This window comes from Macrobrachium rosenbergii, chromosome 48, assembly GCF_040412425.1.
Source record: "Macrobrachium rosenbergii isolate ZJJX-2024 chromosome 48, ASM4041242v1, whole genome shotgun sequence".
NCBI classification, from domain to species: domain Eukaryota; kingdom Metazoa; phylum Arthropoda; class Malacostraca; order Decapoda; family Palaemonidae; genus Macrobrachium; species Macrobrachium rosenbergii.
In genome coordinates, this window is record NC_089788.1 from 58,632,621 (window position 1) to 58,704,709 (window position 72,089).

Sequence of the window (72,089 nt, forward strand, 5' to 3'; positions counted from 1 at the left end):
ATTAAAAGAAAAAATCAATAAATTAATAGATAAAATATTAAAATAAAAGGAGAATACTGTAGTATTAGGGTAATAATGCACTGCATCTTCACTTGAACTTCTGAAGTTCCAATTGCACAACCTCCTCTGGGAGGCTGTTCCACAGTCCAATGATGTGAGGAATAAAGGACCTCTGGAACTGAGAAGTTCGACAGATAGGCACATTTGCTGCATATTGGTGATGCTGTTCAGTGAATCTGGTTGCTCTCAGCAGATAAATGGGACCTGGGATCAATTGTGAATGTGAAAGATCTCTGTTGAAATACCACCTATGAAAACATGACAAACAAGAGACCACCCGTCGATGGTCTAAGTCATAACTGCTACTATTAGGAAATAGAAACCTACCACCACGAACAACTCTATCTAAAAGCGATAAATCTCTGGCAGATACAAACAACCACACCTGAGAAAGGTAGCCTATTCTAGTATAAAGTACAAATGACCTAAAAAAGATTGCACTGATTTTATCAGTTATAAATACAGTATATGAGGCCTTAAGAACAATGGCTAAGGAAACCTATTATAAAAGGAACTATACTAACCTAACTTAGTAGGCCACATTAGCTGGGGGACTCCGTCCCCAAGACTCCTACCCCCTCGGTGATGGAAACTCCAATTTTTACCAAAAGTTCCCCCATAACTGCACATGCATGATAGCATTCCAGGACAGCCAGCATACAATAACATATCAGTTCTGAGGTTAATTACAGTCAACTACCAAAAAATAACAGTAAATTCTTGATAAGGAACCAAAATACTATAGAGAAAGTCAATTTCCAAGCTAATACCCCATGCAGTGCTGTTCTATAGTTCTACAGCAGATTTTATCATTGGTGTTTTCAAATCTATTTAAAGATAAAGCACCAATGATAAAATCTGCATTAGAACTGTTATTTTTTGGTAGCTGACTGTAATTAACCTCAGAACTGATATGTTATTGTATGCTGGCTGTCCTGGAATGCTATCATGCAAGTGCAGTTATGGGGGAACTTTTGGTAAAAAGTGGAGTTTCCATCACAGGGGAGGGGGAGGGGGTCTGGGAATGGACTCCCCCGGCTAACACGGCCTACTAAGTTAGGTTAAGTTAGGTTAGTATAGTTCCTTTTATAATAGGTTTCCTTAGCCAATCCCTTCTTGAACATATAACTCCTGATGACTACGCATGCCCGAAACCATTCCATAAGAACAACAGGCCTGTCCAGTCTTTCTCCCAATGTTCCCAAACCCTGTTCCCAAAGGGTCCCCAACCACGTTGGGTAGTTATGAAGTTAATAATAATTGACCGACAATAAACACCACCACCACCTTCATCAGCAACACTAAAAGTAGAGGAAACATCAAGGTAAAACTACACAGTAACTCTGCACAGACTATTACCTTGGAAACTGATTTTCCCTTTACTTTGAGTGTTGCTGATGAAGGAGGTGGGAACACTGGGAGAAAGACCGGACATCCACGCTGTTGTTATTGAATGGTTCCGGACATGCACAAGTCATCAGGAGTTATACGTTCAAGAAGGGATTGGCTAAGTAAACCTATTATAAAAGGAACTATACTAACCTAACATACCATAACCTAACTTAGTAGGCCATGTTACTTAGCCTGGGGGGCTCTGTCCCACGGACCCCTCGGTGAGGGAAGATACACTTTTACCAAAAGCTCCCCTATAACACTGCGTATGTGCGACAGCATTCCAGGATGGCCAGCATACATAAACATACAGTTCTGATATTAATTACAGGTTAATTACAGTCGACCGACAAAAAATAACGGTAAAATGTTAATAAGCAGCCAAAATCCTGTAGGAAAAATCAATGCCCAAAGTAGCCTAACACCCCACGCGAAGCAACCCCAAGTTCTACCAAAAGCGGAACCGAGAGCGCTGACTAGACTACATAGGGTAGTGTGTTTTCCTTCCTCCAATGCCAAGGGAGATTCAGCCTATGTTGGTCTGGGGTCAACCTCTCAGATGAGTCTCAAGCTCCTAGCCTATAGCCTAGGCCTACGTACACAAGCCTGGACGTACCTGTATGCTATGGACATGGCATTGAAGAGTTTGGTGAGGGAGCTGTCAATACTGAAGGTCTCAATGCCTCCCAGGTTGGAGGCGCTGCCCCTCTTGGCGTAAGTGATGACGGAGGGCTCGCCGTGGGAGGTGACCTCGCCTCCCTGGCCGGGGCTGGAGCCCAGGTTGTCATCTCCCGGGATCTCCAGGAGGACGTTCTCCTCGTCGTCTTGAGCCTCGGCCTCGAAGTCGGAGACCATAAAGTGGCCCGAATGGATCACCTCCTTCTCCTCTTTCCTCCCCATGCCCATACCCACACTAGGGCCACCAGCCGGTGAGTCTGCAGTCATCATGATAGGGCCGTTAATACGCATTCTAAACCACTGCTAACGCTACTCGTAAGCATAATTTTCACTCAGCAATAACAACAGTATGGGGGGGGGCGACGCCAAGATGATTATCTAGCAATTGATAAATCCCCAAACCTCGGAGCCCCGACGACCCCAATGGGGTAGGCCTAGGAGCCTAAAGCAGACTAAATCGCACATCTCTCGTCATCACTCAACTCTCGTGGAAAGTTTCGTTTTTGACACTTCAACAACTCGAAACTACTTCCGAACAACGTCGCCACTTCACGATAACATCCCGATGGTTCTCATCGTTTCCAGGAGGTAACACCCGACGGACTGTCACGCACAGTAGGCACTGTCGACGAAGACTAAAACACTGACACTGAGGAGTCAGCAGGAGGACCACCAGCCACTGGTCTGTTGCCCAGAGGGCCACCCGACGAACACTTAACAGTGTTGCCACCACCAAAACATCATTCAGCGCCAAAAAAGCGGCATTTTTTTCTCTTTGGGGCTCTTTAAGTATGAATTGCTAGATTTTCAATACTTCGCTTGACGTCAGGTTTCCCTTTATTTTCATTTTTCTTGGCACGCCTTAGAATGCCAACGGTCTCTGTTTATAGCTATGAGAGAAGCAATTAGCCATATTTGGTTCAAATTTACTTGGTATTTCCTCAAGAATTGATGTCACCATAGACCATAACTAGGAAAATACATTTGTTCTATAGTCACTGTATAGATTTCCTTGTCATTAATAATAGATTGTGTAATGGAAAACCATTTGTTTCAACTGAAATTTTTCTTGTATTGTTGTAGCCATTCAAATGGTGTCTGGGTATTTTAAAAGTTACAGAATTTTGAGGTGTGTGCATGTGATACATGTGACGCTACTACGCATTAAGCTTCCAAAGAAAAAGAAAAAAAGAGGCTCATTGCAGGGCTGCTTTTATTTTTATTTTTCTAAATCTTGAATGCCCACACAGACAGCCACCACCAAAATGATCCCTTTACAAAGGGATGAGAATTAGAACCAATAATTTAATTATTTTTGCCGTTTAGTTCTCTGTGATACGTACTGCAAAAACCATGAAGAGAAATACGCACAAAAATGGGAAATGGCCAAGACATGCAAGTAACTGCATAATCGTGTCTTTAAAATGGGCGTACAAGCAATAATATTATAGTCATGCTTACTAGCTTATAAAGCTATCACATTACCCTCTCTACGTAATTTTTGGGTGTCAAAAGGCGAAATTCTCATTGCTCATAAACAAAATGTATCTATACAGCTGGTGCTGGCGACATCCTATTGTACATAAGCATCGAAATCGACTAAAACACCTAAGCGTGTATAACATTTCATTAACACTGAAAATGGCAAATTACAGAGATACTAAATCATAACTGGTGCTTAGGCGAGGGAACGAGCGGGTAAAGAGAATCATGTTCGCTTTGTACTCAAGAAATTCGAACCAACATCAAGTACAGTATAAATTTCAGCGACCGTTCCTACCTTTTCTTCCTTCCCCTCTGATTTCTAAAACCAAACTTATAGCTGTTGCGCGAGTGCTACAGGGCAGAGTACTAGACTTCTTGTCTGGTCCCACCGCACCCAAGGCGCTCTGTTAGACCTACAAATTCATTTATACTCCATATTAACCCTCAAAGCCACACTATCATAACACTCAGAGAGTGATTGTTTAATATTTTCTTGAAAGACTAGAGATTTCCAGTCCTAATATCAAGTGGGAGCTATTCGTACAATTTTGGGGCTCCTATCTGAAAGCTCCACAACCAACATCAGAATTGCATGTTAACTCAGATATCGTAATTCCATCTGGAGCGAGCCATTTGTTTGCTGTATTATGCACAGCAAATCGCTTAAATACGTTGAGCATCCAGTTTTGATGAGTCATAACACATTTTAGACATTGGCATGATAAGCAGTCTGTTAGTGGAACTCAAACAGGGCAGAAGTAATCCTATCCCGAGGTGCGACACCCTTCATTTATCTTGCTACTCTCTTTAGTATATTTTACAACTTCTTGTGTTGTATTTTTCAGCTTCTGAAGTTGTATCTTAAGTAGATTGAGTTGTCGTAGTCCACTATTAATGAAAATTATTCGAGTATTTCCTAATAAAACGTTCATCTGGGTAATTCTTTATAACAAAGGGGATATGTCAAAAAATAATCCTGTAACCCTTACAACTGTTTCACAATATAATTGAAAAAGTGTGCTAGAAATTTATCAAATATCTATTAGAAATATTTGGATTGATGAAAAAAAATATGAAATTTAACTATATAGCGAAAACATCGCGACAAAGGTTACGACATTGTTGTATAGTATGGGTAGATCCTGGAAACATTAGCCACTCTACAATCCATTCTGGAACCCCCTTCCTTATGTCACACATTTAAAGCTACATCTCTTACGGGTCCACAAAGAACTGATCAAAGAAATTATGGTTCCTTTGTATAAACATAGATAGAGTAAGTAACGGGGGTTACCTGGCATTGTCACTAAGCAATTTCTACGCTGTGAAGAGGACGTGGAGGAGACTAAAACTACTTGCATCGAGGAATGAGTATGGCAGGACTTTGATAGAGAAAGTAAGACAGTGGGTTTAGACGAGGAGGTTATTTTATTGCCTGATTTTTTAAAATTGGGCTATAAAGCCAAGCACTGGGGGAAATTTCAACCATTCAGGGTTTTATAGTGAAGAGACCGGATAGGGGTAGCAGGACAGCAAGACTCAAGTAAGGATGCGGGAATGAAGGTAAAGCAAAACTGAGTGCATCCAAGATCCGAAGGGACGCTGCAAACAACCTTTAGTAATGCCTTCAGTGCACCACGTGAGGTGCAATGAAGGCATTAGCCCCCTACTTGGCAAGGCAGAGGTTGTTAAGAAACTGTTATATGAAAAGTTTATTAGCATAGGGAAAATATGTGTGACATACCTGGGCCTTGGAAAAAGCCTATGAGAGAATCAATGGAGGCAATGCGAAGGATATTAAGGATGTCTTGTAGAGAGGATAAGTTGCTAACGACAATTAGAAGCTTTATGATGAAAGCAAAGCGTGTTAGAATATGAAGACGGGAGAGCGACTGGTCTGATGAAAAAGCAAGTCTGAGACGAGGGCGTGTGATGTTTCCATGGCTATCTAAAATTTTTATGGGTAGAACTATGTAAAAAGTCGTAGGAAATAAAAACGTGTCGTGAATGGAGTGTGAAATGGCCATTGTTCGCAGATGATACAGTGCTGATTAGGAATTGTGAAGAGAAACGCATAATCAGTTTTCAAAAGATGACAATGAATTTCAGCAAGAGTAAGATTTTTAGATTATATAGAAACTGAGAAGCTGGATAAATCAGGGCTTGGATGATTTTGGGAATAAATATATTGGGTGACGGCAGGGTGAGAGAAGAAGTCAGCTACAGAACAGGTGAACCAAGACAGAAAACAGGGTGTTAGAAGTCAAAGGTTCTAATGTATGAAGGGACTGTTGACCCAACTATATTTTATGATAGTTGAGCTTAAATAAAAGAAAAAAGGGTTGGGGCTGTCGATTTGTTTGTAAAGTACACGTGGCACAGAATAATTGAAATTGTGAGACATGCGGAAATACGTACGATTGGTAAATAGATGAGCAAGCAAAAGGAAGAATCAGTCTCTTGACACTGTTTAGTCATAACATTTTTGGCTATTTACGCTTTACTATTTGAGAGCATGTGACAATATACGCAAATTCACGGCATTTCAATTATAAAGGTACCCGTTTTATAAATCTAACGTTCACTATAGCATCCAGTGATTCACTCACTCAGTTGATTCTAACATATTTTTTGTTTTAGTTGACAAAGGCTCTAAGTATATGTTATATGCTGTTTGCTTCCTTTATCATCCACTGTTTTCTTCCTGCCCTGGCGGATATCAGAAACCATGAACCATAATGAAACAGGGGCTAGTTTTGGTTTTTCACCGTTCTGCCGCTTTGTTAACCCGCAAATGGTTGGTTGGTCTCGAACTAGGACCGCTACAACGTCCATCATTTTACGAATGAAGAGCAGGAATCTAGTGAGAAAGGGGATACTTACTTGTTGGGGGCGGGGGGGGAGGGGATTGATTCAGTGCCAGTGGGAATAGTGTGAAGGAATTAGGGCAATTGTCAATGGCCATAAGATGTTTAGGAATAATCTGGCCTGTTGAAGATTACAAAATAATAATAAATGATGAACGCCATAAACAGACGATATACCTTAAAAACCATACGCGCAATGTAGCCTAGTCTTGACAGCTTGATCACCGATAAGGATAATTCAACAATTTTTTTTAGATCACAATCTTTTTCACAATAATCAAAATCTTAAAAAAATACTGATAAGCCCGCTATCTTCCTCCAGCTCCAATTGATTTGGTAAAAGATGCTGTATATTAAGTAACTAAATTTTTATCAAGTTCAAACACTACAGTAAAAAACGATAACGCTTGAATGGCTCTCCGTCAAAACACAGACCATCACAAGTATCAGTGAAAAACGACAGAACCACAACGATGTCAAGTCCTCACCTCCCCCAGACTGAGACCATTCCCTAAAGCTTTGGATATTTCTAGCATCTTTGGAGATCCTCGCTGGATTTGAAAATAGGAGCAGAACCCCGAGGAAAGTTGCATAACTGCTCCTTTGACGACTGGTATTGTTAGGGGCCAGGAAAACCCGACATACGGAGGAAATGTCAAGGCTGGGCCCAAAAATGAGTTTACAGTTGTCGAGTTTTTTTGGAAGTCTGTCTCTTTCCTGACGTCATCTAACCGCCCATGCACTGGCCATTCGCTTTTTTTTATTTATTTTATATTCCGTTTTATTCCCTTTACATTTGGGTAGTCTGTTCTACGTTAGATTACTTTGCTGGTATAATCGTCACTGAGGCTTGTTCCATATGTAATTAATCATTTCAGTTACTTATTAATGATAATCTCACTGTTTAAAACGTCCTGCACAGCAATCTAGTGCTTTTTCTTGGACTTAACATGAATACTTTAACTGTTCTTTTCACCATCATCAAATCAAATCTCAAACAAGATAATGCAATGCAAAATATCGTACTTGATATAAGTACGATGCAATAACAAAAGTTCTTATTTTATTGGGACAGTAACAGCAGCGGCAACAACAACAATAACAATAATAATAATAATAACAACAACATAACGCTGAGGAACTCCAGGATCATAGACTTGTTCCATGACATCTGTTGCTAATAACTGCAGTTCGAAGGAATTTTTAGTTAGTCTATGAATCTAGGTAACCAGAGGTCCATACCCTACACAGTATTTCATTTGTTACGGGATGCCCCTGGGGCATGGGGTGACAATCTGAACCTATCAACCACCACCAATTTGCTACTAAAATAATCTCCATCGCCAAAAGAAAGTTGACTTTATTTTTCTTTCTTTTTTGCTATACTACATTTCCATCTTTGAGTATCCATTTCTTTCATACGACTGACAAGTGATGGATTAAAGTCATTCTGTATAAACGTATAATTTCAGTACACGTGTTTTGCGATTGTGGTTAGTGCACACACACACACACACACACACACATATATATATATATATATATATATATATATATATATATATATATATATATATATATATATATATATATATATATATATATATAATAAGATAAAAAGATAAAGCAGAGAACGTACAGAAAAGAAAGAAAAACACGACCTAGCCTCTTTTATTTCACCCGGGAATCTTCAGCTCTTGCGCTGATTGGTTCGGAAGCGGGCGTGGTAGGAAATGGCGCTGCTCACTGGCTGAGAGCGATGGGTGTGTACCTGGCCTTGAGCAGAGCCGAGGAGGCAGAAAGAGTTCCCTAATGAAAGCAGCCGATTTCAACTCGTTAAATGATAGCTATTTCGGTGAGCCAGAAGTATCGCCAAACAGACGAATAAGGACAAGCACTCACTTTGTCATTTCTTACAAGAAAGCTAAGCCGTTGTAAAACTTGAAGCTCCGTAATAGATAAATCGATAATCGTTGTACGCCATCCTATCAGCCGACCACCAAATTGAATTACTATCGTACAATGCCTTACGAATACATTAAAACCTGAAGTATTTGAACATTGCAAATAGGGAAATCAATATGTGTGTTTTTGTCTGAAAAGAATGGTCAACATAAACATGACTTTATAAATAAGGTTTAAAAATGATGTAAGCATATAGATAAGATTTACATATTTAGCAAACATGCTAAATGGCATTACTGTGGCACGCCCGAAAGCCGTAAGGATGTGGCTACATTACCACTCACCTGGGAGATGCAATTATCCAAAGTGATTGTTGTGTCTTAAGTTCGCTATGTCCGGGGGTCACTCCCGGCCAACCTCCCACCCCGCTGTGAATGGGTATCTGTGTCTGCTCGGGCTTAGAAATTAGTCATTGGTCTAGCAAACCCATCCCCAAAGACTAGCCGAGAAACCTGTAGGCTGTGCCCTTCTGGTGCCACTCCTACCAAAGGGAAAAGGTACAAACACACACAGAGGCAACTGACGTTAGTGACCATTCACATATTTTGGATCACCTGATAGGCGATAGGCCCAAATCCACCCACCATCCTTGCAAATGTACCTATGCTTAGTGTGTCTGTATTAAATGTCCAAATCGTCAGTGCAAATTACCGCTAACGTTTTGTCGCTAGAATATATGAAAATTAGAGCAGTACATCCTGTTTCATTCAGTGGAAGGGTCCTCCAAGTGAATTGGGTTTGTACCGAAGTAATTTCACAGCGAGATTCCGTTTGCTACCCATGCCTAAACTATGAGACAATCGATTGCAATGTTATTGAATTTACAGAGCACTGACTGTAAAAAAATAAATAAATAAATAATGCCACAATGAACAACGCAAATGCGAGATACTGTACTTAAGTTCTTGGCTAGCTGGATAACATATCGAATTTGGTAACACTGTTCAGTTGTTGCTAACCGAAAGCCTTGACATCTGCGAACACATAATGAAACTTTTCCTTACAATGTTTATTCGCTATTCTAAACATTTTTATTTACTTTACATTCCGTTCACACTATCAGCTGGTATTATTTATCATTCCTTGCAAAACTACATTTTGAAATTTCTGTCAGTACTAACTAGCAGAGACCATTATCAGACAATACACTTTTATCTCAAGTTTCATTTATCCACGAACTCGTTCCAAGTTTCAGCCACATCGACTGAAGACTGCGCAATTTTCCATCAAATCCCAGTTTTTTTTAGTTCTTTGTTATTGTGTTAAGCAGAAACGTTTCACGACAATCATGAGCAGCTACTAAAAACACCCTTTTCCAATACGTGAGCTTTATTCATAAGATCTCGGGTTCATTGAACTTTCCTTTATGCCAGTCGTAAGTGACTTCATACACCTACGCCGAGATTCATCACTCATCGGTAAAACATCGAACCCCAATCCACGTACACACACAAACACAGTCATTCACTCTGGTCTTGCATGCACTCTCATGCTTCCCACATATTCACGCTCTTTTCCAATAACCCTTTAATGCCTTCTGTTCAACTCTTTCTGGGTTACATTTTGCTTGATACACTTGATTTATTCACTTTTCACAAGCTTATCTTCAATTATTCTTTCCACATGCTACCAGTTCTCTATATCTCCACTTTTTCACCCGATCAGTTCTTGTTAAAACCACATACAGTATGCAAAACTTTCACCTCAATTTTTTTTTTATTTCATGCTCAGTATCCACTCTTGACTCATTTAGAGGAGGTTGGCTCAGGTATCCCACTTTGACGTCCATAAGCAATTCAAGCTTCTTTCTATTCTTCGGCAGACACCCCATTAACTAATGAAGTGATTGCTTCGCCTGTTCCGTGACTCGCCTCTTCTCTTACATTACCATCATCTGTTAAAATTACTTTCAATTACTTATAAGAATAAAGCACTCTCATTCTTCCAGAAAACTCATTTACATTCATTACCGTATTCTTGCTCGCATTCTCTCTCAACTTTCTCATCTAGCAAACACTTTCACTAGTGTCCTTGATTTTCTTCACCATCCAAAGTCAACACATCAGCTGCAACATGAACCATTCACGAGTCATTTTATCCGCAGATTAGAACCTGCATTTGTCCTTCTGACTTCCAGCACCACTGTCAACGGAGATATTAAACAGCCATGGATATACAACAGTCCTTTGTCTCAGACATTCTTAAACCCAACCAGTCACACTACTTACTCTGTAGTCTGACACATGCTTAACTTCCACTAAAATTCTTTGAATTGCTCCTAATAACTTATCTTTTGCACCACACTTTCTCAACTAATTCTAAGATGAACTTTTTCTAGGTCCATGTCACACAGCTTTTCCCCTTTATTTTCAAACTCCTCACATTATTACATAAGCACTCGATATATGCCGTAGTTGTTGAAAGCCACACTGGGTTTTCCCTTGTGAGCCCTGTCATCTGTCTTACTTTCTCAATAACATCCCTACTACAGCATAAGCCTTCCAAGGTGTACCAAGTAATGCTAATGGCCTATAATTCATACATTTGCCTCTACCACCTTTATCTGGAGTAATTACTTCTCACTCAATCCTTTGGCGATTTTCCCTCGTTCACACATACACACCCTGGTCAGTCCCTGTCACACATCACCACCATTAACTCCATAATTTAAACATTCTTCAACCTCTCTGTAGTCTCCCTGACACCTTCAGTAACTTCCCCAAGAATTCTTAACCCTTTGCTACCTCTTTCCCAACATGCACTATTCAGCTCTGCCATCTTCCCCCTTTAAAAAAAATCTTTATATAATCACTTCACCAACTCAAAACTCATATACTTGACAGCATCTCTTCATTTGCATTTTTTATGATACATTTATTCATTAATATTCCTCTCTGCATTCACATCTCATTTCTCCCTTAAGTTCTTGTTTGCTACCCTGTCCATCCCCCCATATACCTGCTGATGATCTCTTATCATTTCTTCTTCCCACTACTTACAGATTTCATTCCTGGTGTACACAAGAATTGTCATGAAACAGCACTTTTTTTGTAAATACTTTAACATAAGTTTTTTTCATATAACTTAGCTCAACATATTGTTCACTGAAAACTCAATCATTGACAAAGAGAAGAGAAAGTAGAATAATATCTGCCAGTATATAACATGGTTTCACTCAAATTACTCTATAAGCCTCTGGGCCTACTTTCAGCAGCTGAACTTTCTCCTTCCTTCAAAATTGTCAAGTACTCTTAAGCGACCACTAACCCCGAAGTCATCAGAACACCCCTGTCATTTTTCTGACTTGGACTCTGACATCTATCCATTCCTTAGCAAGAAAAAAGTGGACAAGTCACACATATTCAGGCTGATATGACTAAGGTAATTGTTCCAATAGACCTGGAAAATAAGCCATGGCTAGACACATTACCTCCACTGTTGACACCAGGGCAGCAAGGTCACACCTCTGTGGCTTCTATCAAATCAGCAGTACAGCTGGTCTTTGATACAACGAAATCAGTTATAGTTGAACAAAGTGTCCGACAAAATATTAAAAGGTCTCACACTACTGAGAAAAGCACTGCAAATATATTCGCAACCTACAGATGGGGTGTATAGTATCTCCTTCCAGCTAACCATCTGCCAACCATGGTATAACAATTCCATGTCCATTTCATGTTCAAATCAGTGTAAAAGGAGTGTATAACTTAGGATTCACCACCAGACTGAGGCCTTTTACAGGTGTGTATAACGTCCAGTCCATATTGGTTTAAAGACCACCAAGTACCATCTGATTTCTTCACCTTCTCTAATGGTTGCTCACTTCTGGAAATTAAGAATGTGTCATTCTAAGGTTACACTCCACAGATAAAAGTTTACTATCCTTTGCTCTAGGGGTGGAAATGACTGATATTGTTGCATGACCTTCAAATGGTACCCTCACTAGCATTTGCCCTATTTAAAGTCACACCTAATCACTGGCAATAACTTAAAAGAGATTTGTTAAATGATGGAATACCCCAAAATGTCTTGTAAGTTTAACATTGCAAAAATTCTTTAAATCTACTTCTTAGCTGCTCAGTCCTATTCCAAACTACTAGCTTTACTACTGTTTGTGTTAATGTGCTTTATCATTTAAAGAAACAATATAAATGCTCTGAAGAGGAAAAAGAATTTGCCAGAAGTTAGTATCTGATGCTGCTGCATGATTATTCTCCTGAGGGATTCAGCGATATATGTCCACTAGTGCAGATTCATGAGGTGCCAGCTACTCACCACCTGTCCTCTCACACATACAGCAAGAATTCTGGAGAGACCAAGACATCGCACAGCAACCTACCCATTCCTACTACCTCTATGGAGGATACATTTTCAGTTCCACATAGCGCCCATGGTATAACACAGGTTTTGGGATCTCAAGTTTATTCCAGCTCATGCTGTGCTTCTTGCTCTGTTACCCCTACCGCCACAAGTCAATCTGGCAGGCAACACCAGATGCCCGTCCTTATTATGTCTCAAACCAAACAGCTTTCCCCAAAGGCTAGGGACAGCTCCATACCCCTAACTTTGTGGGTTCTCACATGAGTAGGTTGAGGGATGTCCTCCTCAGAGGAGTCATATACAAGTTCGATCACCTCAGGAACCCTGAAAGAAAGGATGTTCCTAGACACCTTATTGTTTTTGCCTGCACAAGTGAAATGGTGCAGACACTCTGGATGCATAAAGCAGGTCCTTTTTAAGTAATATATTATGGCTTGAACCAGGCATAAGAGCATGTTGTCAGGGTCACCATCAATGAAGCTTTGGAGGGAAGAAATCAAGAAACTTTCGAATCTATCATCAGCTGCTGGTGGGTTTTGAGTTTTGCAAAAATCTCTACAACAAAGGAGGAGAGTGATCCCATCCTTCTGAGTGCCAGACTAGATGAGACAGGCCCTGCACCTCTATCCTCTGCTGAAGTCAAAGCTAGATGGAATAATCTTGAGAGTGAGATCTCTAACCAAAGCCTGTGCCAGGGGTTCAAACAGTGCCCTGCTTAGGCTGAAGAGGACGAAAGATTCATCCCACTCAGGAGGACAGAATTCCCAAGGAGGGCATTATTGTTTGAAGCTCCTCATGAGCATGGATAACTCCACCGATGTAGGGAGACCCAGATCCTGTAGCCTGAAGGTATGAGTCAAGGCTGTGCAATAGCATTTCACCATAAAGACCGAGGAGTTTGCCTCAATGAAGGTGGAAAAGGAAGTTTGCAATCTGTTGAACAGATTGCAGAGACACCCATTCTGCTTTACTAACCACAGATGACCCACTTTCCTTGGTAGATGTTTATGGAGGAACAACGAAGGTAGCCAGTCATCTCCCTTGCAGCCTGTAAGAAAAGCTTCTCTCTCCTAGGGCCCACTGGTCATACTCCATGTTCGAAACTGAAGGGAGTGCACTGCCTGGCAGTACCTTCCAACATATGGTTGGTTCTTAGGGGTGGGCCAAAGGGGAATCTGTTGGTGCCTTGACCAAGAGTCAGCAGATCTGAGTACCATTTGGCTTAAGGCCAACAAGGATCCACCAGGGTCATCCTAAGAACAGGGACGAATACTGTTGATTACCTGCAAATTAGACTGAAAGGCAGGAAGCTACAGATGTCCAAGTTGTTTCAGGGATGTTGGAAAGCATCTTCCATCACTGCCCAAAAATCTGGCACTGGAGAACAGTGGGGATGCAGAAATCATTGTCCCAACAACTGACCCTAACAACTAAGCTGGTCTGCTAAGATATTACTCTGCCTGGAATATACCTGGTTCACAGCTTGCTGGTTTGACAAACTGCCCACTTGTGGATCCACACTGTCAACTGGCAAAAGGGACGAGACTGTTCCTCCTAGCTTGTTGACACGTGCCACTTAGCATGTGTTGTTGCTCATCAGCATTGCTGAGTGACCTACCAACTGATTTCTGGAAGTGGAGAGTTCAACAGAACTCCCGCAAAGAAGTTTCTTTGTCTATCCACCCTTTTAAATTCTCTCTGATCTCTTACTTCAGAGGCATGAGCTGAGAAGCAAGGTCAGAAAGAGCTGACTAGTTTTGATTCAGCTGCCACTGAAGTGAGTGTAAGTGGATTCAAGGACCACCTGCCAAAGCCAAGCGGGTTATTCCTGCTGGGCCAGGAACTGTGCTGTTACCTGTGAACTGGACTTACTGTTGCTGTGTCAATGAGCATGCACAGATACTTTGCTGCTTGGAAAGGAGATCCAACATTTTTCAAGTTACCACGATCCCCAACTGTGACCTGACATTCATCATCAGTGCCATTCATATCTGGAATCTGTCAGCCTAGCACCCTCCCTATACTGTACTAAGTATTGTCAATCTAACAGAAGGTGAGGGGGATCGAGCATGTGGCAAACCACACACTCAAGAGGAGAAAGAGCTCTAAGGACACCTATCCCTGAAGCAAGAGTGCTCAGTATGTACACGTTCCAGAGTGAAAGTCCCGTGTGAAGGTAGTGCTGGTACACCTTGTTGTGAAGCCTACTCTGTTGCCTGTGTGCTCATGGTTCAAAGACCTTGTACAAGCTGCACAAGTGGGTTGTGCATACTCCTCCCTATCAGAGGCACATGGATAGGAGCTCTCCTGAGAAACCATGTGCACTCAGTCCCAAGACCAAGCACACAGTGAGTGGGACACTGACACATCTACAGGTGATTGCCAACGAAGACTCATGGAAGAATTGGGAACACTCCTCTTTTCTAGGTGGGTTGGTGCAGGGTGGCCTGTACCTGCCCTGCCAGAGGCTGAATAATCATGAATAAGTGACAAACTAAGTCCATCAGGACTCCCTGTGAGACCTCCAACCTCCCCTTCTTCTTCCTCCTGTGAAAGAAAAGTTGAGGATGAGAAGGAAGTGGACAAGTGCACAACAAAGAGGAAGAGTTTTGAGAACACTTCTTCCCTTTCCTACCTCAGGGATTACTGGTCTTGAGATGTCGAATGGCTGGTTGAGGCTGGAACTGGAGATATCAACATTGAAGCAGCAACTAGGGGGTCTGCCACTGGGGAGGGTACCACAACAGGAGGAGTCCCTTCCCTCAAGAAAGCAGCAGAGTAGCAGGTGTAGGAGAGAACTTCTCAGTAGCTCAGTAGGGATGTCAGGCATAGGCCATGTCTTTTGCAGGTGCTCCAATGAAGACATCTTACTAACACCATGAACGTCAGACTCAATTAAGGAGGGTGATATGGATGCTGGGGACAAAGCCTGACTAAGGGGGCCATCAGCCCCAATACTAGAGCCCTCTTCCAAAGAGCAAATGGCAGGACTCCTTCACCTCTCAAGCTCCAGCACACCTAAAGGGCGAACTACTCGCCATAGGCAGTGGGATAGGAATGGAGGGAGAAAGGATGATGCTAGAAGGATTTGCTGGAGTCAATGAAGACATACCTGGAAAGGCTGGCAAACTTCTCTTGTTCCTACTAAACTTCTCTTGTTGAGAAGCCCAGCCAGCACACTCCTGGTAGGGGAGGAAATGGGTGTATACTTTTCCCCGGCAAAAAGAACGGTGCCTATATGGATCAACTGCTACAAGAGAAAAGAGCCCACAAAGACTCCTGCTCTCACCCCTCACAAAAGCTTGGCTTATTTTTTCCTCCCCACATACTCAGTGAGAAAATAAAAATTCAAAAAACAGTTATACTGAGTGACCCAAATGCAAACCCTAACAGGTGCAGGTCAGAACTCCTCCTTTAGGGACATATCTGGAGATTTTGCAACTATGGATCTTGTCTATTGTAAAGTAATAGATTTGTAGACCAAGAAAGTTAACTGCAACTAGTAAGTGATTTGGAATTCAGGAACTGCCTCACACACTATACTCAGAAAAATATTAATCTCGTACAGAAAAAAATAATTCAATTCTTCATTGCTTCCCACTTGTAGGTTGTTCTAACTTTGGACCTAAGAACCTAAGGTGCAACAACGGTACACACATCACAGAGTTTGCAATACATTATCTTTTTACATATTACATCACTGATGCTTAAAAGTTGATGAACATGAAAGTTCCAACTAATCAAAGGAAAAAAGATCCATTAGGTAAAATTAAAGGCCCACTAGGTGACTTTGCATTAATTTTCTTATATATATATATATTTATATATATATATATATATATATATATATATATATATATATATATATATATATATATATATATATATATATATTATATACAAAACACACACACACATATATATATATACATACAGGCAATCCCCAGTTATCGGCAATCCGGTTTTTCAGTGCTTGTCTAGTGACAAAAATTAGCAACAATATGTGCTTATTTCCACTTATTGTCACTGATACATACCTAACAGAGGTGCTAACCGAAAATCATCAGTGATTTTCACTTATCGTCACACTGTTGGAACAGAACCCCGCCGATAGTCCGGAGACTGCCTGTATATATATATATATATATATATATATATATATATATATATATATATATATATATATATATATATATATATATATATATATACATACATACAATTTTACAGATGAACACTACAAATTACTGTTCCACACTTAGCTTACAATAACTCCTCCTATCATCTTTTGTCAACATTTTAATATTACAAGGGCACCCTAAGGATGATAGCAGGAGCTATCTTAAGCTAAGCAGTGATTTGTAAATTGTTCATCTGTAAAAATGAGTATGTAAAAAGAGGAAAATATAGACACCTTCCCTTACTGATCTTTTGTTATTAAGCTATCAACAATATTTTTGTTAGGATTTCCCATAAACGAATTAGGACATTCAAGTTTCCTCCTCCCTTCTACCATGTAGTAGGCTTCCATCTTGAAATCCCATCATGTCCAAGTCCTTATGATGCTGTTTCAGTATAATCCTTTCCAGTCACCATCAACATCACCTATACCACTTCTTTAACAGACTTCCCCTCACTCCCCCATAATGTGCACAAAACACTTTGTCTACAAACCAGCAATATTTTAACCTGTGAGCTCTTCCCAGTGCCCTCAAGTATTTATCAAAATTTCTTTAGAAGTGTCATGTCTCTGCTGCCCCCAGAAGCCCATGTTTTTACATGCATTATGACTTTCTGCAATCTTCACCAGAAAAATGAGTCAAATTTCTAAGGGCTCATAGGGTTGAACCTAGATTCCCTCTTAAACTAGAATACTCAGCAGAGCACTACTCTATAAGGGCAACTTATCACATTAAATGAACTCAGGGCAACGAGAGCATCAATTTATAACACACATACAATAAACATACTATACTAAGCTATGGTGCAAGGGAGAATGATTTTATTCCTTGAGGAGAGTTTCCATGGTGAAAAATGTATAATTTCTTTGAGACATCAAAAACTGGAAGGAAAATCCAAATGATTGCTTTCACCCAGTTACAATTATAAATTATGTGATTTTTCCCATTTTACTTGTTTACGATAATGTTGTATAGTTCCCTCTTGTACTGGTTTTAATGTTTCTAAGCTAACACATAAATGATCTTCAAGAAGTTTAGAAATTACCTGCTGTAACTTGTAAAATTTTAGTCAAGGTCTGGTATTTCATACGCATATAACTGTATACACTATTTAGTTATGTTTAAAAGTAAGTCAATTACGATTTTCTTAGAAAATTATATTTATTCAAAAGACTTGTGGCAGCAAACCCTCCTGGACAGAGAGATCCAGGTGTCGATGGAATAAGGATGGCAACTGGTAGTTGAAAAGACCTGCAGGGATTCGGAGCTGCCACCAGAGGAGTGTTACCCCGCAAGAACCCAGCGAAATCTGACTCTTTTCTTGTTGTACCCCTCCCACTGAGGAGAGTGCTAAGAAGCACGATTTTTCACTGGGAAGGGATTGAATACAGTCCCTGCCATATCTCATGTGGGTCTACTGATATGGGAGACAAGCAGCCTCAGGTCACCAACAACCCACACACTGCTGTAGGTCAAGTTTCTTCTCATTTAGAGTAAAACAAAGGGAGCACAAAGGGGGTAAGAGGAAACATTAGTAACAAGCTAATCATCTAATTCAAAGATTCCAACAAGCTCTCAGGGAAGGGGGTTACAGGCATCCTCTCATGATGCCAAGCAAAGAAAGACTGAATTGGCAATGGCAACAGTTTGGTGCCTCCCTCCCCCCCGCAACAACCATCTCCACCAATTACCTTCCTTATTACCAAGATTCAACAGCTCTTCTAGCTTGCAGTGAAGAATACTCCTAATTTTTTTAAAAGGCTCTGGTTGTGTCCCTGTAGGAAAATTATATTTTTACATCTGAAAAGTTGTAATAAAACTTTAGAGCCATTGGACACTGCTATTTTAGAACTTCGTAATTCTCATTGTGTAACACCCAAATTAATCCACATGTGGTCTTGAGATTTTTTTGGGGGGGCCTATACTAAAACCTCTTCTCCAGATTTTACTTGAAGTAACACAGCAAAATTTAAGAAAAGAAAAAATATAAAAAATTAAGTCAACATTGCTAACACTCACTCTGGTTCCCAATGTTTGTTTATATACAGTATATTCCTAAACATATACATCTTTGTGTAATAATAATAATAAAAAAAAGGAAATTCGTAACGAAGAAAATCTAAGAGAGAAAGAAATAGAGCCAGAAGCCATGGCAAACTGATTACAGTGCACATGCAAGGTATACACACCATAACCACTAAATTATTTAACCAGGCCACCGAGCCAAAAATCTAAATTCTCCAAGGGAAAGAATTTTTTCTCAAGAGACACTAAAAGCAATAATTCACTTACGGAGATCATCTCACAGGTATAAAGTAGCAAGTTCTAAGTCCAAAATCTTATCACTGTATTTTAACAATCCATAAAAATTACGGCAGTTATATCCTTCAATAACACCTCTCATACAGTTAAACTGGAAATTAACCTATGCTCACTTTTATAATGTAAAATAATGACCTGAAACCCCTTGAAAGGATCAATAGACACATGAAAAGGGAATTCCCGCACTAAGAGATGAAACAAAATACATAAAAAGGATTTTTCCATTAAGACATGAAATAAAATATAAATGAACTTTATTCATTTAACAAAGTTGCCTCCCTATTTCTAAAAGCAACATTACCAGCACTGCAGTACAAATTACTTTAAGGAAAATTTCCCTTATAATATACTATTTTATATTTACAGTTGACCTTTGGTATTACCGAGTTCTTATACATGCATGCATGAAGGATATCTTTCCTCTAGGATTTTCCAAAAACAGTACTGAAGAAAAAATTTGTATTTGCATAAAAACCCTTAGAAATCTTTATAAAATACTGAAAACTTTTTTAAAGAATGACTTTTCAATCTTGTATAAAATCACTAATAAAACTTGAGAGTACTAGGAAAAAATAATTTTACAAAAACTGTGTACAATAAAACTAATAAAAACATACATGAAACTAAAATATCTCCCTTCGTAAAAAATAAAGTAACTTTACGAACTCAAGCAAATCCAGAGGACAAAAATTTTAGACAGCATTTTTGTACTCTACATCAATAAAATAAGTCTTATAAAATAAGCATCACCAAATTAATGCAGCATTTGTTAATCTAAATATGCAGTACTTCAGAAATAAAAATTGTTTCTCAACTTAACCTAAACTTTCAAAATTTGTTATGAAGGTGAATTTTATATAAGCCTATAAACATATATATTTCATAATGACACAATGATAAATAGCCTTTTTTGTAGAAAATTAAAATATCAGTATATTTAACTGAACTGAAACTCAGTCAATCATCATCATTGTTCAGTACTTTGTAAAATGTAATTACTTCTCTAAACTACTTACATTTTATTGAGAAATATTTATCATGAAGGAACACCCAAAGACTTTACATTGTCTACAAGCCAAACACAAAGATCATTTAACTGACAGCAGCTTTGACATAAAAACTTTACTTCAAAAATAGAAAGCCCTATACGATTTTTAATGAACTGTGACAGGCACTATAAAATTCACATTTCAACTGGAAAAAGTATGACAACTGCTTTACACCAATCACTGAATGTTTTTATCAGGTCAATAATGCAAGCAGTCCTAACAATCCCCTCGAATTCTTCGAGCAAGTCGAATATCTTTGGGATAAAGTGTTACCCTTTTTGCATGTATGGAGCAGAGATTTGCCACTTCCAATAAACTAACTAGGTAGGTTTCAGCTGCTTCCTGAAGTGCCATCAATGCCAGCTCTTGAATTCTGTAAAAAATGAAGTAAATCACAAAAATAATGAGTACAAATTTTTCTGCAGTGCTGGGAAAAAATAAAAATAAAAATAATCATATATAATTATTCAAAGGTAGCATGACTGTAATTATAGAACTGAAAGAAGTGGAGAGAATTACCTCATGTTTTTGCCAAACTCTTGGAAGATCTCCCTTACTACCCGGGAAAATGGTAATTTAGGTATCAACAGATTTCCAGTTTTCTGATAATGTCGTATTTCCATCAATGCAACAGTGCCAGGTCTGAAACGGTGCTTTTTCTTGGCAACTGGAGTGGTACCTCTTTTGACAGGTGTCTTCTGTTTATTCTGCAATGGTAAAATAATTGGAATGTAACTGGCAACATAATATACAGGGTTTCCAACAAATCTTTGCCTTCCTTAAAAATATTATAAGAAGCTTCAAGACTTCGAAAAAGATGATACTTGGCGCACTCACCTGTCAATCATGTGAACATCCACTGGTTACAGGACCCAACACATACTGGAGTAAGTACAGAAACACCTTGCCAAGTGTAGTTAATTCATTCCAAGCCTTATGACTTAAGTCAAATAAACCCTTTAAAAACAACCTGGACACCTTATAAACTTCTATAAGCAACCCCATCACACCACTATTACAATAATTTGCTAATAGCTCGGCATTTTTATTGTCTTCTATAGAAATTTATACATTTCAATTGATGTTAATGTCAAAAAGAACTAAAGACATTTTACATGTCTCTGATGGTGACGTTGATGTGCTGGCTTTGGAAGCTGGAACAAAAACATGAGACTACCTTAATGCTGATGGCAGAATCTCTTCACTAGATGATTCATATTCTCCTCATGATTTTCATTGTGCTGCAAGGACTGGTTAAGTGCGCCAAATTCTGCCGCCCTTCTTTTCATCTGGGATGATCCTATAAGGAACAAAACCATCTTAACATCCTCCCAAAAATTTGCTGTGTTGAACATTGGGATTCATCTGTGAATCCTTGCTCAGTGTGAGAAAAAGCCTGCTGTATTCTGCTAATGGTAAAGTGTCGCAGTTCTGGTTCCAGCTTCTCTTCTTTGAGCTACTGTTCATGAAGTTTCATCAACTCCTTGCTCATCAGGGGCTGCTTGTCTGTGGCAATAATGAGACAAAATCTTCCTCTTTTAAGTCTATTTGCCACCATGTGGCAGAATACTGTAATCATGCTGAAGAATGACTGTTTCAAGTGTTTGGGGAAAGGGTGAATTTCCTGGGTAAATCTGGTAGCAGTCAAAAGGTCTGCACACCACTCTTAATGAAGCCAATGAAGTATTTCAAGTCATGCAGAGGCCCCATGAAGAGTACACCTTAACAAGACACTCATTTTGTTCAACAGTTAAAAGGCCTAACATTTTTATGTGAATAAGGGTATTCACATTTCAGACTGCAGGACCAGGATATTAAAAGTACACAGTTAGTCTGTTGACCATGGTGACTGCAAAAATATCTGAAGGCTCCACACCACAGCTTTCTACAACTACTTGGGTGAGAGGATTATTCCAGACACAATGTTCATGAAACTTCGTGAACAACAGCTCAAAGAGGAGGAGCTGGAACCAGAACTGCGATACTTCACCATTAGCAGAATACAGCAGGCTTTTTCTCACACTGAGAAAGGATTCACAGTGTTGGAGGAGATGAATCCCAATGTTCAACACTGCAAATTTATAGGAGGATGTTAAGATGATTTTGTTCCTTATAGGATCATCCTAGTTGAAAAGAAGTGCAGCAAAATTTAGCGCACTCAACCAGATCTTGCAAGGTAAATCACTTCTAGTCAAGATACTGATGGCAACATATTTGCAGTAAATATTTTAGTCAAGGAAGGTAAAAATACACTGTGGACTATATTGGACGGCCATCACAACTTAACCATCAAAAGGCTTTCCTCTCTGAAGAGACCCATCATTCCACTTGTCACTGTCCTGCTCAAGATTTTGTTCTTACACAAGATCAAGGACCTGTTTCTTCACTACTCAGTCCCATCCCTGTTCCCAGGCAAGGTTCTTAACCTGGTTTTTACCCTAACATTAAAAGAAGTTTCAGTTTCCTCAGCAGATCCCTTAAGTCCCGTCTTTGTAGAGAGACTGATATGCACCGGGTTGCTTGCATAATCTTCATATATGGATGGATTACATCTTGAGACTAATCATCTTCAGACTGTAATGTGGCATATACAGACTACCATCTTTTGTCCTAAAAAGGACACTGTCCAGGCTGCTATTGACTGATGCTCAGACAATGGTCAATGATGACTGAATCTTTTGTAATAAAAAATAAAGAGAATGGTGCTACAGTACTACCCTTCATTCCCATATAGATGCCCTGTTGTCTGTCTTTAGTTACAGAATGATCAAGGAACTTGGTCACAAGTTAATTCCAGGTCCCAATCACAATCAGCATCTAGAAGTCCACTTTCCTCCTGGTCATTTAAAAACAACTGATTAGTCTTCTTAAATGACTACCTTTAGGTATGTCATCTCCAGATCTCCTCCAAAAATAAAACATTTGAAAATGTGAAGATTGCAGGTAAACTGATTAGCAGTGCACATCTCCCATTTCTTCCTGTTCTTCACCTGCTCAGCCTTCATCTTTGGATACTGCTTACTAAGTGCAACCTCCATACATATTTCCAAAGCAGAAGAATACTGAAATCCATTTACTGTATCTGAGTATGCATCCAGGTCCCTAAGCTGCCTCACATCTGGAACTGGTCATTATCGGTAGTGTTAACTAGCTGCAATAAGGAAGGATGGGGATGTGGGTAATTTTTGGAAAAGTAATGGCTTTGCATATGAAAAAAATACTTCTATTTAAAACTTATATTTGTTTCATAACAATTCCATTACAATAGACTGAATAGCTATTTAGATGAGTCAGCTTTGGTATCCAAATTTCCCTTAGCTAGAAAGTACTTTAGACATGCTGAACCAGTGATATGGTTGACTGAGAGAAGTGCATCCAACAGAAATATTGTGACTAACAACCGGTTATGATTGGACATGTGCCTCATTAATATAGTAAAGTTACCTATTTTTCAGTTGAGAGAGAGAGAGAGAGAGAGAGAGAGAGAGAGAGAGAGAGAGAGAGAGAGAGAGAGAGAGAGAGAGAGAGAGAGAGAGAGAGAGAGAGAGTGTGTGTGTGTGTGTACTAATACATATAGATTAGGGATGTCTTAAGAATACAAGGATGATGAGTCTGCCAACCCTTTCTTTTTTTTATTATGCTTTAACACAACTGGTTATTGGTTATTATTTAGCCAATAGTACAGATTCACTGATTTATGTGAATGACATCTCATAGTTTTATGTAAGTGGACGGGGACCTCCAGAAGCCGTATTCAAAATGGTATTAATACCCACTATCAAATTAACCCTTTAACGCCAACTGGACGTATTTTACGTTGACAAAAGTTGTCTGTCGGGTGCCAAGTGGACGTAAAATATGTCGACTACAAAAAGGTTTTTAAATATTCGCGGAAAAATACTTATAGGCCTCATTTGCGAAAAATTTTAAATCACGCGCCTTGAAGGATGCTGGGAGTTCACGGATCACGCTGTTGTTTTGTTTACAAGCGTGACCCAGCTGCGCATCTTGAATTTCTTTCTTATCTCAAAAGAAAGCATCAGCTAACTCTGCTGAAAATCTCAGAAATTCTTTAGTCACTTTGTCGTAATTTTTGCACTGTTTTGTATTAGCCGTTACATAAAGTTTTATATATGAAAATGTGCGCAATTTCATGTAAAATACAACAAAAAATAACTCATGGTTGTAGCTTTTATCAATTTTTACATATTTTCATATAAATCACGATAAGTGCCAAAATTTCAACCTTCGGTCAACTTTGACTCGACCGAAATAGTCGAAAAATGCAATTGTAAGCTAAAACTCTTACACTCTAGTAATATTCAATCATTTACCTTCATTTTGCAACAAACGAGAAGTCTCTAGCACAATATTTTGATTTATGGTGAATTTTTGAAAAACTTTTTCCTTACGTCCGTGCTAACTCTGCTGAAAATCGTGTAAGAGCCTGACGCCATCTCTTCCAAACACGTGTGTGTTCGTCGTCCATCGGAGTGGACAAGACAACAAGAACATCTCGTTTTCTTTCTCTAAAGGAGCGCGATTTCAAACATACAATATTTCCATCTGTTTCTCCCTAACCATTGTTGTCTTGATGTATGTACAATCACCACTACTTGCATTGCCATGCAAGCATTCTAATCATGTACTCATAATGTTCCAACGAATCTTCTGTATCAAACTGTGTGTATGTTTCTGTTTGTGAAGACGCCAAATGTCTCGCCACTCCGATGGACGATGAACACACGAGTGTTTGGGAGAGACGGCGTCAGGCTCTTACAATCTCAGAAATTCTTTAGTCACTTTGTCATAATTTTTGCACCGTTTATATTAGCCATTACATAAAGTTTTATATATGAAAATGTGTGCAATTTCATGTAGAATACAACAAAAAATAATTCATGGTTGTAGCTTTTATCAGTTTTGAAATATTTTCATATAAATCACAGTAAGTGCCAAAATTTAAACCTTCGGTCAACTTTGACTCGACCGAAATGGTAGAAAAATGCAATTGTAAGCTAAAACTCTTACATTCTAGTAATATTCAATAATTTCTCTTCATTTTGCAACAAACGAGAAGTCTCTAGCACAAAAAAAAAAAAAAAAAAAAAAAAAAAAAAAAAAAAAAAAAAAAAATCCTTACCCCCGCACGCTAACTCTGCTGAAAATCTCAGAATTTCTTTAGTAACTTTGTCGTAATTTTTGCACCATTTAATATTAGCCGTTACATAAAGTTTTATATATGAAAATGTGTGCAATTTCATGTAGAATACAACAAAAAATAACTCATGGTTGTAGGTTTTATCAATTTTGAAATATTTTCATACAAATCACGATAAGTGCCGAAATTTCAACCTTCGGTCAACTTTGACTCGACCGAAATGGTCGAAAAATGCAATTTTAAGCTAAAACTCTTACATTCTAGTAATTTTCAATCATTTACCTTTATTTTGCAACAAACATGAAGTCCCTAGCACAATATTTAGATTTATGGTGAATTTTTGAAAAAACTTTTTTTTTTTACGTCCGCACGTTACGAATTCATGCATCATTTTGTGATAACATTTTCTCTGTGTTGCTTTGATAATTTTACAATATGTTATATATCAAATTCATCGCAATTTAGTGTACAATACAAAAAAAAAAAAAAAAAAAAACTCATTAGCTTTAACCGTTTTGCTCACAGCGCGATTTGTATACAATTATATATGAAATTTTTTTTCGCACTGTCATATATTCCAATATTTATATATGATAATGATATTTTTTTTTTTCATTTCTGATGGTTGCATACTAAACTTCAGGCAATGAGACAAAAGGAGCCAAAAATGAACTCTTAATCTTAAAAACTAAGCAGGATGTGATTTTTTGAAAAAAACTTTCTTTCCGCTTCGGCGCTAACTCCCAAACCCCGCCGGCATACGGCAGACACTTTTGTAAATAGAGGCTCGGCGTTTAAGGGTTAAAAGCCACACAAGTTAAAATGGCCCTGACCTCATAACCCTTAACCTTTAGAGAGAATGCCACAAGGATATGGTAACAAACTTTGTGCTTAATGCATTGGTAGATACAAAGATATGATCCATCCACCTTCATGAAGATTTAGTTCTCTTGAGGTATTATCTCACAGTTTTGACAGGGCATAGTGAAAGATCTCCTTGGTTACTAAGCTAAATAGGAAGAGCTTTTATCACAAACCCTGAAGTGGCTTAAGGGAGGAAGGATGTTGAATGTTTTGACAACCCAACCCAGGGTCATAAGAAAAATCCATGGTAAACCAATTTTTGGAATGAGAAACTGAGTATACACAAGGGTGAGAAGAAATGCTGTTTTCATCAAATCCTTCAAGGAAAACAGCTCAATGAGCTCATAAATATCATTTGACAGGCTTGTAAGCACCCACACTAAGTCCCATTCCGGACATATCGAACTAATAAGTAGAGCCCCTCTTTAAAAATACTGAAACACATTTAAAGTGACCAGAAAAGAATGTATCACTCCCTTTGCCTTCTAATACCTGGGACAGTGTTGATCCATATATTTTTATTGCAAACAAGGACAACTTCCTCGACCTAATCCAGTACAGTACATCAGAAATTCAGCTACTATGGAACATGTGGCCTGGAGATCAATCATCCGTGAACTGCAACAAATACAGAATTTGCTCCTCTTCAAAATTAGTGTTCCAAAGATAAGGCCAGCATCTTAAATATTTTAAACAGATTCATGCCTAAGAAAGAATACAATTAAACTTGACATTCAATCATAAAATGCCTGTCAGAGGCACCATACAGTCATTACAAAAAGTCTGATGGCCTCCACTTAACAGAAAACTGTTAGCCTTTCATGACTATTCATTATTCTGCAAAGTACCACTTCTCTTGCTCTATCCATATCTAGATATTTTCAAAGATGCGTGTAGTTTGATATACCTTTTATTTTTTTATCTGCTAGCTCCCAATAGCAATTCCAAGTGTGTGTAAGTACTAAATCAATGACAGGGTACCTATCTTTTATAAGGCAAGGGTATTTTGAATGTTGACAGTGACTGCATTCTTAGCTATGAGGTCTGCTTTTTCATTTTCTGCCTCACTAACATGAGCAGGAACCTAGAAAACTTTATATCTCTGCCTCTGATTTTAAAAAGATACAGCAATTTTTTTTTTAATACTTTTCAGAGGTATATACAGCCTTTTATGCCTGGATATTCCTCAGTGTGAATTACAAACAGTCAACAAAACTGGTAATAAGGTAATCACTGGTGGTTGGGGGGAATATGCCTTCACTCACCTACTGTCACCTGGCACTCTTTCTTCTGCATCAAGGACAAAGTGGGGTGGTAAAGGTGGGAAATATGATAAAAGGCTTTGGCCTGTATACCTAGGAAAAATACAAATTACTTAAAAAATTTATGATTTGTCCTTACAGGAATATAGGAATATAATCCACTGCCTTTTACATGAGATCTCTCCTCAGGTGGAAGGTCGTCTCTTGCAACTGAATGCAAAGTTGAAACCTTCCTGGATATGTCACATTCCCAGTCACATACTGTGAGGAAGGGAAGCAATGACTCCTGTAACCACCTACTAGGCCTGTCATAGGAATGTAAGTGTAATAAGGCCCTGAGCCTCGATGAAAATGACTGGTCACTCAAGTAAGGAAATTCTGCAAGTAACATGTGTAGCCCTCTGGGGTAACACGTTGGAAATGAAGGGGGCAAGACAGTCAAATTTTATCTGTCAAGTTTTCTAAGACTGGTTGCTCAATTAAGTAGCTAACTGCATCTGAACCCAGACCAGCATGTACTTGGCCTGAGCTGATGTGCCACAGAGGGAGAGAAGCCAATCACTCTACTATTCAACCCCAGCCTTATGACCTCTGAGTATCTTAGGCAAAACATTTTTCTGTCTGGAAGGAGCTACGTGATTATACAGCCTGTTGAGCAGCCAGTACAGGTCACAGAGAAAATGTGTTTGGGAATCTGTAAGTGAAGCCCCTAAGGTGGTATGAGAAGGTGGTATGATGTTTCACACACTTGTCCTCACTACCTGGATGAACAAAGTTACTTCAAAATGTCAGGGAAAATTTCATGCCCCCTAACTTGAGTTTTTTTCCCCATACTGTACAATTGTCTATTTTGCTAGAAGTGTTGTAAGTGCATTTGATTACAGCAAAAAACCAGAAAGAAAAGGGTGCTCCTAGACACCTACTTATGTTTGGTAGTACTTGCAAAGTGGTGCTAAGGCACCGTCTGAAAAGGTCAGATCCTACTAGATAGCACCCACAGTTCAATCAAGCATAGATGTTTCTTGTACAAACACCAGCAAATATTCTGAAAAGTTCTGGTTTTCTGCCACAAACTTAGGAGCTAACAAGACAAAGAGATTCTGAGCCTCTGGATACCAGATGAAAAGGCCAAGGCTAACGGGAAGACGAGTTTGAGCATGATATCTGTCCGAGACCAACTCAAGGGCTCATATGGCACCTGGACTAGGCTATGGCGGATGAAATATATGATCCACCCCATTGACTAAAGTTCCCTGGAAATGACAAGACTGTTCCTTACAGGTATAGGCAGCGCAACCAGAGAAAAGATCTGTGCCAATCAGTCTGAAGGCCAGGCAAAAGGAAGCTACAGCCTTTCATTATGGAGACTGAGAAGAGCTTGTCTCAATGAAGGTAGACTAAGAAGTCCACCATCTGCTGAACAAAAGCTACAGCAGGAAGACCCCGCTTTGACGAGTAACACATGGCCTACTTCACCCTGCTGGGAAAGTGGCCCATGAAAGTCTCTGTGAGAGCTTCCAGGAGAATGGGAAACCATTCAGCAGGGGGTCAATGGGAGCTACCTGGAATTCTGAGCCTTGGGGTGATCAACACTTGTTTTGAGTTCAGGAAGTCCTGTGAGGAGGTTCCTGTTGTTCAGCCACCATGTGAAATCCTCCCTGATCTCGACTCAAGGGCACAAGGTGGGAGGAAGGACTGCTTGGAGGTGTCTCCTCAGCAACCAATGCAGCAAGTACAGGAGGCACCTTTGCAAAATGAACTTACTCAATGACTAAATATCCCCAAGAGACCTCACTGCAAATGACCCCAAGCTAATACCAAAGTGAACACCTGCAGGGATGTCCTCAGCCTTTGAACTAGTAGACTGTCTTGAGGCAAACAAGCAAAGGCACTTCCTGGTTGAGAGATAGAAACAGGGACACTAGTCTGATCCACTGCACACTCACAGGACCACTAGTACTGGTTGATGTACCCTAGCCAAGGATGATCCATGTATGGATCATGGTTCCAAGCTATGGAACTACTCATGGTCACCAAACTAGTTGAGGCCAATTGAGAAATGGCCCATGCACTATCATGCACAAGCAAATAGGGGGGACTATGATGAACCATTAACAAACCAGGATGCAGCACAATCAAGGGCTAACAAATTGTCCTGGTACCTAAGAGTTACTACACAGCAAAGATCTGTCATGTGCATACAGTCCAGAGACACTCCACTTACAAAATACAGGGGTTGCGCTGAAGCTAACACGTGTTCTTAGGGCAAAACACAGGAGGAAACCATGAGAGGTCCTAGTGTCTTAGAAAGCATGAGTCAATCTTACATATGGCAGCCAGAACACCGGAGGGTTACCAAATACTGTCAATTCCCAAGCCAGGGAAGGGAGTTCACTCAAAGTTTTACAAGACTTCTAATAAGTCTTCTTGGACTTCTCCCTACAGGAAGATGAAAGAGAGGAAAACACTTGTCCTTTTTCTTCTTGCCCCTAGCTTGTCTTGCTTTCTCCCTGAGGTGAGGTGTGTTGTTGTCACCAAGGTTGATGCCACTTGGCTATCTCCCAGGGGAGAGAGGAAAGTAGCTTGCTTGATTGATAGTTAGCTGGAAACCCTCTGATCCACAGATCAGACTGTTACCCTAATTCAAGTGGTAAATACAACTGCAAATCCTAACCTTAAAGGTAGCACAAACCCTCTGTTTTTTCTTAAAAAGAAGACATGATGTGTCCATACATGCACCCATGTCCCTTAGAATGTTACAATTTTTTTTATAGTGTTTATTAGGAAAAAATACAAATCATGAACAGACATCAACTGTTACAAAAAATAGTTTCAACTTAGTACAGAGGGAAGTACAGTAAGATGTCCATACATGTCACCAGCTGAAGATGACACTAGTTAACCTAAAGTTAACTACTGCAATCTGTTATCAAATTTCAATGATCAATTCCAGCTCTTGCTGAGGAATACTACATTCAAAAGGTGTTGATTTGTATTCCTGTAAGAACAAAGGCATCTTTTTTCTTTACCAAGCTTTTCTGCTTCTTTCTTGGACTTCAACAAATACTTGAACAGGGTTTTTGATGCCTCTCATGAGGATGAAACCCACACATCAAATTAATGCTTCAAGAACTTACAATACCTGGAATCAAAGAGCAGCCACTAAGACTGTGACCAATCTTCAATTATACATGTTAACTCTGATAAGGAAATCTAGTTTCTACAAGCATGCTTAATAAATGTAGATACTTCTCTAAGGAGGCCATAAAACTTTTACCCTGCTTACCAGAGCAGCAGCACCTCCTTTGAGTCAAGATTACCAAGAATTATATTACAACAATAACACACTATTCAGAGAATATATAACTAGCTAGATCAACACCAATGCTGGTCATGATACGAAAAATAAATTAACAGAACATTATCATATAGAATGTGTAATAGAAATCTAATAATCTACAAGAAAATGGGTTAAGCCAACAATGGTGAAATGCCAGGCTGAAGTAAATAATAAACTATTTTGGATCAAATGAACAGATACTTCCATACTCCAGTAAAAGGAAAACTATTCACCATAACCTTCCCCAATGAAAAAAGCCCAGAAAAACAAAGAAAAAATAAAGACCAGAAGAAAAAATCCTCCTACAATCAGAAATCATTTGCATTTTTCTACATACACATATATGATGACCTTTAAAGTATCTTTTATCATCATGTGAATGTCACCTTCCGGGTCACAAATGTGACCAGTGAGTCCTCCTCCAATATCAACAATACCTCCGCTGACAAAGTGAGAAACTTTGACAACCCTGGAGAGTAAGATGGAAACAGGATTTGTCTGCAAGAAAGGGAAGGGCATCGGTCCTTGAAGGGAAGCCCGTAACTGTCCCAAGAAAGACAACACAAGGTTTTACCACTGTCACTGCCACATTGTCCAGTGTCATGAAAGGTATCTCCCCAAACATGGCAGCAGGAGGGGAGATTGCCAACTTCAAAGTTCTCCTCCTTTCTTCTGAACCTTGCTTCCTTTAAAGTACAATGCCTGGTACGAAGAATGAATGCCCAAGAAGATTCTTGACCCTTTCCCAAGTAAGAAGACTTCTGGGAACCCAACTAGCTCTGGGAGAGGCCTAGCCATTTCCAAAGGAACAAAGTTGACTGCATAATTGTTCCCAAAGTTCTTGGTTGCAGTAGCCTTTGCAAATCATAAAAGGATCTTGAAAGAAACTTCACACAGTGGATAATGGAGCCCTGAGCATAGATCCTCCTTTTTCCCACTGCTGCTCCAATGTTACTCCCAGGTGCAAGACTGCTCTCAGTTATAACCTGTCATGAAAAGAGGCCATGAACACTGTCAAAACTTTTCAAGAACAGGTCAGCCCACAGGTTTATGCACTAGTAAAAGGTCAACATCCTTCCTCAAGACACCAACTAACTTTGGAACTTTGACTTCTACCCCTACGAAGAGACACCACAAACGGCAAAGTTCCTTAATAAGTTGAGCCGTAAGTATAGCTATGATGTACCCTAGAATGAAGCCATGGTGACCACCTCCATGGCTCTTGCTTCAGAAAAGGTGAGAAATCACCTCCACACAAAGGCATTCCAAACCAAAGCTGTTCATCAACCCACAGACAGATTGGTTCTCATGTGAGAGGCAGGTTTCCATTCTCTGGGATGCAGTCCTTCCATTGTCATGTCGGAGGATAAGGAACAAACTTGGCAGGGCAACCAGAGGATAGAGAATTTTCCAATCTGGAGATCAGAGAATCAACCTTCTCCAGAACACTTTGCACAAGAGGGGACATGGGGAACCTAAGGACAATGCATAAACTAGGATGAAATCAAAGGTGCGCTTGATGGGTGCCAGCAAATGCTGAGCCCTGGTTGCTTCCCAGTGACCATTAACTTTTGAACGAGCTCAGTGGCTTTGGAAAAATGCCTCTACAACTCAGCCTGCATGGATTCTACAAGCAAAGGATTGCCAAGTCCAGCAGAATCTACCACAGCACAGATCATCATATACCAAAGAGATGGAGATGGTAACCAAACTCTGTCCCTGCCCAGAGGATTGTGAGTGTTCAGAAAGAGTCCTAGACATCAAGTCATGGTCCTAAGGCATTAAAGGCACTCAAACATGATCACCTTGAAAAGAAAGCTGAACCAGTAGGGTTGATCCCACTATCCAAGTAAGGAGAACCGGAACTCACACTATCTGCCCCATGTGGAGCACCCCTAGGCAGTGCATAGGCCAGGTCAACCTCAAACCACATATGAACCCAGGCCAACACTGTAAACAGATGGCTAAATTGATCTCTAGTACATCCAGGATGTACTGACACAGCTCCAGGGAACTCTGAAAGCCTGCACACCAGGAAAATGCACTCTTCCTCACATGCTATAAAAAAAAAATCACACACAAAACATGAGAAGAACCAGTCTATTCTTCTCCCCTGAGAAAAGAAGTGCAGGTGACTGGGAGTGACCACGGTCATGCATCGGAAACCGAGCATGAACAGACCTGTGCAACAGAGATCTGTCACGGGCAAACTGGTTTATCAATATCCCTGCCAAACACCCAACAAAATATGCAATGGCAATGAAAACATTTTTATAATAAAAGTTTTATATATACTTATCAAATAATTACAGGGCTACAAGTTTCATCTTGTAGGCAGCTAGAATTTTGAAATTTGGGGTAGCGCTACTTTTGTTTTGGCTAGGAGACTAAACCCGCCCACTTTCAGGTAAGAGAGGAACCAGCTCAGCAAAGAGCTCAATATGTTTATGCCTTTCTGTCCATGTGAGGGGAGAAGGGAGGGCTCTGATCATGTAATTACTTGGTAAGTATATATAAAATTTTATTTTATTATAAAAATGTCATTTTTATATAAGCAACTTACCAAGTAATTACATGGCTGAATCCCACATTAAAGGAGGTTGGATGCATGGACCTCTCTACTCTAATACATTAATAATTGTAACGAAATGGGAACAGAAAAATTTGCTAGCACTGGTAAAACGCTTGCTGGTTCCTTACCTGGTGAGAGAGCTGCTGCAGGAAAATACTGCCTCTGGTTGGCGCTCATCTCAATACCTCAAACTGTAGCAGCGTGGCAGTATAGCTGAGGAGCATCTGCTACTTTGGTGGGATTCTTTGTAGCAAAGGAGTTTTCTGATTGCAAGCAAAGAATTAAAATGTTGCCCCTGCCCTGGGCTCAGTAAAAAAAGTAAACAGTGTAGTTGCCTGAACCATAAATTAAAAAAACCACTACCCAACCATTAAAAGACAAACTGGTGGGCACTCCACATGCATAGTGCCCCCAGGCTCCCCTACGACTCGACACCCTTGTTTCGAGGTGAAGATAAAAAGGATGGTAAGGATACTTCCCACACTTCCTCTCCCAACAACATGCCAGCAACCGAAAATAGACCCTAGGTACTGTAATCTTCATATTTTGTTTCAACTTCGCGCAAGTAATGGGATGCAAAAACTGACTTACACTTCCAGTATGTTGTCTGGATAATCGAGGAGACAAGTTATGTTTGAAAGCCAAGGACATGGCTACTGCCCTCACTTCATGCACTTTTACTTTCACTAATGGTAAGACATCCCCCTTAATCTGCAATTGAACCTCTAGATTAGGTCTTTAAGAGAAAATTCCAGGGCATTTCTTGAGAGACAACATGAAAGATTCTTTACTGAGCACCAAAGGTTGCTCAATGCACCACGAATCTTCTCAGTTCTTTATAAATAGTATTTCAGCACCCTTACAGGGCAAAGAGTCCTTTCTACCTCTCCAGAACCTAAAATGTCTATCAGACTCTTTATAGAAAAAGAACGAGGCCAAGGATTGGAAGGAGTCTCCTTTTTTTGCTAAAAAACCAAGGGTGAATGAACAAACAGCATCACCCTGAGAGAATCCAATTCTCTTATCTATTGCTTGTAGCTCTTCCTTGTGGGATCCCTCATGAGATTGAACGTAGAGGTTCGAAACGGGGTTATAACAGGAACTTCCGGACCATGTCCAGGTTCAAGGCTACCAATTTTTCCTCCTTTTGTTTGGGCGTATCAAATGACTTGATGAGATCAGACAAATCTTTATTAGAGGAGAGATCTACTCCCCTGTGTCTAAAAACTGAGCTCAACATTGCTCTGTAGCCCTTAATTTTTGAGGAGGACTAGTCCTCTAGATGATCTTAAATAAAACAGGAAATCTCCAATCTCCACTACAGACATCTTAGAAGATGAGATGTTATGTCTTTTGCACCAGGATTGGAAGACTGTCCACTTGGCCTGATATGCCTTGCTAGAGGACTGGCGTCTGTATCGAGCAAGAGCGTCTGCAACTGACTTTGAAAATCCTTTCACTCACACCAATTTCCTGACAATCTGGATGTGGGCCCTGAGCCAGAGTGGGCAGTCTTTGGTGGAACTGTCTAGCAAGTTTGGGAACCACTCCTGGGCTGGTCAAAATGGTGCTACTAGAGTCATAGTCACATTCTGGTGATTCCGGAACTTGTTGATGACTTCGCTCACCATCTTGAATGCAGGAAAGGCATAAAGGTCTTTGCCCGACCAGCCTATAAGCATTGCATCCGTCGCCCATGCTTGTGGATTCGGGGCTGGCAAGCAATACAGAGGAAGACAATGGTCCTTGGCGGTAGCAAACAGATCCAGAACTGGCTTTCCCCACAGTTCCCAAAGTTCTAGACACACTAGGGGGTCTAAAGTCCACTCTCTGGGGAGAACTTGCTTTTAACGGCTCAGTTCGTCAGCTAATACATTTAACCTTCCCTGAATAAATCTGGTTAGGATCTTTGTCCAGCTATGATCCGCTCATATGAGAAGGGGTCTTGCTGCTTCGCAAAAGGTAAATGAATGTCTCCCCCCCTCTCCCCTTGACATAAGACAGTGCTGTGGTATTGTACAAATGGACCGTCACTGTCTTTCCGAACACTTCTACTGCAAATGCCTGCAATCCCCAGTGAATTGCTTTCAGCTCCTTTACGTTTATATGCCATTCCTTCTGTTCTGGAGTCCAAATCCCGGAGACCTCCCTGTCTCCCAGGAGAGCTCCCAACCTAGGTCTGAAAGGTCTGAATAAAACACTAGGCTGGGGCTCAGAGGAAGGAGCTACTTCCCCTGAGAGAGTTGGTCTCCTTATTTCCACCAAAGCAGGTCCTCTCTGATTTCCCGAGTTATTGGGAAAATGAAAGTGTCCAGATACTTCTTTCTGTCCCAACTAATTCTTAGATGAAATTGTAAGTTCCTCATGTGCAGCCTTCCCAGAGTTACGAATTGCTCTATGGACAAGAGGGTCCCTTGTAAGCTCAGCCAACTGTTTGCAGAGCAGGAATGACAGGGGATGAATTTGTCCACCTTGTGAAGGCAAGATTATATCCTTTTGGGGAAGGGAAAAACCCAGTAAGCCAGAGAGTTTATCCTCATCCCCAAATATGCTATCTCCTGAGGAGTCAGTTGGGACTTCTGAAAGTTTATTAAAAGGCCCAACTCCTGGGCTAGAATAAGGGTCTTTGAAGGTCCTCTGTACATTTCTCCTTCAACTGAGAACGAAGGAGCCAATTGTTTAGGTAAAGCGAAATGCTGACCCCATCAAATGCCATTTCGCTACGGGAGCCAAGACTCACATGAATACCTGGGGAGCCGTGGACAGGCCAAAGCAAAGGGTTCTGAACTGATAAACCCTGTTCTGGAAAACGAACCTAAAGAACTTCCTCGAGTCCTGATGAACTGGGATATGAAATATGCTAGGACGGATTGGCTTGTTTCCATTTTGAACTTGGTTTTCTAGACACACAAGTTCAGGGCACTTACGTCCAGAACTGGCCTCCAGCCTCCTGAGGCCTTGGGGACTACAAACAGCCGATCGTAGAACCCGGAGAGCAGGTGTCCTCGACCACTTTGGTGGCTTCTTTCTCAAGGGGGATCATACTTCTTGGGAGATGGCGGAAAACCTCTCAGAACCTACACAGTAGGCCGTCAATATGATGAGTGTGCCGGTTAAAGGAGGCTTCCGTATGAAAGGGATGGAGTATCCCTCCCTCAAGAGGAGCCTTGCTCCTACCAGAGCATGGAGGACGAGGTTCTCATTTACGCAAGGGGGGTTTTGTGGAGGACTTCTTGATTGCCCGAGAGGCGAATCAGGCGTTTGTGCGAGGTCTGGTAAAGCCTCTATGTCTGCCTCTACCACGAAAGGACTGGGGTTGAACGGGGGAAACTGTCCTCAAACTGAAAGAAGGAGTCTCTATAGGGCATCTTGCAGATTGAGCAAGGAGGTCCTGAGTAAGTTTTTTTCTGAAGGTCACATGCAATCTGTAGTACTGTTGCCTGTGGGAACAGGTGTTGCTGACCAAGTGGAGAAAAGAGGAGAGTGAATTTTTGCAAAAGGGTCACTCCTTTTGTGGTATAGGAACACCAAAGCTCCCTTTTCTTTAAAATTCCCATCGCAAAAAGGGAAGCCAATTCCACAGAGCCCTCCCTTATGCCCTTGTCGAGACAGGAGATAATTTCCAGAAAGTCCAATGTATAGTCGTCCAGTACCTGAGGACAATCCTTAACCTTGCGAGCAAGGGCTACTACTGCACTTCGAAGACCTTACAGAGGTGTTTGATCAAGTGGTCCAGTTCCGCCATGTTGAGAAAAAGATCTTAGCTGAACTGAAAGCAGACCTCCGGGAAGAGTCTACCAAACCGGAGAAGTCCCCCTGGGAGGAGGCAGAAGCTCCCAAGGATGGGGCCTCTCCAGTTGCGAAAGATAAGTATCTCCTCTAAAAGAGCCTAGACGGAGGGCAACTACAGAAGGCTCTTCCCTGCTCTCACATCCCCGAGAGCCAACTTTCCACTTCATGTAAAGCTTTCTTAGCTGAGGAAGACAGCACAATCTTAGGGAGTCTAAGAGTTTACTTCCTGATTGCCCATTAAATATGTCGAAGCAAGGGAAGCCAGAGCTGCAGGCGAGAAAAAATTTGGAAACATTGCCAACAAAAACCTTAGCAATTAGGCATATGCAGGAGGGGTGACTGGATCCACTTCCTCTTCCTCATCTGAAGAAATAGGAGACAATTCTGCAAGAGGTTGAGGAGCTGAAGGGGTTTTCTTGATTAAACCCAAGATGTTGTCCAATTGGCACTGAACTGACAGAAAAGAAGGGTCCACTACTGCAGGAGCCTGTTGTGCCGAGACCAGAGGCTGAGGATGAGGGGGAAGCCGAGCAGTGGCTGTATTCAATACCCCAACGACAAGAGTAGGGGCCGGGAGCTTCAAAGTGGAAACAGGGAGTGCTGGTGACCCAAGAAGCTCAGCAGTCAAAACGAGCTTTGGAGCTAACTGGCTCTCATGCAGTAAAGGGCGCTCAGGAAGGACCATTCTCCTATAAAACCTTCAGGCGTCACCAGGCCCTCTGGCATCAGAGGCCGCTTCCCAGAAATTGCTAAAGATTCAGGAATCAGTGCTCTGGCGCTAATCGGCGCTCGGAAGCAACTAGGGATTCAGGAGCTGGGGGCTTGGGCACTCATGAGCGCTCAGACACTCTTATGAACAGAAGAATGCTCCGGAGCGATGGATGGGCGCTCAGCCACCAACAAGTTCTTAGACGAAGAAGGGTGCTTATGAGAGGGACGAGGCACTTAACCATCAAATACTGTCCCTCCAACTCCGGGCGATCCTGTGAGAAGCGTTAAGGACTGTCCCAAAAACTGCAGGATGGTAGTTGATCTTGAGAAGGTTCTCTGAACCTTTTAGCAGGCACTGAAGGGGAATCAGACACTTCCGTTTCACGTCTTTTTAAAGGATGAGATTCGTCTTTGAAGCGCCACTGGCGCCTGGGACTGGATTCACCAGAACTAGACGAAAGATGAATCACTCCCATCAAGACGCCTTTCCAGTGGCGCTCTGTCATAACCTGGGAAGCGACAACAGGCCCGACTGAGGGAGGGACTGCCTATGGGCAGACCCCATCGACCTCCTTTGGGCAACCAGTTTGACTCCTCCCAGGTTTAGGGGAGTTTACCAGAAACCTTTGCCTAGGTGAATCAATGGGACAGACAGCCACCTCCTCCACTTACACTTCACCAACACTTTTAACACTGAACTTGTCCATAAGGACTCTCACTGAAGCGCCTAACTGTTCAATAGTACAGGCGGTCCCCGGTTTACGATGGGGGTTCCGTTCTTGCGCCGTGTCGTAACCCGAAAATCATCGTAAGCCGGAAAATCGTCAAAAATCATAAGAAAACCTTACTTTTAATGCTCTGGGTGCATTGAAAACGATGTAAACTGCATTATTATTGAGTTTTACATAAAAAAACCCTTCAAATTATGATTATTCTGCCGTTTTGGGGCCATATTTCTTCCGTCGGATCAACTTTGACGACGCGTCAAAGTAACCCCGAACATGCGTCGTAATTCGGGAAATAATTTCTGATGAATATATTTGAAAAGCGTCGTAACCTCGGAACGTCGTAAGCCGGAACCGTCGTAAACCGGGGACTGCCTGTATTCACTAATAACCCAAATTTTTGGTTAACTCTCGGCTCAAGGCTGGCAATGGGGTTAGGACTGGGAGCAAGGGAGCTGGGGTGAGGAGAGGGTGGAATAGACTGAGAACGGGGATTAGGTGGAATAAAAGATAATGATTCAGAAACATTATCAGCAACAGACTTAGCAGAAACCTGACTAGCTAATGTCTTTACTACTGGCTCTACAAGCCGCTTTCCTCTTTTTGTCTCTGTCTAACTTTGACAAATGACTACTCGAAATCTTCCACATTTTAACATCCCAATGTTCACATTCATTACAAGTCAAGTCTGGAGAACAAATTTGACCCCTACAAGTCATACAGTGTGCGTGCGTGTCATAACAGGCTTTAGTTAATCTAGTATTGCAGCATTTGCTGCAATACCTAAAACTCTGAGACCTAATATCTAATATCAGTAATAAAGTAAAAAATCGGTAAATTCGGTCTGTAAAGAACCTGACTCTGTCTAACTGTGCTGAAAAGGCTACCATAAATGAGAATACTTCACCAACTGTTGCGATATGCAACCAGCTAAGCAAAAGAATTCCAAAAATCGCTGCTGCTAATCACTGTTGTACAGCCCTCAGCCTGCAGAAACATATTGAGCTCTTTGCTGAGCTGGTTCCTCATTTACCTCGAAAGTGGGCGGGGTTAGTTGCCTAGCCAAAAGTAAAGTAGAGCTACCATGAATTTCAAAATTCTAGCTGCTGACGAATTGAAACTTATAGCTATGTAATTACTTGGTAAGTTGCTTATATAAAAAGATTTCCTAGCCTTCTTGCAGGGCAGTCTTCAGGGCCTTCTCTCTATACTTCTCCTGATCCAGAGACAGGGGAGAGGAGGAAGATGAAGGCAAAGCATGGCAGTGTCTCTTTCACCTCCTACTACCAATGGTCCCTATGTCCTCTACCATGTCTGCCAAGAACAGAGTTGTGGCAGATATCCCTAAAGGGACAGGAACAAAAGGTATTGGAGAAGCTACAGCAGGATAAATAAGAGTCCACGAGCGCAGCACATTCAGCCTCAGAGGGTTAAGTCAAGGCTGAAGCAACTGCTCTACGGAGAACACTGCAGGCAGGGAACTTCTGGTTGAAGCCATAATTATGTTCCAAGAAAACATGAAGGGAAGGAACCTACTATCCATATCAGGGACCATGTGTCATCGTTTTTCTCAAATATCTTTCAAACCAATTATTTGATCGAAATGGTACTTTGACACAGCAGTGTACAAGACACCTCCCACTAATTTTTTGGTAATACTGTAAAGCAATGGGTTTATAATGAAACATTAAAGTGCTTTTAAATTATTCAGTACAAATTTTTTTTAGTATTTCTTTACAAGATATTTTCATAAACTCGAGTAATGACTGGGCACTCATGAACACTGTTGAGGTATAGAATGTATTACAGTTAACTATGAGAGTTAACAATGAATTGACCTTACAGCAGTTATGGTCAACCGTGTCTGCTGTGGCTCAATGCCAGTTTGGTAATTACAAGCTTTGCATTACAGGCAGTCCCCGGTTATCGGTGGGGGTTCTGTTCTGACGGTGTGACGATAAGTGAAAATCGTCGAGTTTCGGTTCTCGGCGCCTCTATTAGGTATGTATCAGCACCAATACATGATTATTGGCGACAATAAGTGGAAATCGGCGCATACTGGCACCGAAAATCACTGATTTTTGTTGCTAGACAAGCGCTGAAAAACATATCGCCGATAACCAAGCCTGCCGATAACGGGCATTCAGCCACAGCAGACTCAGTTGACCATAACTGCTGTAAGGCCAATTCACAGGTTACATGTCAATCAACCACAACAAACAAAAAGGTGCAGGATAGACCAGCCGGAAAGTGAATACACCAACATTCTAAATTAGGACTGCTAAAAATTATTGCTTTACTCTGAGGGTAACTAGCACTGACAAAGCAATCTGAACTTGGCAACTGGTCTAACTCTATGTGAATGGCAAAAGGTATACAAGGGTTTGTACATTTTTACTATAAGTACTTACAGATTTTTTGCGAATGCCCAAACTACTCCTTCTCCTAGAAGTACCAGGAGTTGTTGCCACTGATGCAGCAAGTGGTGGTGGTGTCCCAGTTGCTTTCTTTGGTGTTGATGTAACTATTTTTTTCCTTAATCTGTATATGTATTAAATGAAATTAGAGTACACATTAAATAATAAGTAATACAAGAGCAGTAAGCATCTAATATATATCAACTTTTCTTTCAATTTTGTCTCTTAGATACAAAACAGTGATTTGCAGATGCCATATTTGTTTAACCTACAGAACATAAGCAAATAAAAAACGGCTGTATTACAAGTTTCCATTAGCTGTAGAATCCAGACAGTAAAACCTATAAGGAGAATGCTCTCTCTCACATCCCACACCAATCATTTTCCACCTACTAAAACTAGCCTTGTCAACAGAGGGGAAAGAAGGTACTCACTATGGACCAGTGGTTTATATTCAATTAACCAACAGTAAAATTTTCAGGTATTTTTTTTTTTTTTAAATATACTGTATACATTAGGCATAAAAGCATCTCATCTGGAAAACCACCAATGAAGTTTCGGAGATATGGGTTGAAAGAACTCCTGAATCTCCTCTCAGTATGGTGGTACTGATAGTTTATGTCTGGGAAACTTGGATTGTTAATTCTTAGATGTTAATTTTGTAAATTAATTTTGTATATTATTCTAAAAAATTTCTTATTCTTAGATTTGACTGTCTACAGAAGCAAATCCCAACAGTACCCTCATAGGTAAGTGGCTGTGGTTTATCTTCGTATGGTTGAGTTACCTAAAGCATAGAAGATCCAGAATTGCCATAGGACAGCTTGAGGAAGACACTCCAGAATTTTGTTTGTTCTATACTGCACTGTAGTATAAATTCTTGTGTTCCAGCCTCAACTCAAGGACTGGTTTTGTGAAAACTGACAGAAGAGATTTTGTGGAAACTGAGCATAAAGACTAGGTTCGACTGCCCAGGAACTATGTTGAAATTTGTGGAATTAGCAGTAAATAAAAATGTAATTGGGTCAGAACTTCAAAAATTCTGGTCTGTGGACAGTGGTGTACAGAAGATAGTAAATGTAATATTGTTGAAAGTGGTTGGGGTTCATCTTATGTACAAGATGTGAGGTCATAGTACAGTAATCCTTCACTTATACAGCTCACCTTTATCCGGAACTCAAGATTATCAAATACACCCAGACCAAGGACAAAGACACCAAAGATATATATATAAATTTCTCAAGCTTTGAAAATGCTGCGCGGCCTTAGGAAAATGTTAGTAACACTGCTTACACTCAAACAGACTTTTTTTTTTTTTTTTTTTTTTTGGGGAGACATTGAGAAGTTTCCAAGGTGGGGTGGGTTCAATGGCTGGGTGCCATGGAAGAGGAGGGACAGTAAGACTGTGTAGAGATGGGGGTTGTTTTGGAAGGTGGGTCAAGCTGGGGAGCAGCTTCCCCTGGCTTGAAGGGGTGGGTATGCAGTGTTGAATGAGTGAAGAAGGCTAGGTAGACGTCTAACTTGATACACCTTGTTTTGTTTTCTTGCTGTTATGCTTAAGACTTTTTATTTATATTTTTACTGTATGTTCTCATTTTTTATTTTTACAACCCAAAGAATAAATGCATAATGTTGGTAGGGTACAAGAGAGAGAGAGAGAGAGAGAGAGAGAGAGAGAGAGAGAGAGAGAGAGAGAGAGAGAGAGAGAGAGAGAACAACTGAGATGAAATATCAAAGGATGTAATATACTGTACTCTTGTGTACTGTTATATGTGCCATAATCATACTTAGAGTCAACTAAACTGTACTGAAAAAAAGGGGGGGGGACAGGGGAGTGTAAATGTGACACTGCGCTACAAAACACATACTATGCAGACTGGCTAGAGTTGTTTCATCTTGTTACAATTATGAATTTTTATTTATATTTTATGCTATGTTGTCATTTATATTTTTACTGTATTTTCTCATTTTTTTATTTTTACAACCCTTTCCCTCAACAACCACTTCCAGAACTTCATCATCCAATCTGCAGATGAAAGTCCAGTGAGGACAAAGTCAGCAAGCATGTTCAACCAAAGGTAAAACCACAATGCTGACTGAAAGAAAGCCATGACATCTGACTTCACAACTGAGACAGGAGAATGTTCCTGGAGCTTCTCCTGGGGAGAGTGTTTCTCAGTCTGCAGACTACTGAAAAACTTGAAGGGGAGTAGTCTAATCACAATCTGGATTGTCAGCGGCACGGAAAGTAGCTTGTTTGACCTGTTGGGCATCAGGGAACCTTCTGATCTGCAGATCAGACTGTAAGCCTGCATGATCCAAGACACCTTTAGCAAGAAGCTACCACAGCAATGGAATGACTGCCTCACCTCCAGGGTGCAACCTAGAGTACAGTCAACTCCCAGTATTCGGGGGGGATAAGGACCACAACCACCCACGAATACCGGAAATCCATGATAAGTTGGAACCCCTTTTAAAAATGCTTATAAGTGCTTATTTTAATACTGTAGTTCAAACACCAAAGACCCCTCTAAAACTGCTTATAACTGCCCATTTTAATAGTTCGAACACCAAATATACCTTAAACTATCATCCTACAACACTAATATTTCAATATTGCTTTAATATCATTTCAATGTCATTTCTGAGTGGCAAAGCTGTAGGTGCTATAACAAAGTGAGCATTCTTGAGATTGGCTAGAATGACTGGACCTGGCAATAAGGATCACAGAATCATGAGCCAAGGTTGGCTCATAGCCACTCTAAATCTTGGTCCACATTCCTGTCCACTTCCACAGCATCAGCCAAAACTGAACTAGACACTATGGATGAACGCATGCATACATGTGCACACCCACAGTAAGAGTTTTGGACAAACCCAGAACACCCTGAATTTGTGTGATACTTAGCACATGCATGATCCAGGAATCATACATGCACTGAGCAAGACATTAGCATACACTTCTCTGCATACCTTGGCAAAAGACAGGTTAAAGTCCACGATAGTCCTCATGTCTCAGAGGGAAATCTGGACACTGGTTCACAAGTCTGACCAGAAAGAAGGCACTCACTTGGAGTCCAATGGAACTTCTTAAGAGAGGGTTTCTAAGACCGCTTTCTTCTTGTGAAAAGAAAGGGCAGCCAACCAGGAGATTCTCCTCAGACACAGCAGGAAGTAGCTTCAGAGGAGTACAGCCTATGCTCGATACTGCAAGGGTATCTCAAAAGGCAAGACGACTACAACAGGAGACTCAACCATGTTGAGTTCCTTATTGGAAACAGCAACAAAAGATGAGTTTCTGGGAATACCAAGGGATGAAAACTTCTGCTACTACAGCATAACTGCAAATGATGCAGGGTAAGCAGTAGCAAACCCTGAACAAACCCACAGCCCCACCTGAGGAGAACTTGGCAATGCTGCAGAAAGCAGGCTGGTCACCTATCCTCAAAGTGTACAAGGGAACTCCCTTGACAAGCCAGACAAGCCATAGGAGCATAAGTAGAAAGGTGAGACAAGGCAGTCCAGGAAGACTGCCTCTTAAAAGTGTGGAGTTGAGTACGTTAGGCAAATCAAAGACACATTACGACTGGAATGTACTGTAACTTAACATTTCCTTAACCTAATCTATCCTAGGGAACAAGAACCTGACCTGATGGGTGTGTGTGTGTGTGTGTGTTTGCAAAGGCCCAACACCCCCACCCCATGTGACACTGTGCATAGCAGAATGTGTGTACAACTATTCTACAATATTACCCTGCTCCCTTCAGTTAAAAACAGAAATACCACACAACAATAATCTTAACTCTGTCCACAGCTGAAGTGCCCTAGACCTATGGTAGGTGAGTTGAGATCTCCTTACTCACCCTCCTACCCCTAATTTACCACCTAGTTACCAAATTTGAATGACTGTTTCCAACTCAAGCTCAGCAATGGGCTACTCTTACATAAGAAGCGAAGCTTTTTATTCCCAAAGGAACAAAAGTGTTTCCCTTGATCGAGTCTGGCCTATAGGTAAACCACCGAGGTCAGCCAAAAAGGGGGAGGGCCCCAGTCTCCTTAAACTGTTCATGTTTCCATTTCTCCAAGGTAACTCATGGATTGTGGATACCCTTCATTCGCTCTTGACCTGTTATATCTGCTGTGGTATTTCCTGATTTTCCTTTCCTTTAGACAACAGGGTTCAGATTATTATTATTAAAATAGTTTAACCAGACCACTGGGCTAATTAACCCTTAAACGCCGACTAGATGTATTGTACGTCAACTACAAAATTTTTTTTTCAATATTCACGGAAAAATAGTTAAACGCCTAGTTTGCGAAAGATTTTAAATCACACGCCTTGAGGGATTCTGGGAGTTCATGGATCACGCTGTTGTTTTGTTTACAAGCGTGATCCAGCTGCGCATGTGCGAATTTCTTTCTTCTCCCACTAGAAAGCATCAGCGACGCATCTCAGAAATTCTTTCGTCACTTTGTTGTAATTTTTGCACCATTTTATATTAGCCTTTACATAGTTTTATATATGAAAATGTGTGCAATTTCATGTAGAATACAACAAAAAACAACCCATGTAAGTAAACAACCCATGGTTGTAGCTTTTATCAGTTTTGAAATATTTTCATATAAATCACGATAAGTGCCAAAATTTCAACCTTCGGTCAACTTTGACTCGACTGAAATGGTCGAAAAACGCAATTGTAAGCTAAAACTCTTACATTCTAGTAATATTCAATCATTTACCTTCATTTTGCAACAAATTGGAAGTCTCTAGCACAATATTTCGATTTATGGTGAATTTTTGAAAAAAAAAAAAAAAAAAAAAAAAAAAAAAAAAAAACTTTTTCCTTACCTCCGCACGGTAACTCAGCCGAAAATCTCAGAAATTCTTTTGTCACTTTGTCGTAATTTTTGCACAGTTTTATATTACCCATTTACATAAAGTTTTATATATGAAAATGTGCACAATTTCATGTAAAATACAACAAAAAACAACCCATGGTTGTAGCTTTTATCAGTTTTGAAATATTTTCATATAAATCACTTTAAGTGCCAAAATTTCAACCTTCGGTCAACTTTGACTCGACCAAAATGGTCGAAAAACACAATTGTAAGCTAAAACTCTTACATTCTAGTCATATTCAATCATTTACCTTCATTTTGCAACAAATTGGAAGTCTCTAAGACAATATTTCAATTTATGGTGAGTTTTTGAAAAAAATTTTCCTTACATCCACGCACGCTAACTTGGCCGAAAATCTCAGAAATTCTTTCGTCACTTTGTCGTAATGTTTGCACCGTTTTATATTAGCCATTACATAAAGTTTTATATATGAAAATGTGTGCAATTTCATGTAGAATACAACAAAAAATAACTCATGGTTGTAGCTTTTATCAGTTTTGAAATATTTTCATATAAATCACAATAAACAAAAAAATTTGACCTTCGGTCAACGTTAACTCGACCGAAATGATAGAAAACTGCAATTGTAAGCTAAAACACTTACAGTCCAGTAATATTCAATCAATTACCTTCATTGTGCAACAAAAGGGAAGTCTCTAGCACAATATTTCGATTTATGGTGAATTTTTGAAAAAACTTTTTTTCACGTCCACGCGTTACGAATTCATGCATCATTTTGTGATAATATTTTCTCTGTGTTGCTTTGATCGTTTTACAATTGTTATGTACCAAAATCATTGCAATTTAGTGTACAATAAAAGAAAAAAAAAATAAATAAATAACTTATTAACTTTAACCGTTTTACTCACAGCACGATTTTTATACAATTATATAGGAAAATTTTTTTTTTGCGCTGTCATATATTTTAATATTTATATACGATAATGATATTTTTTTTCATTTCTGATGGTTGCATACTAAACTTCAGGCAATGACAAAAAAAGCAGCCAAAAATGAACTCTTAATCTTAAAAACTAAGCGTGCTGTGATTTTTTTGGAAAAAAAAAAAAAAAAAAAAAAAAAAAAAAAAAAAAAAAGTTTTTTCCGCTTCGTCGCTAACTCCCGAACGCAGCCGGCATTACGCAGACACTTTTGTAAATAGAGGCTCGGTGTTTAAGGGTTAACAGGTCTCATAGGGCTGGCCCGAAGGATTAAAATGAAATAAGAGTCCCAGGTCTAAGCGATAACACTTCTTTTGGAAACAATAAGTTATTATCATACATGAAGATGTGAGCAAAAATTAAATCAGACTTATACACTAACTAATTCCAGTTAATTCTCTTTCTCTCTCCTTTAAGGAATGAAAATAAGTCATGTAAATTCATTTTGGACTATTTTCTTACATTGTTTGCATCATTTTTATTAATTGTAAGGCTCGGTATGCGTTTTAAAAACTTTCAAGTTTTTTGGGCTTTTATATTGTATGAATATAATGAAAAGGACTGATCCAGAGCTACAGCCCAAAAACTACAATCGTTTTTTACTCACCATCTCCTTAGGCCTCTTTCAAACCATGCAGTTTGAAACTGTTGCCGCCAACAGTGCGGTACACTTGACTGATAAATCTAATGAAGCTTTCACAACAATGTGGTGGCGTTATGCCATCGCTGCGGCACTGCACCGTCGGCGGTGACAGTCGACTTGCATGTCCAACACACATCTTCACATCACACAGTTTTTATTTTCCTGCTCTACTTGCAGTAACCAAGCACTAGTATGCTACTGACCCTCATTGTGAACACATGGATCAAGATGATATCAACACTGAATTGCAATTAGAATATAAATGTTGCAATTCAGTTAGCCTACAACAGGATGGAGAGAAATTTGTTGATCTCTGAATTAAAATTTTGAAGGTTTGAACAATAAAGGAAAAAATAAATTTGGTGACATTCTAAAAGTTAAAACAAAACTTGTTTTTATCACATTTTAGTTCCTCAAAGAGAATAGTAAATGCACCATACATGTCTCTTTGTGTATTTAGTGGATGCACCAATGGATTTGGCATTGTCTTCTTTTTCAAATAGGGGTAGTAAAGGCACAACAGCTTCCTCTTCTTATCCATCTTGTGTACCGATTGTAGCAGTAAAAAAGTCTCCATGCAGTGATCGCATCACCTGCGGTGGGGTGGCGTGGTGTCAAACAATATGGTGTGAAAGAAGCCTCAGGGTAAACGCAGATTTGGCAATACACATGGAAAGTGTTGCCACACTGTCTTAATTAATATTTTCATATGCTGTTTTTATCAATTATTAATTGTAATATTGCCATGAATTATAATAAGTTTCTACAAGTAAAGATTTTTTTAGAGAATCACAAGGAAGTTTGTAGCTTAATTGCTGATTTCCATATTGAGGAAAGTACCTACGGCATTGTCGCTTCACCCTCCCAACACCCTCTTTTGACCAAGTATGCTCTACGAACTATAGTTCCCCGTTAATTAGAGAGAAGTACTGGGGGTAATTCTACAGAAGATCTCTGAACGGAGATATCGTTTAATAAAATATTTTGACTGAACATTGTAGAAAAAGGTCCGTATAATGCAGTACAGGTGAGATAATTTGAGAAATTGTAATAATTACCGAGAAAATGGAAGATATGTAGGCATCTTCTATGGATGTTCTTGTAATGTTTAAAAGTTCTTTGTTTACGAGAATGTAAACACTGTCAAATCTGCAGCTCTGATTGGATTGTGTTTGTGCAAGTGTATTATGGGGAAGCATGGATTACGTATCAGGAATGCCTTCCCTTGGAACTGTGGGTCCGTGATAAAATGCTGGTACGAGATTGGTTGTTGTAGGTTTCAGAAATTATGTGGGATTTTGGAAAATAGGGGTCTCTTGAAAAATCTAACTTCAGTTTGCAGTAATGGTGCCTTTGGTTCTGCTCAGTCCTCCTAACTCCTGGATTATTTTGGAAGTATTGCTAAATTCCATGCCAAATTTTGTCCTCCTTCACACACAAATAGCTGTTTTTCTTCAAGCAATGTTTTGCCCAAATCTTTGTAAAGTTCCAAGTTTAATTATTCCTTAAATTACTGGGACAGTGATATCGATTAAAAATATTTGACTGAACAATACAGTAAAAGGTGTATATGAAGCACAGGAATTTATTTTTCTGTTAATCATAGAGGAGCTGGTACTAAACATGGGCCCCCATGGGGCTTTTGGAAACAAAAAAAAATACGGAAAAGACGGTAAACTTCTCAAATGATCTCACCAATACTGCATTATATACACCCTTTACTACGATGATTTGTCAAAAAGTTTCATTAATAGGTAGAATGCGGAGTAATTCACAAATTAATTGGGGACGGGGAGACAAAGCCAACGCCCCATGTTAGGACACAGTGGTCCAAGGTTAGGTTACCTAGAAATAAGTCTGGTTAGGTCACATTCCCTTGGAAAGGCCTAATACAAACAGGCCTCTATGTTTACAGTAGCCCTGACCCCTTACTCTGTAATCGCTCCGAAGGAAATTCCATATTCTTACCCATAGGCTATTTAGCCCACATCTATGACTATCAAATAGTGTTCCAAACTGCCAGCAAGCTAGAAATGTTATTAGGCTACATAGCCTATAGGAAGTGTGTATAATACCAATAAAATTATGGTACAAATGTGGGGTTGCTCCACATTGGGTATTATATACCTTGGAAACTGACTTTTTCTTTAGTATTTTGGCTGCTTATTAACAATTTACTGTTATTTTTTGTTGGTCGACTGTAATTAACCTGTAATTAATATCAGAACTGATATGTTTTTGTATCCTGGGCTATCCTGGAATGCTATCGCGTATGTGCAGTGTTATAGGGGAACGTTTGGTAAAAAGTGGTTTCCTTCACTAGGGGGTCCGTGGGATGGAAACCTCCCCGCTAAGTGACACGGCCTACTAATTTATACTATGTTAGGGTAGTACTGTTCCTTTTATGATAGGTTTCCTTAGCCAATCCCTTCTTGAACATATGGCTCCCTGATGACTTGCACATGCACAGAACCATTCCATAACAACAACATGGCCATCCGGTCTTTCTCCCAACGTTTTCCCCCCACCCAAAACTCTGCATTCCCAAAGAGTCACCAACCATGTTGGGCAGATGTGTTAATAATAATAATTGACCGACAATAAACAACACCACCTACTTCATCAGCAGCACTAAAAGTATATATAGGAAAAATAAATTTCCAAGGTAATAGTCCATGCAGAGTTGCCCTGTAGTTTTACCAAAATTATTCAAGGTATTTCTGAGTAATAGCTCCGCACAGACTATATGGAGCGGTTCCACAAATACGAAAGACATCAGGGAGTCGTATGTTTCAGAAGGGGTTGGCTAAGGAAATCTATTGTAAAATGAACCATACTAACCTAGGCCTAACGTACCATAACCTAACCTAGCAGGCCATGTTAGCCTACTTAGCCACAGGGGCTCTGGCCCCCCAGTAAAGGAAACCACTTTTTACCAAAATTTCCCCTTTAGGCTAACAATGCACATGCGCAACAGCATTCCAGGATGGCCAGCATATAATTTCTGATGTTAATTACAGGTTAATTACAGTTGACCAACAAAAAACAAGAGTAAATTCTTGATAGGTCCTAAGCGACCAAAATACTATAAGAAGAGTCAATTTTAAAGGAAATACCCAACGCGGAGCTAATGCTTAGTTCTATCCTATTTATATCTGGAACAATTTTCCATTAAAATCCATCATCCAACCTAGCCTTTGTTTACGCTACATCATTGATAGGCTACCACTGCCTGGCCTGGGTTAGGGTATACTCGTATCACAAAAGAGCTTTCTTTTTAGAGTGGTCATGCTGGAAATTCTACTTAGGGTAAGGTAGTGTGATAAACAAACCAATAAATTAAACCGTCAACGACTATCGGCCCAGCACCACGTTACTACACTGAAAAAGTTTGGGTTCAGCCTACTGCTACCAAGCTATAACAAAAAACAGCCCAAAAATAGACCTAATATGATATAATCGGTAGGCTTGACCCTGCTTATAAACTATATAATGACGCTTTGCACTTGCTACTTCGAACATGCACACCAGGTGTACCATTTGTTCGAAAAGGCAAGCAAGCAACAGTATAACGAACCTTGACTGGAGGACCAACTGGTAAACATTGTTACGTGCGACCCGAAGCTTGGCTATTCAAATAACACACAATTTTAAGTCATAAGAGCATCAACTGGAAGCCAGATTCGTTTAAAAACAAAAATAATACAGTAGTAACTTACTTCTGAGTTGTTCGGACCATTTTTAATGCTAAAAATTGTCTAAAAATATGTCAAATCCCTCGGTTAACAAAAACGGCTTTTAGAACTGGCGCCAACTCACTTTGAAATTAATGTAAACTAACACTGTTGCCAGCTTCATAAACAAAATACATTTAAAAATCCTTCTGTCCGATTATTGCAAGGATCATATTATAAAAAAATATATTAATTGATTAGCTTAATGTTTAAAATAAATCGAAATACTGCATAATTTTATTTTGGGATCGGCGATGAAGCCATTTGAAACTGGATGTGGCTGAGGTCAAATACTTTCCGAGTTGGCAATACTAACTTTAATAACGTTCAAAGACTCTGACGTTCATAATTTGGAATGTAAACAGTAAAAAAGAAAAAAAGTAACAAATCCTGTACCGAATATTTACTTATATATACAAGCGATGACACAAATATATTTCCTTAAACATTTTAATAACTTTACATCAGAAGGTAAGCCAAATAACCCATAAGTTAGGTAAAGAAAAGCTAAATATGCCGTGCGATCAAATGTTTACAATATCTTTACAATATCTTCGGTGATTTTACTGTTTCCGTTTCTATACTCTTTCAGTATGTTTCCCCTGCTTGTAGGTGGGGTTGGCAAGTTTTTCTTTAGCTTCCTCTATCTATTCTTTCTGGGCCTCAAAGTAGTTTAGTTTTCTATGAGGATAACAATTTTTTTCTTTCACTTTTATTACTTCTATTTTTAGTGGTCGTACTGATGTTCCTTCGTAACAAATAGGCTACGTACCTTGTTCTGATTAGTGGACCCGGGTTCGTTTCCCGCTACCGGGCATCAGAATTTTTTTATTTTTATATTTCTTGCACTTGGATCTTAAGGCTTAATAGTGACAAGCGTATCCAAAAAAGCGCGAAGAATTCGAGAAAGTTAGAGGGCATTGTGGCTATCACAGTTACATAAATTTTAGTTCATGTGCGGTCTACTGTTTCTGCTGGCTTCCATCATTATTTTAAGTTCTTTTTTGCTTCAGTCATCTGCTTTTCATGCACGTGTTCATTTTTACATTCTGTTCCTTTCTTTTGTAGTTCTTCCAACTTTATATGTTATTAGCTTTAAGAGGACAGTAGACCTTGTCCATAGGCTATGTCTTCATTTGAGTTTTCAGTATCTTAAACTTTCTTTTTCTCCAAATTTTATCTTTGTTTGGTCTCCTTCATATATGCCAAACACAGGTTTGCATATCACCGCATACGCCGTTTAAAACAATTTTTCATCTGATCAGCGACGTAAAGCAACGCTGACTTTAGCTTGTGACTGGATGGAGTTGACTGACAGCCTGACAAGTCCAAAGTCCACTTCAGAGTCCAAACCTTATTGGCTAGGTTTAGTTAAAGACACATGCTTGCACAAATCTGGCTTACTAATTGTAAAAGAAGAAACTTTCTAATTCAAAACGAAAAGATAATTACCAATCTAAACTAAATGCACATTTTAAAGTTTAGATTAGTAATTATCTTTTCGTTTTAAATGACAAAGTTTCTTCTTTTAAATTCTTAAGTTTCTCAAAGGTAACGAAGGTTAACCTCTCATTGATTACACCTTCCCAAGCATTTTTTTTTTGTCCCAATTGTTCTGATCCCCTGCTGCCCTCTCCACAACTCTTCAGTTTGTGGATACGCTACTATTGTAGGTGCAACGTGTTGCAAGCTGCAGAAAGTTCATTATCATCTGTTATCTTCTACAAAGACAGCATTACTTTTTTATAATTAGCTCCTCTCTCCAACGCATGTCTTACTTTCTGTTACCCACTTCGTTGTGTTTTCCAGTAAACCAAGCTCTACGCTACTATTTTTTTTTTTTTTTACTCTGCGACTAAACAATTGTTTTGTGATGTCAACCGACACTCTATGTAAGCCACATAAACTGTCTTCATTTCTGCTTCTGTAATTTTCTTTTGTATGGAACACGTTTAATCTTATCTTCAAAACAAACATTGCTACTCTGGTATTTCCATTTTCATAATACCCTTTCTGCTCTTCCCATCTACAAACCTCAAATTTGTCATGCCAGCTGTCTTTTCTTTTATATTTCATACCTAAAGCAATATTTTTCTATTTATATCCTTTGATGTTATTCTTCCTCTCAGCTCAATCCTAGTCGAGGTAGTTGTTTTTAATTGGCTTTTTCCAGATGTTTTTATCATGTATCCTTTCCATAACCCTGTGATGCTTTGTTTAAGCGGTTTTTTTATTTTCCCCCTCTACCTCTTTTGCCAATCTTTGACTTCATCATATTATGAAATAGCATTTTTTATATTTTAATTATACCCGCCCCCTGGCCATAGCCTATGTCTGTCTGCTATCAAACCAAAAATAGCCTATGGTGTTTTGCAGCTAGATCAAACAACCTTTGTACTACTGTATATCCCTTCTGATTCTTGCATTTATTTTTCCTGAGTTATTTCCAAGTCACTACATTAGCAGGTACTGTAGGTAATACTGCCTAATACTTTGTTAATCTTACCTGTAAAGGCTGGGCTCCTATTCGGCTAATATTTCTATACTATTAATTTCTTGCTTTTCCAGACAAGTATTGTCAGATGTAGAGTTCAGTTGCTTTCGGAGGAAAGACCTTGGCAATGGCGCTTCCGTACCTCGCCTTCGTCAACTTTAATTTCTGAGCTGTTTTTATTATTCTGTTTCACATATGTAATGTGGGAAGCCTTTATTTTGCTCGAGCCTCTCTTCTCAAACTATATCATTATTTCCCAATTATTATTTATCATGGTAAGGTTGGTGAACTTAATTTTTGTTCCGTCTCCATTCCATTTCCTGCACCTAGGATTTTCGTATATTTTAATTTTGTGTTCCAAGTAGATCGTGTCTAACATTTCCTTTTTGATGCTTTCTTCTAATTTATATACTAGGGAGTAGGCACTTAGCATGAAACGCCATTTTGGTTAGCAAAATGGGCTTGAATCTTTCTTACGAACCTAATCCAGGTGTTCATACCACCGTGGCAGTGGAAACAAATAATTACAGTAGATTTCATAGGTGCTTCATGCCCTCAAGCTTGTGGGGAAGAGGTTTAAAAATGATCTTGAATGCTAAATTTCGCGTAACTTCTGATATACTGAGAAAAAAATGCTTGCCGATGCTTTATTCATAATTGTAGCGGTATTTATAATACCTGTACCCAGCTCTGGATTAACCACTAACCAAAATAAACACGTGCTTAGGGCTGCAAGGATAGATTGACATGGACCATGGTACAATTGTTGCAAGTGAATCAGGGCCTACAATAAGTGAAAAAAATACATACACAAGAATATTAGTAATAAAAAAATATTACTTTTAATATTATTACAATATTGAAGAAGTTAAAAATGTCGTTTACTATCGGTAATATTACTTATTTTTAGGGTGGTAGTACCACAGTAGTTTCAGTGCTTAGGGCCTTTACTGTTGAATGCGTGTGAGCTTGATTCCTTATTATTATTCAGAAGATGAAACTTGTTCATATGGAACAAGCCCACAGGGGCCAGCGACTTGAAATTCAAGCTTCCGAAGAATACGGTGTTCATTAGGAAGAAGTAAGAGGAGGGAAAGAGAAATACATAAAAAGAGATCCCACTTATTAAAAAAATTAATATATGGATAAAAACATATTAAAATGCAAGGAGAACAGTATTAGGATAGTAATGCATCCTTGCTTGAACTTTTGAAGTTCCATTTCCACGACATCCTGTAGGAGGCTGTTCCACAGTCTAACAGTGTGAGGAATAAAGGACCACTGGGACTGAGCAGGAGTTCAATGGCGGCCACATTTACAGCATATTGGTGCTGCTGTTCAGCGAATCTGCTTGCTCTCGGCAGATAAAGGGGATCAGGGATCAATTGTGAATGTGAACAATCTCTGTTGAAAAATAGCTTATGAAAAAGTGACAAACGAGACCATCCATTGCTGGTCCAAGTCAAAAGTACTACTATTAACGGTTCAATAAAATTTCCATTATTTGTCTTCTCTTTTGGAATGAGACAACATAACTTTTCTTCAGAGGAAAATGTGCAATAGAAATTTTTAAAAACTTAATAAAGAGTGGTATGGATTAAAATTAATTTCAAATTGGCTTCGCATTTAAGCTTAAATCAATTCCGAAACAAAAACGTGATGGTAAAAACTGCTACAAAATTGCAAAACAGTTGCAGACCACTGACTGAATGCTGAGTTCTTGATAGACGAGTTATTGCAAAAAAATATTTATCTTCACACACATGCATATATATATATATATATATATATATATATATATATATATATATATATATATATATATATATATATATATATATACATACATACAAATATATATATATATATATATATATATATATATATATATATATATATATATATATATATATAAAATTATATAAAGCTACAGATTTCGCTTATTATCCAATCCCCTTTGCCTCAGGAATAACTTACACACGTGGTGAATTTTAATTGATGAGTGCTTCGTCGCCAGTTTGATTCAAACCGTCTGGTTTAGGAACAACAGTGTACAGTGACTTTTGAACACTGAGTCATCTTGATGACTCATGGCCAGAAGTCACTGTACAGCATTGTTTCTAAACCAGGCAATGATTTAAATCCTGCTGGTGACATAGCACTTACAAATTATATAACTCCCCATTGATGTAAGTTATTCCTGAGGTTTAATGAATCAGACATTAAACGATTTGTGGCTTAATATTTGTGAACATAAAAAAAGTCAGTGTACGTGAGAAAAATTCACACATACGCACATAAAACTGATTTCATACAAAATCACCTTTCATAGGAAAAGCACCTTCCTGCCAGTCCTCTCACAGTCTACAATTCAGGCTACTAGAAAACTGAGGCAGTTGATTGCTGTGAATGAGTAAATCAAATTGGTGCTAGAACAAGGCTACTACTGCACTTCTGTCTGCTGTTGTCACAAATAAGTTTAATAAGACTAAGTACACACAGTTCTGAGGAATTTATTCTTGAATAATTAGTGAGAATTAGAGTAATGTGCAGTTAAAGAACTGTAGCTGACAACTAACTGGGTGCGACCAAAGCGTACAGAGGAAAATTAAAATGCAGTGTAATGTAGCTAGAGCTGTAGGAATGCTGCAATGAATTGTTAGTACCATCTAAATCTCTTCCTATCAAGAAGTTCAGCTTTTTTTCAGCTTATACTGTCCCAGTTTTCAGTTCTCATTTAAGAACAAGTCCATCTGGTGGATGGATAGTGAAGATAAACTGCTGCAACTATCAGGAGCTTGAAAGTACTGTATTTGCAAGAGGAGGAAGTTGAGAGTACAGTAAATGTGATTAAGGTTATCAAGAGCCCACAAAGATTGAGCAATAAATGTTAATATGGAGGGTGAAAAAACGAAAGCAGTTGATTCAATCAGATATACTGGAGTAAATATAATGCAAGATGGCAAGATGAGAGATGTGTTACATTACAGAACAGGTGAAGCAAAGAAGGCAGCAGGGTGCGTGCAAAAGATTTGGAAGACTTGGATTGTCTATGGAATTCAAAGTAGAAATATACTGCATGATGATTTTGTTGAGCTACATTTTCTTTGTGGAAGTGAAGTGGGAATGATGAATGCCAATGAAAGAAAATGGTTGAGGATGTTTTAAATGAACTATTTTTGTGGCATCAAATAAATTGAAAGGTGAGAAAAGTGGAGATATGGAAAAGTGTAAATAGGTTACAATAAGTGAAAGAATGAATCAGAATGTTTGAAGATAGACTGGTTTTCTGGAACCAAGTGAGAATGGTAGGCTGGTGAAAAAGCATAACACAGTACTCTGAAGTGTTTGTACAGAAGAAGAGAGGACAACCTACAAGGCGTATGTGGTGGGATGGCCGAGTCTGAACAGCCTATGATATTATATTAATATTTTTGTTGATAATCTATTTAATTACCTTATTTACGTTCAGCATGCATTAATTTAATATGTTGTGGTTATATTTACTAATGGTTATATTTACTTATGGTTCCATTTACTAATCATATTAAGTAACATACACATTTTTCTGGAATTTTAGATGTTCAAGTGACATTATACTCATTCTTGTTACCACCCATCACACCTCTTTTAGGTATTTAAACCAGGAATAGTGATGAACGAGTAAGAAATTAAAGGTATTAACATGAATCGTCCTAAAATAATTATAGTTCATCACTATGATTTTTCTCTCATTTATGGTAAAATTTTCTAATAAAAAATAGTAGTTAATACATACAATGGTTACAATAATACTTGCAGAGATGAATGTTGAAGGCTATGAAAATAATGTTCTAACCTCTTACCTGGTCCCCAGTCTAGGCTGATGTGTATTCATGCGTCACTGGGCTACTTTTATTTTCTTTGCATGTTTCACATTTGTATAAGCAGTAATTTTTAATAATGTAGTAATTCTTATTTCTGGTTTCTTTATATGATTATTCAAAGTCACTAAAGGTAAATAAAAATCTTTATGCTCAGCTGACACTGACTCGTGGGTTGGTTGCTTTAATATACTGTATAAATATGTTGTCCATACAGTACATAATTAAATAGAAAGGGAGTATACCATACACACAAACATACAGTATATGCACACACTGTGTGATCATTAGCTTACTAATATATATATATATATATACAGCTGTATATACAGTATGTGTGCAAGTATGCAATATGTGTGTGGTTGTATACATAGTACATAATTTTTAATTTGCTTTCTATAAAAACATTTGGGTGAAATTGTTCATACAGTTGTCTAGAAAGCCTATGATTTATACCCAGAGGGTAAATGTTAATGCAGCATGTCTTCATATGATTACATACATATTTCAAATTCCACTTGATAATCACAGTCATTTGCTTCTAGGTGACTAGAATTCTTCCATTTTGGCATCACTTTACCAGTTCTTATTTATGGAAATATCATCAATATTTGAAAATATTTCTTTTTAATAAAACTCAGTAAAAATATCTTTTTACTCACTTGAAAATAAAATTCTGTAGTTAATTCTCACTTACCTTAAAATATAATTTAGATAAAAATACGCTCTTAAAGATACTTATTATAAATGTTAAAAACATAGATATTTACCACCCAAGAGTCTTCAGATGGTATATGGACTGATAAAACCACAGTTTTATGAATAACAAAATATTTTAAAGAAAGATCCATTTATCTAATGATCTTTTGTAACTTCCTGAGATTAAAGAATGTTTTCTGAAGAAACATTGTTGCCTTCTGCTCTGTTATCCTAAGAAAGCATGGTAAGTTTCACTGGAATACCCAAGGTCCTTCAGTAAGCTGAAAAAATAAGGTGGTACTTAGTGCTATATATAAATACAATTTAATTAATAATACTATAAGAGATATTCCATTTTATTAGAAATAGATAAAACATACATTTAAAACCTAGCATTTTGGTTCCAGGGATTTTGCAAATATCATCCAGCTTCTAAAACAATGCATTGACGTTGGCCTCTAATATCTGTGAAGGGAATGATATTAAATGAAGAAAGGTTGGTGGCTACTATTCATCCCCATGATCTCTAGTTATCTCAATCTTTAAGTTGCTCAAAATACAGGGTCCGAAAGAGGATGTCCTTCCACCAGAAGCTGGATGACCTTTCTATCAGAAATCCACTGCTTTAAATGATTTAACCTTTATCATTATAAATAATAATAATGATGAGAATTAAAAGCCACAGTAGTGTTAAAAATATTTATGCACAGAGTTAAAAATGATAAGGAGAGACTTTCAGGTACTACTCCTTATCCCTCATCAGTCCTACTAAACGGTAAAACAGCGCAGGGAGTGTTAAGAAAACAAAGCAGGAAACTGGTACAAAGGACTCCTCAAACAGTGTTAATTCGTTAATTATTAGACACTTTGTTGACGATTTTAAGATTCATATTTCTGGTGATTGTGAGACCCTTGATGTTGCTCCCACCTCTCTTTTATCCCAGATGACTGATGTTGCTATAGCTGAGAGTCATGGCATCGATGGAGTCTGTTGAGCTGGAATCACCCGTACAACTACTTCGTTGTTCCAGCCATCTCACCAACAGGAACACACAGATGGGGTTACCTGACCAACACCGTTTGAAGATTCTACTTTGCGACGGTTTCCTGCGTTGTTTTCTTAACGCTGTCTCCAATGTTTTACCATTTAGTAGGACTGATGAGGGATAGGCAGTAGTATCTGAAAGTCCCTCATCATTTTTAACTCTGTTACATAAATATTTTTAAAACTACTGCGGCTTTTAATTCTCGATATTTTAGCCTCGTTACACCGGTTCCATGGTTCAATAATAATAATAATAATAATAATAATAATAATAATAATAATAATAATAATAATAATAATTGGACTTACTTAACAGTTAATTTTGTAAATATAGTTGGCCCACATATACATGTGAAAAGTACAGTATCATCATTACTGGGAGGGAGAATCTTTTGTAAGAGGTCTTTCCTTATGTGGCCCTGCATACCTGACCAAGAATCACTTGGTCTTGAAAGTATGTGTGTAACCTGAAAATACAAAACACTGCATTGAAAATTTTTCTATATACAATTACATTAATGAAAATATATATTTTTGATAAAAATATGATGAAAAGTTCAACACTCTACTCCTTAAGCTTCTGGAGCTAAATGAGAGTGTAACCCAAAGGGATGGCAGTTCTGATAATATTAACTTAACAAATGAAACATCTACTTCTGCTTCAACTTTTAGATATTCTGTGCAGTATACAGTTACTGTGTACAACTTCTCTGCAATAATAACTAATGAAATATTTGTACACTTTTTGTGTAAAAGAAATTCAAAGATTAACTTTACCAATAAAGTCTAAAACACAATGCATGAAAATCAAGGCCTTATATAATATATATTTACCTAAATAAAGGATGAATAAACATGCCAACCATATAACAAAGCAGTTTTTTCATTAAATTCATTAATAATGTATATACAGTATATATATATATATATATATATATATATATATATATATATATATATATATATATATATATATATATATATATATATATATATTGTATATGCCTATTTTTACCCAAATGTTACCCGTCTTTTAGCACATATTCAGAAATGAACCTAATGACCATTTAGGTTACTGTAAAATGATGGGTTTTTGTGACAACAACTTCAGCTGATTATAATTTCCCTTGGGAAATGTTTAATTGTGAATACTAGCTATTCTTTTGGCAACACTGGCAAGAACTGAACTTAGAAAAAATGAGTGATTTCCCATTTTTGATCTATTGAAAAATCACTTGTACATTAAATTTGCACTATCTCAAAACCATCAATAAAACTGCTGATCTTGTCATATTCAAGTCTTATTATTTACAAGTGGAAAAGCATTAAAACTGATGTCAATTGTACCAACCTTTAATATATTAGAATGGTCTGCAACAAGACTCTCCAGCTCTTCTCTCCAGGGTATATCTCCTTCTGTCTTATTAAAGAGAACTAACCTGATATTTCTGGAAAGAAAACAGTTGTTGCTGAGTGTGATGAACAATTATCAGTAAATTTTGCATGTCAATAAAACGAATGATAATGCTATATAAGGTTCCATGCAATATTCATTTCAACAAATATATGAGATTAAACTTACTTTTCATTTTTTAGACCCGCAAGCATAACTTTCACCAGTGGAGTGATGCCCGTCCCAGCACCAAGTAGAACAAGATCTGTTGCTGTATCTACTGCTATAGTCAACTTGTCATATGTGAAAGTCCCTTCCGGTAGACTTACTTCAATCTTCGATTCTAAAGACAAATCATCTAATAAAGGAGTCAATGCACCATCTGGATAAATCTGTTAAAAGAGGAGTTGACATATTTCTGAATCAAGTAAACTACCATCCTTTGGGTGGGTCCACATTTGGTTATGCTTAAATCCAAGACTTCCTTTACAAAAAAAATACTAGTATTGCAATGTTAACTTGAATAGCTTCATACTTCTAGTAATGTCATTCTTACAAATCAAACTATGCTAATTAAAATTCTGTTTGGAAAATTATCTGAAAACCTTTTGAATCATGGATATGGCTTCTTGATGCTTGGTCTTTTTCACTGCAGAGCATCAGAGATTCTTCACGATTGCTTTTGATATATCTATCACACCTAACAGGTATGCATCTGGCTTTGCTATGCAAACTTACTTACAAAAAACCACCCCTTTACTTGTGCTTTGATGGTGTAGTATCTGTTCCCTTTCCCACCTCCCGTGGTTTCCCTGTGGTCTCCTTTTTCTCTCTAATTTCCACTTCTATGTAGATCTCTCTTTATCTGCATTGAAAGCTGAGAAATATAAAATATTTCTCTCACCCCTATGAGATTTTACCCCCTAGGTACTCAAGAGTGCGTAGATTAACTCAGATTCTGGGAAACTAAACTCTACTGCTGTGATAGTTTTGTTTAATCAAGGGTAAAAGGACTTTTGTTTAGCGATATTAATTTTATTTGAAAGATTAATGTGAATTATATTTTGTAATATGAAAATAATTGTGCACGGATAAAAAGTCCAAATGATGAGCAGCTAACAACAAAAATTTCTATGGTTTACCATTAAAAAATATTTGATAAAATAATGTAACTGATATAAAAATTTGTCCCCAATGTAAAATAAAGTAACTGATATAAAAATTTGTCCCCAATGTAAATTATCTTAATTTGCTTCTTGAATGACATAAATATATATGCAAATGTTCAGTGAGTTTATGATTATATGATAACGAAGAAGCATAGAAAGAAACAACTATCTTTTGTGTGTGTGTGTATTATAAAATTATCCTCCATTAAAACTTGGCATTTACAAAATTACATATGTAAACACATAAATTCTAATTAAAATAAAAAATAAGTAAAATTACACAATAAAAAAAATGCAAGATAGGGTATCATACAATGTGGCGGCTACTATACAGTCACGTGCAATATTTACGCCAGCTTTGTGTAAAACCCTTATTGATATTTCCTTTGAGTGCTGTCTGTAACTTGAAATGTCTATACTTTGTATAAAAAATATTCAACAAAAGCAGAAATATGTGATGAATTGTCTTTCCTCTGAAAGTTACTCTATTGCTATTTATGTTGGCTACTTTAATTAGAGAGAGAGAGAGAGAGAATGTTGTGTATTTTGATACTTATGAATACAAGAAGTTGTAAAGTTGTAAAATGATCCTCCACTACACAATAAACCAAAGACATTTAAAGAACTGTAAATATAAATGCATAAATTCTAATAAAAAACAAATATTGAAACAAAAAATGCAAAAATACAAGATATACTCTAATACACACACGTGTGTATATACATATATATATAGTAATACCTCGATCTTAAATGCTTCAAGTTGTACGAATTCACAGACACAAACTTTTCATTGGAAGCTAAGTAATTGGCATACATGATTTTTTCACGCACATGCAATATTTGCAAAATCCTTGAGAAACCCAGCAGAAGTCTTTATGTTTAATTTCTGAAGTAATTTATAATTTTTCATGCATGTGTAAAATCTTTATGGAAAAATGTATTATTTTTGTTTTTGTACATTTATAAATATGATACAAAGGTAACTACAGCTCGTACAGTTAGTGTACTTTTACAAGATGTGATACCCTTTTGCAAAGTTACTTCAATTTTCAAAGATGATACCCATCCACACAGTGTTTGTTTAATTATTGAAGCAATTTATGAGTTTTCATGCTTTTAAATGTAAAATCAGTATGGAAAATTTGTATTATTTATATTTTTGTACATAAATATGATACAAGGGCAGTACAGTTACTGAATTATGCCCATTTGTATTTCTCTCTCTCTCTCTCTCTCTTTTGTTCGTAATTAGCGCCCACACATATTTTTACAACTTATTATTTCACTATGCATCTTCACCTGTACAGTACATTATGTATTTTAAATTGACTGAATTTTACCTGTACACTCTACAACAGTGGTTCTCAAGTGCGGCCACCGGGCAAATTTAATGCGGCCACCAAGGGAAATTTAGTCATTAATGGAAAAAGAATTCAAATGAGATAGTTATTTGAGAGAAATTTCAGACGATGTAGTTGAAACTAACATACAAACTAAAATAAGGGAATCACTCAATACTCTGATTACTGAGCTTCATGAAAGATTTGAAGAATTAGAGTTTTTTTAAAGCCGTCTTTTGTTTCATTTCCTTTTCAAGAAATGAAGGCTAATCATTTCAAATTAATGCAAATGATATTATCGTCCTTTCCTGGTGTTTCATCAATTAACTGGCAGAATGTAAAATTTTCAATGTTAGAGCTACAGAATGATGAAAAGCATAAAAGATTTTTTGATGAAAAGATCACAACGATTGAGAAACTCTGGTGTAAGTTACATAATTTGGATCCATTTAAAGAGATTGCCACTATTGCCATTCTTTTGTTGTCAATATTTACAACAACAGCTTATTGTGAGAAGTCATTTAGTGTACTGCACTTCATTAAGAATAAATATCGAAACAAGCTGACTGATATGAATCTTGAAGCAGCTTTGAGGCTTGCTTTGGAAAAGAGAACAGTACAAGAATTCAATTTTTCAAAACTGTTATCTGTAAAATGAATATCAAGACTGTTACTTGAATAATGAATAAGCTGACTGCCTGCACAAGAATTTCTTTTTAAATCATACCTAAAAGATGAATACAAAATTTACTGTCTACATTGTTTTTATTTTTTAGATTACTTGTAATATTTCTTGTAGGTACCTATAATTAAGCCATTTATGGGGGATGAGACCTTATTGCCACATTTTATATTGATTGTACTTAGTGCGGCCACCAGCAACATCTCGTGGCCGCTGATGCAGCCCCTGGAATAATCTGCTCGAGAACCACTGCTCCACAAACATTACGTACGTACGTTTTCTTTATTTTATTGAACTGTATCTTCGTTATGACTCTGACTTACGAAGTTTACCTAGTGACACAGAGAAAACATCTTTTACTCTGTGAGTGAAAAAGAAAATGGCATCCCATGAATTAGGGGTAACATTAATATACATAAGTACCTACTGTAAACACTCTAGTGTGGCAAATACAGCACCCATTACAATAATGTACTCTGTTTTTACTGTAAAGACGTCAGACGACTTCTTTTCCCATCAATCACGATTATGTGTTGCATCTATCAACACAGTGAGAATCTCATGTATATTTTTGTATGTAGAATTTCTTGGCCTTTTCGGCAATATATATTTTATCACTATGCACATTATGTCTCTTAATATTGCTATGTGATTGACTGTTAACAAACACAAATTGCTCTCACTCAGGGTACGGGTCACAGCAATCGAAGGTCGGGCACTTCGTTTCCGTCTGCATGCTGCTATGTACACCTGTGCCCAGGTAAATAAATTAGTCAGTACCCAGTTCTGTCTCTTTGACCTCACACCTGGTGACCTGAGGAGCGACAGTAAATACAGCAGTTTTTTGCTTTGCCATTAACGGACTTTCTACGGCCGTTTCACCTTCAGAGAGCCCTTAATGGAACCATACGGTGACAAGGTCTAAGCCTCTGAAAACTCCTTCCTCAGAGAACACCCACACCACTAACGGACAAATTATGGCGTACCTCCTTCAGGTACGTTCTGGCGTTCTCGAATGGTTTGGCCCTGCCATTTACGACTCACGTCGACCGTATTCAGAAGTCATTAACGGAACCACATGGCGTATAGTTTTGACTTCTGACGAGCCCCAAACACCATTAACGGACTAAATACGGCACTTATTTCGAGTTTTGGTGTGAGGCAAAATGACAGACACTGAGGTAGAAAGTCGTTCCGAGGACGCACAGATCCTTTGCATCCCCCTCTTGCCTTCAAAGGCAGCAATAAGTCCGGCAATAAAACTCCCACCGTTCTCGCAGCAAAATACCGCATCCTGGTTCCAGCGGGCAGATGTCCATTTCCAGGTAGCAAAAATCACGGACGAGGGAACCAAAGAGGACTTCACCATGACAACGCTGCCAGAGAAGGGCTTCAACAAAATTACCCCATGATTGGACTTGCAGCCGGGCAAGGTCAAGTACAGAGACCTGCGAGAGAAACTCACTGACACATACGCCATACCCACATACCCACCTGTCCAATGAGGAACTAATTGAAGATAACTTAAATAGTGAACATATGAAAGTGAAAATGTTGGATTTCTGTATACGGTAAATTTGTATTCTGTTGTGTCTAATTATTAAGACATCAAGAAAAGGAATTTTGTTGTTTGTTTCCAATTCAACTTTGAATTTGATGCTGGGCACTAATGCATCTAACTTTGACAGAAAATCGTTGAAATTGCCCCATCTATCATCCCTAAATGTTAGGATATCAATCACATATCTCATCACAAACATGCCTTTAGGTTTTATGGGATATATTATTATAGTTTCAAAATATTCCATATACAGATTAGCTAATACTGGACTTATAGGGCTACCAATGCTGCACCCGAGTTTTCTTTTGTAGAATGACTACCCAAACATAAAGATGTTGTTTGATACACAGTTCAACTAACTTTATTATTTTATCCAGGTCTAGTGGGAAATGATCTGAATAGGGGGCTATTTTTTCCCTCAAAAACTGTAGAACATCTTGTACTGGTACATTAGTGAATAGGGAATCTACATCTAAACTTGAAGTTTTATGTTGTGAAGGGGTATATGTGCTGCTTTGAATCTGTGACAGAAATCTTCAGAATGTTTAAAGTTACTGGGAGAAAATGTGGCTAAGAATGGGGAAAGGAGGTCTGCTAACCACTTAGAAATTTTATAATTGAAAGTTCCGGCACATGAGATGACAGGTCTAAATGGTAGATTATCTTCATGAGTTGTAGGAAGGCCATAAAGGTAAGATAGTTTTTGGTTAATGACTTTAAATTTCTCCTGTAGTTCAATGTCCTTTTTGTCTTTACCAATTAATCTTAATTTTTTGAAAAAATCTGTAGGGACATTTTGGAGAGTTTTTTTTGTTAATTTGTCATATGAGTTTTTATCACTATAGTTAGTTAATTTGCCCATAATCATGATTTTGCCGTCTTTGTCGGATCTACTTATTAACCACATAAATAATCATAATCATAGAATAAACTGGAACATGTCACGTACAATTTATAGCAGCAATTGTTGGTTCAAAAGCCAGATGGTAGAATCAGAACTGATTGAACAAAGAAACACGATGAACCTCTCAAAAGGAACCTGGGATTCAGATCTGATTGATAAATTCTTCTTCCAACTAGCGTTTAAGAAGATTAAGAAGCTGTCAACAGGAGTAAAACAGCGGCCAACTTCTGAAACTTTTCTCCAGCTGTATAAATAGCACTGTTCTCTACTTCCTAATCCATTATCTGTCCATTGAGGGAGACAGTTTTCTTTGAAATATAACACTAAAATTTCTACCCTTTTGGTGTTTTTATTGGCTCCTTTTATGTGTATATGTGTATATATATATATATATATATATAGTAAACCCCGGTATTCGCAGGGGATGCGTACCACAACACCCTGCGAATAGCTAAAACCCGCGAATACTTAGAACCCTTCTAAAAACACTTAGAACTGCCTATTTTGATAGTTCAAACAGACACAAAACAAACTAAAAATGCTCATACAGGTATTATCCTACTTACAATGGGGTTAGGTTCCAAAAAAACTATCATTTGTTGGAAAAAATGTAAGAAATACCAAAACTTATCTCGAACATTGCCTAGCCTACACTAGGGTGTTTGGTACATGTATATATATATATGGTAGCCTAGCCTAGCCTACACTATAAAGTATACTGTACTCTATTCATACATGGTATAGTAATTATTAATTACAGCTAATTCTGGAAGTTCATGCAAAGTGACTTATGATAATTCAGTGCAAAGAGAAATTGAATAACAAGAATTAGCTTAGCCTACACTATGGTACATTGTATACATAGACGGTAGCGTAGCCTACATTATACTGTACTCTATTCACATATTGTATTATACAAACGTCAACATAACGAATATGCATCTTTTAAAATGTTATGCCTTAATTCACTGTATCCAATAATATTGTATATATATTCTTATATTGCTTTTGTATTATAAATTGCGGTCATAGCGATCAATGTTTTGGTTTGGAAACAGTTTATGCTGTGTTTATTTTGTTGTATTTAATTAAGTTCAGAAAGCCTTCCTTGCTTCTAGTTAGCGTAAGTGAATCTCTAGATACTTTATTTATATGGGGACAAGGTTATTTTTTGTTATACAAAGCGTTTTTAAGTCGAAATATAACTAAAATATGTCTCATAGTGAAATTAATTTATCTATTTTTTTGTTAATAGATGAAGATGGCCGTTTAGGGACTTATGTTTTGTGTAAAAAAAATTCAAGATTCCGTTCGCTATCTTCACTTGATTTCATCATAATATGAGTTTTACATATTTATCGTTTATCGGCATAAAAATAACAGTAATGTGTTCTTTCTTGGTCAGCAGTTTTGATTAAAATAACTTCTCACCAATTTTAATTACGATCGAGTGTAATCCATGTTGCAGATGCACAATAATTTACAGTACAGTCATTAGCAGCTTGAACATTGTTTTCTCAGCGTCAGCTACAACTTACAGCTTAAATTTAGAAGTGTATTTCCTTGACGATCTTTTATCCATAGCAAATATGGGTATAATGTAAAAATGTATCAGTCCTATTCTACTTAACGTCATTTGTGCTATAAGCTACGGTAATTGTTTATTACCGTACGATGGTTGAAATAACAGGTAAACGGCTGTTGTTATCTGATTCGGTTATAAGCAAAACAGTTTCTGTGTCGGTTGTTTATGGCTGTACACATTTACACAAGAGCATAACGTTACTAACAATACTTTTATCATTCTCTTTTACTTTTTTAACTAGAAGATGGGATAAAGAGATGGAGGAAAGTTGTCAATTGTAATTTGGTCTCTCCCACTGCCTGATTATGCTGCTGCCTGTGCCTGTGCAAAATTTAAAAATATTTTATAAAATATATTGTCTATCGGTATTAATTGCTTACCCCATTGCAAAATTGAATTATCATAAGGTGAATTATCGTAACTTGAGAATTACCTGAGTATTTTAATAGCTTTATCAAAAAAGTGCATTTAGTCATGAAAATGAGATGAAAATACAGTAATTAGTGAATATTTCTCAGTGAAAAATATCACGAATGGGCGAATTTTCCGTGAATGATGGGTAGATATGTTTCACAGAGAAATCTGTGAATACACGAGTCCCCAAATCATGAGATTGCGAATCGGGGGTTTACTGTATATATATATATATACTGTATATATATATATATATATATATATATATATATATATATATATATATATATATATATATATATATATATATATATATATATATATATATATATATATATATATATATATATATATATATATATATATATATATATATATATATATATATATATACATATATATATATATACATATATATACATACATACATACATACATACATATTTATATATATATATACAGGCAGTCCCGGTTTCGACGGTTCCGACATGACGTTCGAGGTTACGGCGCTTTTCAAATATATTCATCAGAAATTATTTCCCGGCTTACGACACATGTTCGTTCCGGGGTTATGCGCGTCGTCGCCGATCCGACGGAAGAAATATGGCCCCAAAACGGCAATATAATCATAATTTGAAGGATTTTTGATGTAAAACTCAATAATAATGCAGTTTACATCGTTTTCAATGCACCCAGAGCATTAAAAGTAAGGTTTTCTTATGATTTTTTACGATTTTCGACGATTTTCCGACTTTACGACGATATAGCGGAATATAAAGAAACCGGGGATATATATATATATATATATATATATATATATATATATATATATATATATATATATATATATATATATATATATATATATATACAGGCAGTCCCAGGTTTCGACGGGTCCAGCTTATGATGTTCGAGGTTCGACGCTTTTCAAATATATTCATCAGAAATTATTTCCCGGTTTACGACTCATGTTCCGGGGTTACGACGCGTTGTATGCTGATCCGACGGAAGAAATATACTGTAGCTCCAAAACGGCAGAATAATCAAAATTTGGAGTTTTTTTTTATGAAAAACTCAATAAAAATGCAGTTTACATCATTTTCAATACACCCAAAGCATTAAAAGTAAGGTTTTCTTAGGATTTTTGATGATTTTCAATGATTTTTCGGTTTCGACCGTGGAAAAAATGGAACCCCCGTCGTAAACCGGGAACTGCCTGTATGTATGTATGTATGTATATATATATATATATATATATATATATATATATATATATATATATATATATATATATATATATATATATAAAATTTTCCCTGAAAGTCCTGTCTTTTCAGAAATCATAATGCTGAGAACTGAAAACAACTAAATGTTTGACTGAGAATAAAAGTGAAATGAAATTCAACAGTCCAAGGCAGAAGTCTTGGGAAGACTGAAGGTAGTTAAAACAGCCAATGGACTTTTTGTATTAAACAGCTGGATGACCTAGGAAACCATATTTGCAAACCTACAATGAGTGAGAGAATTTCTTTTCCTTTTCTACCAAGTTTGGAGTGTTTGGGATTTATACAGACTAAAGGATAACCAATTCAAAAACAATAAGTTTGTGATTAAACAACTGCCTTTTGCAGGGTTAGACATGAAACGAGTTATCCCTGTTTCCTCTACCTAAATCCCCATCTGGTCTAGGTCTTTGCTCACAGTCTTTTTTCATAATTTTCTAGCCATACTACTGGTCTTCGTCTGGCTAATCTCACATTTGCTACTTCTCTAACTGTTCTTCTTCACTCCTCAACATAACCTGGAACCTGAGATATGAAATATTTAAATACCTTAAAGACCAGTTTTGAGTACTGTGCTTGAGACAATGATTTTTGAAATTTCATATACACTCACCAGGGTAGCCAGCAAAATTACATATTTGTCACATCAACTTGAAATACATAGCACATCATCATCAACAATAATGTTCTAAGGTCAGATTATCCCTATATGGGGTTAGATAAGAAATGCTCTCCACTATCTTCTGTCATGTTCTCTTTCTGCCTGAAATCTCATCTGGTCATGATCTTCATCTACCTTATTTTCACTATAAATTTTGAACACCTTGAAAGACACAGGGCTTCATCATCTCATCACCATTAATGCTTTAAGATCACATTTTCCCTTTATGGGAAAATCTGTCTTGCCCTCTTTCTGGCTGAAATCCCGTCTGGGCACGATATTCATCTCTCTTCTATTTTTTCTATAATATTTTGGACTTTGATATTAGTTTTCATCCTTATTGTGGTACTTCTATATCCTACTTTCTGACTAGCAACCTACCTCTCTGTTCTATCACATAAACAAACCATCTCAATCTTGGAGATCTCAGTCTTTTTTCCAGCTTCAAAATACTACTTCTCTCAGCATCTTCCTCATGTGTATCATAAGTTTTTAATCACACCTCTTTAAAATACTGTACTGTATTCCATAAAATATCTTGCCAAAGATATGGTAAAGCATTCCAAAGACAAATACATTTAAATATGACCAATACTTACTTTTATAAATAGATAAATGTGATGTCCAAGTTCTTCTTCAGCTGCAACATTTAATTTTGCAGCAACAGGAGTATATGGCTTACAGACATCTGAAAAGAGTATGATGCTGATGTTAATTTTACTGTTATCCCAATACTCACACGCACATACAAAATGAATACACAAGTCCAATGAAAATTAATCTCTGCTTTTCCATATTCAGCAAATTATCAACTTTCTCAGAGCTGTAATTTAAACCAAGTTCATAAAACAAGTACAGTAGAGTATGTACGTGAAAAGTTTGTACAGTGACTTATCAAATAAGGAAACCTACGGTCAACTTTAACTTTCACCAGATTCTTACCCCATTACATTAGTCAGTGTTATCTTTATACATAATGTGATTTTTCATTATATCAATCACGCCACAACATTTCTCAAAGAGGACAGACTGCAAAGTTAGTGATCTTTCCCATGATGCAAATGTAACAGTACCAAATTATCAAAAAATCAATGTAACAACAAGAATCAAGTGTAGTATGGCATGTAGAGGCAAACAACTACATTTTACCTTTTCCTGGTATCCTTATGTATACATGGTAACCAATAGGCACTGGCAAATATGTAAATTTAGGCACTTCTAAAACAAACATCCGGGTATCATGTGTTATGTTACTCTTCTTCAAAAGGGAGCACTCTACATACTCAATCTGAAAATGAACAAAGTTAGTTGCCAGGTTTTCTGGCATTTCAAATGGAACTGTAAAAAGCCTACCAAACAGACTGATTAGAGCAAACATTTATGGTTCAAACATAATGTAAACTACAATGATGAATCACACTACTGTATCCCTAAAAAAAAAAAAAGCCTAATGTGGACAAACAACACTGAGCAACATGCAAGCAAAACTACTTTTTCAAAATTAAGAATAATTACCAAAAGATAGAGGTACTAATTACTGATTCTGAAGTAAAATGTCATCATACTACATTTATTTATCATCTGCATTATCATCATTTAAAGTTTTATGCCA

General features: G+C 38.1%; 3 protein-coding genes across 11 annotated transcripts in view; all 3 read right to left on the bottom strand.

Annotated features, from left to right (window-relative positions):
* The window catches only part of Mondo (MLX interacting protein mondo), a 190,163-nt gene extending 187,276 nt beyond the window's left edge, over nucleotides 1-2,887 (bottom strand). For 2 of the 4 annotated variants that reach the window (XM_067091865.1, XM_067091863.1), the window contains exon 1: nucleotides 2,069-2,781. In XM_067091865.1, coding sequence (XP_066947966.1) covers nucleotides 2,069-2,421 — 353 coding nt within the window. In that variant the 5' untranslated portion in view covers nucleotides 2,422-2,781. Of the gene's footprint in view, nucleotides 1-2,068 lie in introns of all 4 variants that reach the window. The other 2 variants (XM_067091866.1, XM_067091864.1) reach the window with 2 other exon arrangements.
* A 16,620-nt stretch (nucleotides 2,888-19,507) lies between these two features.
* Nucleotides 19,508-51,500, bottom strand: LOC136831426 (uncharacterized). Its single transcript, XM_067091874.1, has 4 exons — nucleotides 51,367-51,500; nucleotides 41,158-41,287; nucleotides 20,839-21,026; nucleotides 19,508-20,692 (listed from the first exon to the last, which is right to left on the bottom strand). Exons 1-4 carry the CDS (start codon nucleotides 51,384-51,386, stop codon nucleotides 20,536-20,538), a joined length of 495 nt encoding a protein of 164 aa, XP_066947975.1. The 5' UTR covers nucleotides 51,387-51,500; the 3' UTR covers nucleotides 19,508-20,535.
* Nucleotides 51,501-57,884: 6,384 nt separating this feature from the next.
* The window catches only part of LOC136831425 (cytochrome b5 reductase 4), a 110,764-nt gene continuing 96,559 nt past the window's right edge, over nucleotides 57,885-72,089 (bottom strand). For all 6 annotated transcript variants that reach the window (XM_067091871.1, XM_067091872.1, XM_067091869.1 and 3 more), the window contains 6 exons: nucleotides 71,627-71,765; nucleotides 71,077-71,165; nucleotides 61,065-61,267; nucleotides 60,834-60,930; nucleotides 59,792-59,949; nucleotides 57,885-58,718 (listed from right to left, as the gene is read on the bottom strand). In XM_067091871.1, coding sequence (XP_066947972.1) covers nucleotides 58,664-58,718; nucleotides 59,792-59,949; nucleotides 60,834-60,930; nucleotides 61,065-61,267; nucleotides 71,077-71,165; nucleotides 71,627-71,765 — 741 coding nt within the window. In that variant the 3' untranslated portion in view covers nucleotides 57,885-58,663. The remainder of the gene's footprint in view (nucleotides 58,719-59,791; nucleotides 59,950-60,833; nucleotides 60,931-61,064; nucleotides 61,268-71,076; nucleotides 71,166-71,626; nucleotides 71,766-72,089) is intronic.

Bases quoted from the DNA above. Each gene is read 5' to 3' on its own strand.
- LOC136831426 (XM_067091874.1), bottom strand. From the start codon at position 51,386: ATGGTCCGAACAACTCAGAA. The intron at 41,288-51,366 runs GTAAGTTACTAC...ATACATATACAG, and splicing joins ATGGTCCGAACAACTCAGAA to ATTAAGGAAAAAAATAGTTA. The intron at 21,027-41,157 runs GTAAGTACTTAT...TTACCATTGCAG, and splicing joins TGGGCATTCGCAAAAAATCT to AATAAACAGAAGACACCTGT.